Source organism: Amphibalanus amphitrite, unplaced genomic scaffold, assembly GCF_019059575.1.
Source record: "Amphibalanus amphitrite isolate SeventyFive unplaced genomic scaffold, NRLGWU_Aamphi_draft 000951F_arrow, whole genome shotgun sequence".
NCBI classification, from domain to species: domain Eukaryota; kingdom Metazoa; phylum Arthropoda; class Thecostraca; order Balanomorpha; family Balanidae; genus Amphibalanus; species Amphibalanus amphitrite.
In genome coordinates, this window is record NW_024882445.1 from 92,083 (window position 1) to 153,030 (window position 60,948).

The 60,948-nt window shown below is 48.3% G+C and overlaps 2 protein-coding genes across 13 annotated transcripts in view; both read left to right on the forward strand.

Moving 5' to 3' along the window:
- The window catches only part of LOC122368490 (SWI/SNF-related matrix-associated actin-dependent regulator of chromatin subfamily D member 1-like), a 14,219-nt gene extending 6,232 nt beyond the window's left edge, over positions 1-7,987 (forward strand). For all 8 annotated transcript variants that reach the window (XM_043342459.1, XM_043342463.1, XM_043342460.1 and 5 more), the window contains exons 6-11: positions 1-15; positions 3,891-4,019; positions 4,392-4,565; positions 5,185-5,382; positions 5,568-5,774; positions 6,974-7,987. The exon at positions 1-15 is cut by the window's left edge and continues 162 nt beyond it. In XM_043342459.1, coding sequence (XP_043198394.1) covers positions 1-15; positions 3,891-4,019; positions 4,392-4,565; positions 5,185-5,382; positions 5,568-5,774; positions 6,974-7,126 — 876 coding nt within the window. In that variant the 3' untranslated portion in view covers positions 7,127-7,987. The remainder of the gene's footprint in view (positions 16-3,890; positions 4,020-4,391; positions 4,566-5,184; positions 5,383-5,567; positions 5,775-6,973) is intronic.
- Positions 7,988-10,447: 2,460 nt separating this feature from the next.
- LOC122368492 (protein white-like) lies at positions 10,448-60,414 on the forward strand. 5 transcript variants are annotated; one of them, XM_043342466.1, is made up of 15 exons: positions 21,751-21,789; positions 26,232-26,405; positions 26,736-26,883; positions 27,176-27,414; positions 28,612-28,785; positions 29,106-29,252; positions 43,152-43,243; positions 43,505-43,628; positions 45,523-45,623; positions 48,937-49,048; positions 51,943-52,074; positions 52,482-52,710; positions 58,387-58,492; positions 59,079-59,247; positions 59,538-60,414. In XM_043342466.1, the coding sequence occupies exons 2-15, from the start codon at positions 26,313-26,315 to the stop codon at positions 59,637-59,639; spliced, it is 1,968 nt and encodes a 655-aa protein (XP_043198401.1). In that variant the 5' UTR covers positions 21,751-21,789; positions 26,232-26,312; the 3' UTR covers positions 59,640-60,414. The 5 variants fall into 5 exon arrangements, with proteins under 5 accessions (XP_043198403.1, XP_043198401.1, XP_043198400.1 ...); XM_043342465.1 differs by having other exon boundaries at positions 21,754-21,847; XM_043342467.1 differs by having other exon boundaries at positions 21,754-21,809.
- The last annotated feature ends 534 nt before the right edge of the window (positions 60,415-60,948 follow it).

The window sequence follows — 60,948 nt, forward strand, 5'->3', positions numbered from 1 at the left end:
AAGCCGGACGCCAAGGTACGGGTGCCGCGACTCGCGGGGGCTGGGCTCGTAACGGCCCCGGGGGCAGCTCGCTGTGTGTTTAAGGAGTAGAGGTGTTGAAAGGAAGTAAAGGAGTAAAGGTGTTCAGTCCCAGCGCTGCGCGCGTGCGGCAGCGCGGGCGGCTCTCCTCACCCCACTCCCCGCACCTGAGTGACTGTGCGATTGAAAGTGAGCCAGCAACGGCAGTGTGACTGAGTGATAGTGCCGACTGCGAGTGGACTTGTGATACCGACACCTTAATTGTGATACCGATACCACGACAAGTGCTGCCTATCCGACCAGCTGTCGACACTGTGCGACTCACCTTGATCCGAGCTGTGATTAAGTACCCTACGTCTGCCATGAAGTCCGAAAATATTCGTGCAATAATCTACTTACACCTGTTATCGACGATTTTGAGGTTGGCCCAACCTGCTCCTCACCCATGGCGAGCACGTTGCCACCCATCGCCCGAGGGCAATGACGGAGCTCTACCACGCCACTCTGCTCCCGCGCGTCCGACAACCACTGTGCACCGCTCTACCCAGCCGGCCAGCTGGCCGGCCGACTCCGCTGGTCACGCGCCGGAGCTGAACGGTCAGCAGACAGGGGCGCGCCCAGGATCGAAAAGGCACCGGCGCTCCAACTACCGAGGACGCAGGGGCGGAGTCAGGTGGCGGCGAGAGCAGTCTGACGACCTTTTCATCGGTCAGATCAACTGCCAGTCGCTGAAACCACGGCTCCCCGAGCTGCGTCACGACATTCCAGAGATATTCGACTATGACCTCTTGGCGCTCAGCGAGACGTGGCTGGTGCCGACCGTTCCCAATCGCTTGTTGAATATAGACGGCTATAGCCTTCACCGAGCCGATCGGCCAGACTCGAGCCGACTGAAGAGAGGCTATGGGGGCGTGGCTGTACTTGTACGGGCCACCTTCTCTGTCACGGTACTACCCACGCCTGCCACCGGTGTCATCGATTCCAACCTCGAGATCATATGGATCAAGGTCGGAGTAAAGAAGAAGAAACAACTTCTGTTCGCGTCTGTGTACCGCCACCCCACCAACACACAGCGACAAGTAGCGGCCGATCTCGAAGACTTCGAGATGCAAATTCAACACCTGCTGGCCATGTACCCCGAAACTGCGGTGATTGTCGCAGGTGACTTCAACTTGTGCATCAAGAAGAAAGAGCCACGACTAGGAGGTCACCTGATCAACCTATTATCGACTTACGGCTTCGAACCAAGCAATTCAACCCAAGCCACCTACCGGCCTGCCAACTCCCTAATCGACCTCATCGCGACCAACCGGCCCGATGCAGTTGTCCGTGGCGGAGTGACACGGTGCCACTACGGCACTCCCCACGACTACACGAGGGTCGCACTGCGGCAGTTCGGTGGCGTGAGAAGAGGGAGAGTCGTTACCGAATGTCGACCCCTATCACGGATTGACGCCGCTGCGTTCAACGCTGTGCTCTCAGTCACCAACTGGACCGACGTGTTCACCAGCCAGACACCGGACGCCAAGTGGTCTGCATTTCTGACTGTGTTTACACCTCTAATTGACAATGTAGCGCCGTACCGGCGCGTGCGGCTCCCGCCGCCAGGAGCCCCGCGTGTCACTGATGGTACGCGGGCGCTGATGGTACGCCGGCGAGCCCTGCTTGCTCCCGGCGCGAGCAGAGCCGAGTACAAGGCGGTGAACCGACAGTGCCGAGCCGCTATACGCAGAGACCATGCCCACTACTTTGCCGACCAGCTGTGCAAAGCCGGCCCTTCGCAAATGTGGAAAGTGCTTCGGCCAATTATCGGCTCCAAGAAGGGTGACAAGTGTGGCGCTCCGAACTGTACTGTCGATGCACTTAATGCCTATTATGTTGGCGTTGGCCCCACCACAGCAGCCAGTGTACCAGCTCCACAGACTGTTCTGCCCGTCATTGTTCCGCGTGTGCTGAGCTGTACCTTTCATGTCAGGACAGTGAACGCAGATACCCTATACGGCATAATTCATAACATGAAACCGTCTTCATTTCTTGGTCTAGATGGCATTAGTGTCGACATGTTAAGACGCTTTTTCGATGGTGTAGGCTATATTCTCCTCGACATTATCAATAGCTGTCTTGAAACTGGAATCGTACCCAGTGCGTGGAAACACGCGCTGGTGGTGCCCATACCAAAGGGTTCCGATAGCTCTGATCCACGCAACACTCGACCAATATCTTTACTACCAGGGGTCATGAAAATCGTAGAGCGTATCGTACAATCACAAGTCACGGAATTTTTCAATGAGCATCAACTGTTTACCGATGCTCAGCACGGTTATCGTCGCAACAGGTCCACCGAGACAGCGTTAGCTGTGATTACTGACAGGATTTTCAAGGCGATGGACCAAGGCGAAATATCTATCCTGATTTTGCTTGACCTATCAAAATGCTTTGATGTCATCAATCACGAGAAAATTTTAGAGAAGTTGAGCCTGTATAACATGGACACCACTTGGTTTAGAAATTATCTGAGCGGTCATACACAACAAGTGATGATCCGCAACGCCGAGGGTTCCTCAGTTATGTCAAAATCCCTCCCCATAGCGACTGGCGTTTTTCAGGGCGGTTCACTGAGTTGTCTCCTGTACTCGATCTTCGTGAATGATATGTGTCTGCATGTACCAGGTGTCAACATTGTGCAATTTGCCGACGACACGCAGATTCTCGTCACGGGAAAACGTGCAGACCTTGAACAACTAATATGCACTGCTGAACAGGCTTTGTCTACCCTATACGCATGGTTTTGTGCCCACGACATGAAGGTCAACGCAGCAAAAAGTCAGCTCATCGTCTTGGGAACGCGTCAGATGCTGAAAGGCATGCCAACTATCAGTGTGAATTTCGCCGGCACGACCATCCGTGAGTCCGACTCGGTTACTAACCTGGGCATTGTCATGGATAAGCACCTATCATTTCACGACCATGTCAGTCGCCTCGTCTCTAGATCCACCGGGACATTATTAGCTTTAAACCACGCAAAACACGTTCTGCCGCCCCACGTAATCGTGCCCATTGTCACCTCGCTCGTTGTTTCCCGACTCCGCTACTGCATCGCTGTTTACGGTACCTGTGGTGCTACGGAGTTGCACCGCGTTCAGAAGATACTGAATTTTTGCGCGCGAGTTGTGAGCGGGCGGAGGAAATATGACAGAGTGTCGGATGTGTTACGCGATCTGCAGTGGCTCACTGCACCAGACATGGCCCTGTATCATCGAATGTGCTCTGTACACCGCATTGTGGAGACACAACAGCCGACTGCGATGGCAAGCAAGTTGGACAGAGCGTCCGACCAGGGTCACAACACGCGAAATGCGAACCGGTTCAGGCTGCCACGAATTCGAACAGAGGCAGGCAGGCGGCAACTTTTGTATAGCGGTGTCTCGGAGTACAACGAATTCATGCACCGTTACAATGGTCGTCCAGCATTCAAAACCGCCGTGAAACGCTACTTGCTGGGGCGTGATTCAAACTGAATGATTGATTGACTTGTATGCATGTGTGTGCTTGTGCTTGAATTGTGTGTATCTGTTTTGCTATGTCAACTCTTTTTAACGTTTGACGTTACGTTGATGAAAAGCCGCAATAGCGGATTTAACGTGAATACAATGAATCTGAATCTGAATCTGAATCTGAACTATTGGTCCGTAAAGAGGAGCACGAATGACCGTTTTGCAGTTTGTGCGTCCTCACCATCCAAACTCCCCAGCAGTCTGCATCACAATATGAACGATTTATTTTGCCTAATGTGCGATGAGCGGAGCATTTGAGTATCATTCATTGTTTCTTTCAAATGTCAATGCCACAATCACTTTGCTTGTCTGTCACAGGGGAAGCGCAAGTTTTCGTCGTTCTTCAAGTCGCTAGTGATTGAGCTGGATAAGGACCTGTACGGACCGGACAACCATCTGGTGGAGTGGCACCGGACTGCCAACACGCAGGAGACGGATGGATTTCAGGTGGGGTTGGAATATAATAACCACTCAAACCAGTAACCACTCTAACCGAACTGTCAGCACGCAGAAGATGAACACTGAACAGGTTTTAGGTGAGCCAACAATGTGAATTGCTCCAACGGCTGCTATTTATAATTACATTATGATTATGTTGTGCCATTGTGTGCATGTTCATGTTAACAACCACTGCAGCTACAAGCAATTTTGCGGTTATAAGTTGTTATTGCGCGTTGTTTCAGCGCCTGCTTCACAACAAGCCCGGTCGTTAGTTATCCACAATGCTCTCCCCAGCTCCAGTTTTTCTAGTCCCCGTGCGTCCACTCACTGAGCCGGGACGACTCCCTCACAACCCACACTCCCTCTCTGGCCGCTCAGGTGAAGCGTCCGGGCGACCGGAGCGTGCGCTGCACCATCCTGCTGCTTCTGGACAACCAGCCACCCCAGTTTAAGCTGGACCCGCGACTGGCGCGCCTGCTGGGCGTGCACACTCAGTCGCGGCCGGTCATCACACAGGCCCTGTGGCAATACGTCAAGCACAACAACCTGCAGGTGAGGGGCGGTACATGTTCGGAGGGGCGGCGCTGGTCCGGGTGCAGGGCTTAGAGGTGGGCTCCGCCATTACCGCTGCCGCAATGGGCCATACGTTAGAGACGGATATTTCGGAATGGCTGATACGGAGCCAGGAAATAAATAGGTTTTACAGATTACAAGTTTCTTCTATTTCAGTGGATTTCTTTTCAGCCTTTATTTCACCTAGTCATAACTAGTAACTTAACCTAACCAGTGTCAAATATTCTAAGTCCGTCATTTGATGAAGCTGTGACATTAGGGTTTCCTCTTACCTGACACGGCGGGTAGGGCCAGAGTGACTAGTGGACTCGGGTACGTGAACTGAGACCTGGGCCTCGTTTCGTAAAGCGAGTCCGTAACTTACGCCGGTTTTTGATATTGTATTGCAAGCGCATGTGAAGCGATGACGATAGTTTGAATCGTTGAATTTATTTATCTTGCAAGCAAGAACAGAAGGGAGACGAGGAAATAAATTTATCGCTTCACATACGCTTGCAATACAAGACCAAAAACCGCCGTAAGTTACGGACTCGCTTAATGAAACGAGACCCTGCATACATCTCTGACCCGACCTGACCTGACCCGACCCGACCCTCAGGACCAGAGTGAGCGCGAGTACGTCAACTGCGACCGGTACCTAGAGCAGATATTCCAGTGTCCGCGGATGAAGTTTGCCGAGATTCCGCACCGTCTGAACTCGCTGCTGCACCCGCCGGACCCGATCGTCATCAACCACACCATCACTGTGGACGGGCCCGAGCAGAAGAAGACCGCCTGCTACGACATCGAGGCGGAGGTGAGACCACAGGCGGGAAGCCTAACAGGTCTGCTCATAACATTGTGTCAGGTTCATGGTATTCGATCTTCTCTGGAGAAAGCCAACCCGTAAAATCTGATATCGTTCTCCGAAACCTGGCAGCACATCACAGCATGTTCATTCCACTACAGCCGCCCGTAACCCGGCCGAATCACTGCACGCAGATCGACGACCCGCTGAAGGCGCAAATGAACACGTTCTTACTGTCGACGGCCAGTCAGCACGAGATCCAGAACCTGGACAATAAGGTGCACGAGACCGTGGAGCTCATCAACCAGTACAAGATCAACCGCGACTTTCTGCTGGGATTCGCCAGCGCGCCGCAGCCCTTCATCAACAAGTGGCTCGTCTCGCAGAGCCGTGATCTAGAGGTGAGAAATGATCGGGCCGGGCGGTGTGGCGGGTCGGCCGGCGTGCTATTATGGAGGTTTCCCAGTAGGTGCCGGTGGTGAGGGCTGAAGTAGTTGATGTAGGTGGCGCTCTGGTGCCGGGTAGGAGCCGTTCTCTGGCTGTGTGCTATATCGGAGGGTTATTGTTCATATCATCATAGATTGATAAATGATTAAGTATATATGTCTGCACATTCAAAAAGTGGCTTTACGGGCTAAGAGTCATCGACACTGCTGTGATTGTTAGGTTTGTTACCGCTGCTTCGAAGGTATGCGTTGTATTTTTAGGGAAAGCAATGTTCAGTTCAATTGCAATCAACCAACTCAGCAATCAGCACTCAGCGTGAAAACTGGGCAAAATTAGCAGTCAAGCCTTACCAAGGAACGCATTAAATTTATGGTGTTGGGTGTGCATATTTGTAATTTGGCTAGCACGACTAGCCTAAAGTACTGACAAAATTTACTCAAGTTTGGCTTCCACCACCCTATCTGACGCCTGCTGCGCTCCCAAATAATTTAGTTGAAACCGTGATCTTGAGGCCAACAATCTGGGTAGATGGAAAAGATGGATACTGAGCTTTTTAGGTGGCCGTTGATGGTCATTACCCTTTCAAATGGCTGAGAAGAAACCGTGGCTTTGACGTGAAAGTTCAGATATTTGATGAAATCTATTGATAAGGAAGTTCAAACTTCTCTGTTTTTTCTTGTTTCTTATATAGCTTAGCCATCTATCCCTACCAAAATGGAAAACGTGAATATTCAATGTTCATAGAAACATAAATGCTTATCGGGTGATCTAGTATTTGCAAACAGGTTCTTCTGAATGTGACATTAAACTGCAGACAGTCCATCAATCATATTGAATGCAAACAAGTTTGGGCCGTTATCAATGCTCTAGTTACTTGTGTGGCCCGTTGCCAAATGGAAAACGCGGATACCAAGGTTTTGTACTACCTATTTAATGCAAATTAACTGTTGAAACAATGCCTTGCCGTCAATTTCTGCGACCGGAGCGACCTAAAATCTGCTGCATTACGGTACTCCGGTGAGACAATTTCAAACGGACTGGCACCAATGTTAAACTGCCGATAATGATGCCACGTGTTCCGGTCCGCCCTGTGCGTGTGCCTGCGTCTATCGGCGCCCCGTCTGACCCTCCGCTTTGCCCCCGCTGTCGACAGACCATCACGGACGTGGTCGGCGCCCCGGAGGAGGAGCGACGCTCCGAGTTCTACCGCCAGGGCTGGACCGACGAGGCCGTCCACCGCTACTTCTACGGCAAGGTGCAGCAGAAGCGCGCCGAACTGGAGAACGCGCTGGGCGTGCGCGGCTGAGCGGCGCCGATGGCGAGATGGCGCCTCGCGCCCCGCTGATTACGATCACGCGGTGACAGAGCGGGCGACGGCGGCAGTTGTGAAAGCATCGCCATTGTGAGTCTGGATTGGATGACGGAGGTGGTGGGTGGTGGACGAATTCTGTCGCCGACCGGACCGGTTGGTTGGACGGCTCGTGTCAGTGTCAGTACAATGGCTCGGATCAGTGAAACGGGGGCCACATCGATTGGATTGAAGTGGCTAGAGATATGCTCAAACTCTTTGCCGCGTGGCGCGTGCTCTGAGGTAACCGATCATTTGAAGAGGTTCGTTTCCTTTTTTCGCTGGAAGCGTGGTTGGCAGATGACAGATGACTTCTCGGCCTCGGGAGGATGGTTTGATAGTGCGTCACGTTCATTACGCTCCGTTAGCTTTTTCAGTTCATCGTTTCTGCATCAAGTGCGAGCTCGTGAAATATTGCACCCGCGCACCCGCGCTAGATTTGTCATAATGTTCACCCTGATGTTCGCCTATACCTCATAGTGATGGAAACGAAGCCTTTTCAGTTGGCATGTTTTTTATTATAAAAGCGCCTTATTCCCTCCAGCCGTACCTGTTCACTTCAAATGGATCTCGAATGTGCGTTCCGCCATGACGCCTTGTATTTTCCGATACAGCGCCACATTTTCATCGCAGCTTGTGCGTTCTGTGAACGCATGAGCCCTTCACTCCATTTTCTACGAACGCCTACAAACCGTTATTGAGACAGCGACAGCAGTGTGTACATATCTTCATAGTATGCACAAATATTTGTAATTGGCAGCAACTTATTGATGCCAATCGCACATTTTCCTGTCCTTCCAATAAACGAACGGTTCGTAACGGGTATTTCAATTATGCGTTCATAAGCGTTCTGTGAGCAGTGTTCCGGGGCCTTTTTCGGAGTCTTGCATCCTGAGACGTGTCCAAGCACAGCTGCCGCTGGCACGTCTGACCCAAAGCACTGAACGACGGGCATGGATAGCGTTAACTGATCCATCTTCAGAAAACGGTCTATGTATGTATATTCAGCCACAGTAATATTCATGTGAATCCACGACGCCCCGCCAATCGAGAAGAGAAGGGCTTCGCTTCTAAGAAAGGGCGTCGTCGCAATTCATGAATTATGCATTGATTCTCAGGCGTATTATGCTCTATTTTTCGCCATTCATGGATCCGCGTTTCAGTACCTAAACCAGCAAGATAAGCTTGTCTAGGTTAAAAATCGTTCTCGTTTTATTCACTTCTGACGCAGGTGTTTGGCGAACCACACCCATGGTATCCACCTTCTACATATTGTAGCCAGCCCAAACGATCGGATCGAAATCAACGGAGCGTATCCGACTATATGGCCCTTCAAACACGTTTGACACCCCTTTCAGTTAACTCAGCATTGATCGATTGTGCGGTATACGCTGGGAAGGAATCTGTCCATTGTCCGAGCCGTGTTCAGCGTGTGTGCTAGTCTCGTGTATCTATTCAAATAGTTCAAGCTAATAAAGAAAAACACACTCGGCAGGCACAAATATACACACATCGCCTCCAATTAAAGGGTGAGGCTTCCGCACTCCCCAGGCCTCGTCTTGTGTGCTGCTCGACAATACAGACACAATGGCATGACCGATGCATGGCTGTGGAGAGCACATTAAGTTATTCATGATGGCAACTCGAAGTACATACATCATCCTCGTACATAACAAAAACTGGACTCGCGCGCCGATATGCGAGGCATTAAAGGGTGGTCCGATCGAATCATATCAATCCATTTATCAATCACTGTCAACAGGGTTTAGTGATGTCAGCTGGTGACAGCTAGAACATTTTTCCATTCTTGTCCAGCATTCCTGGAATGTTACCGTGTCCGGCGCCGGAGCCATGTCATGATTGATGGTGTGCGTACCTTTCAGCTGTCTTCACGGACGGAAGTTTTGCGGCTAAATTTGCATCGCTGTAAGCCAATGGCCTTATCTAGGGGTGCTTATTTTAAAATGCTTACTACTGCCTTTAATTTGTGTACCTGCCTGTGTGGCGCGCGCGTGTGCCTAGAGCGTGTGTATCAGATGGTCAGACTCAGGTCGTGTCAAAGCAGCTAACCTTCCCCGGCCAAGATGGGAAAGAGGGTTTGTATGTGGGCCCACCCCTGGCGTTTTTCACAGATTGGTTGGAATGTGTTAGGTAAAGAGAGCTGAACGTTATCATATCTGTAACCCGACCTTTGATGGCTTTATTGGTTTGGTTACAACGATGCATTGAAATAACTGCAGGCACATCTTTTCACATTTTGCTCAATACCCTCCACTTATGGCAAATATTGAAGCCGACTTGGCGCAAGACCTAAAAATTGGATATCTATCAATCGTCACGTCTCATAATGGCTCACACACCCGTTTCGGCTTATTCAAAGGCGAAAAGGCGGGGATTGATTGTCTTCATACAACCTTTTCCTCGGCCTTAGTATGCAAATAAGGCCGATAGGTTCATTGTAAAGTAATCTTGGGTTCATTAACTTTTATGCCGATAGTGTTAAAATAAATAGGCATTCCGACAGGGACCCAAATCATGAAATCAATTGCTGGTCAATTTATTTTCTTCCTTTGCATAAAATATGTCGATTGCTATGGGTTACTCGGGGAAATGTGTGTTATAAGTCCGTTTTGAAGGCTGCCTGGCGTGTCTGCAGCGGCCACTAAACTGCTCAATATTCTCCGCCGCCGATAGCCATCGTTGTCGGTAATTTACTCGCCGTCAGTTCTCTGTGCGGGTCTCTGTCGTCCGCCTCGGGAACCTGCTCATGAATTCGAGACGTGTTCAGTGTCTGGAAAGAGTCAGTAAATACATTGAACAGCCACAATTTATTGAGATGTTGGTGGTCGTAAAGTGCAGGGTGGGACAAACATTTTTTTCTTGTCCATTAGGTTAGGGTGAACGGTGGGCTGGGTTCCGCGACGAACAGATAACAGCTAACGCCGCGTGACGCCGCCGTTATTTACATCTTTCCCTTTTTACTACCACTCAGAATTACCCGATCGATTTATAAGCCGGCGGATACCTTCACCGTGTGTACGGAAGGGTGGCAAAAACGTTCACGTTGATCGGAGCATCCAATCCAATAACTCGCAGGCCGTCACAGCAGCTACCACTAGACCATTTACGGGAGCCGCTACTTATCCTTCAGAATCAGCCACGGGGAGCGGTAGGAGCTCTTGATCAAGATAGCCTACCGGGCGGGCCCGGCGATCACGAACCCTCGCCCCCGGCCGCTCCTGTGGCACTCTCATCAGGTGCCGTCCCTCACCTAGGTAGGTGGCGCCGCCAGCGGCGGCGGCAGCCACGCGAACCATTAGTTGGTGGGTGGACCGCAGTCTGGGGTCGGCCCGGCGCGGGCCCTGGTGGCCGGGCCGGTCGGCGCAGGGTGCCCTCCAGCCCCCGGTGACAGCAGGAGCGTACCGTCCGACCGAGGACCCGCGCCGCGTGCTCACACCATCAGACACCATGCCGGCCAACAGACTCAAGAGCGGCGAGGACACGCTCCCCATCATGGACCCCTTCTTCACGGTAAGTGAACACTAATCCTGCTAAAAACGAGAAAATAAGGTTAGGCAATTAGCATGCTAATGAAACATTTAATGAGGAAGGACGTCTTTACATGTTTTCCGCTGCTTGCTCACGCATAGTTGGGATCTGGAAATCAACAAGCACGGTTCTTAAGCTGTCATGTAAATGCATGCTGCACGCAGCATCGAGCAATGACAAAATGAGCTACGATACAATTCCCTACATAAATTATGGATGACTCTGATAATTTTTGTTTGTTTGTTTTGTTGGGTTAGGCCCTTTCGGTCCAATGAGACCATTTCAGAGCCGGGAGGATGATAGGATATAGGGGGAGACATTGGTCTGGGCAGGCACCCTAGTGAGTCGCCGGGGCTGAGCCCGTCCAGAGGACAGGCCACCCAGCCCCAAGGCACTCACTGCACCCGGCTACGGGGTGCGCTCCCTCGGGAGCAGCGGTGCCGCTCCAAGGGAGCAGCCCGTATGAGATAAAGTTGCCTGTCCAGCCGGAGGGGGGTTGCGGCGTGGAGGAGAAGGATTTAAGTATCCTGAGGATAGAAGCACGGAACGGTCGCTCTGATAAAAGCTGTGCTGTCCTATACGCTCATTCTGAGCGCACCATGTCATCAGGTGGCCGCAATTACCCAGGTCATGGCAAGTGACGTAAGACGTTTCTTTAAAGCACACTGCATTTCGGAAAGCTGATATTTCTTTCACGGCTGTCATTATGAGGCAGGGTTCATAGGCCTCTGTATACCGTATAGGTACAGAGGTATATGGAAGGTTTAATTAGACACAGACTTTCAGTAAGGACCGAGGCAGCAGGCGGCAGTTGTATACACATTATTGTGAAGATCTTGAATCATTGGTAACTATATATCGAATTGTTTATATCGGTTACTGGAGGACCGGTTTTCTTTCAACCAGTCATTGCAGAATCCTAAATCCCTAATCTACCTATATCCATCCGAGTATGCGATTGCCTCAAATTGTGTTTTCCTTAGGGCATAGAACAGTATGTAGTATGTTCCTCTTGCAGTATGGGGGTCAAATCTATCTGGCCTAGAGAGTTGCAATGGAAGGGAGAAGACGTTTTACACCCGTTACCTACCCATCAGCTTTGGCAAACATTCATACTTCAGTTCGTAGCGCCCAAGTGACCTTTGACGGTTTGACCTGTGACCTGTTCCTTGAGACCATGTCAATGTCAGGGGGAATGGTGGTTCGGCGTATGTGGGCGCACTTAATCCGTGCGTTTCCAGACTTTTTGTGATAAGAAACGTGCCAACATGTGAAATGATGCTTGTCCCATGCACAAAGGTGGGTGTCAAGGTCACTCGAAGGTCAGATCAAGGTCATTGACCTTTCGTGACCTCGTTTTTTAGCAGCTGATTTCAAACTTAGCACTCATTTGAACATTTAAGAAGTTTTTGTGTCTTTGCAACATGCTACAAAAATATCAGTGGCGGTTTATGTCTTCTATGGAATATGGATAGTTGGCGGAGCGTCTACTGGTTGACATGACCTGACCTGGACCGACATAACCCAAATGGATGAATACCTACAGCAGATTAAAACTTATATGAATTCGAAATCAGGACACCGAACCCCTTATATCAACCTCATTTTCGGAAGTCAAGCAGGTCCGATTTTCCCGACTTTTGGGTCAATGGCCTTACCTGAAAGGTCTACCAATGACCTTAAAATTGGGTATCGTGATAATTGTAATTGTATCGTGAACTTAAAATTTAAAATTGGTAAAATATGGGTAACGGCTTCCTGTCGTCACACGAGCGTTTTTCGGCGAAGCTTTAGCTCGATCAGGGACCGAACATCTGGGGAGGGAGCGCACTAGCCTCCTCCCCCTGCATGTAAGCGGCTGGCGAAACGCCACTACGGGCGAAGGTTGAATTATTCATGATATTAGCATGCTTGTTTTCACATGCTCAGTGTTGCGCATTATAGCTGCACTTAGTTCGTATATCCGGTCAGTCGCCATCTATGTATATGAAGCGGCCGAACATGCAAACAAAATAAACGGTGACCTGGGAACGCGGGCCGATCGTTTGTTTTGAAATAATCAGCAGTTAAACACGGGTAGAATGAAGGCAGCGCTGTGATGAATCCCGTGACCTTACTCCCGCTGACAGTCTCGACCAGACTCGTTTCACCAGCCTCGACGATAAACGAGCGCAGGGAACGCATCGGTTGCGCGGCTGTCTCAATTTGAGACAGAGCATTGCTGAAAAGTTTTCTTGAGAAGAGCATACCACGAGTATCCAAATATGCTGCTCCAAATCAACTGGTGACCTTGAGGTCGGATTTTGGCTTTTAACCCGGCAGTTGCTGGGGTATTTCGCCACCCGCCGTTTGCTGGGGCGGGGGGGGGGGGGGGGCGTTAAACGCCCCCAGCCGATAACTCGAGAACCAATAGTCGCAGCGAAACGCACGAGGCGGCAAACGAAAGAACGCGACGAGACGCTTCAGATGAGTACTTTAAAGTTGAATTTTGAGGTCACAGGTCGGGTCAAGGTCAGGTCAAACACCTGAAATCGGGCTTTCAGTAGCATGGACTTCGGAACCTCGCAATGGGCGCCTCTCGTCATAAACTCTGTCGAAACGGTGCACAATCCTTCATATAAGGCCCACAAGAGTGTCTGATCAATGTAGTGGTCAGTCAAGTATAGGTCAGGGTCAAGGTCAGGTCAACCAGGTAGGCACATATCCCCAAAAATCAAAACTGATATTTGCAGCCTGTTACACATGTTTTATGGGTACTTTTGGGCGTAGAACACGATGGTAACATTCATTTTATCATATGTGTACGTGTTTAGTTAAAAAATTTCAATTTAAGAAATGCATATCATGGTCGTGAAGAAGTCACGAGAAAATGCCAAGATTTAGTTCAGGGTTTTGGAAAATGCAGATTGATAATGAAAAAATCGAAGATATCCATTTAATTTTCTATGGTATTGGCAGTCTAATGGCGTTTACGGCATGTCTGTATGTCTATTCTGTGATTTTATATGATTTTTCGAACATATGCCGTTTTTGGTCGAAAACTCAGAAAGCATGACGTCACTAAAACCTCGATATCTCAAAAAAAATTCTACGGATTTTTTTTAACTTTGTCACAATCAATTCCCTACAGGTACCAAACTTTTGGCGCGCCGTTTTTATACTATAGCGCGGCGAAAAAGTGGGGGCGTTTAACGCCCCCCCCCCCCCCCCCCCAGCAACTCGCGGGTTAACCCGCGCACCGACGGGGGCGGATATCCGCCCCTCCCCCCTGAGGTTTTTCGCGGATAGCGGGAAAACCGCGGCGCTACGCGCCGCGAAATTTGGTACGACTATTCTCTCATCAATTTTACACATGGTGTGCAAGTTTGAACCTCCTAACTTTTAAGGTCAGGTCACCAGGTCACTTTGAATGACCCAACCTCAAGTCACTTTTTTGCAACTTTGTCACCGAGCCAGAGCTAGGTACAGTAGATGTCGGAGGCCTTTGAAAGTCGCAGGATGTTATTAGGTCATTAGTAACTACAATTTGTTTATCTCGGAATTTTGATATCGGTGACCTAAGGTCAGGTTAATTTCGCGACCTCCCCATTATAAGTCAATGGGGGAAAAATCAACTCCCTGTTTTTACCACTAAAATGGGTCGGAATGGCCCCATATACCATTCATGACTTCATATACGATCAACCTTCACTACCTTGAGGTCTGTTTTGCTGTTGGGCAGCTGTAAGGTCATGTGACGTCATCAAAGGTCACCAAAGGTTTTTTGCCAATAACTCCGTACAGGAACAAGATACAGCCGCGCGGATGGTCTCATTGTGTTCAGCTCGTCAAGACGCATCGAATGATGTACATGATGACCTCGAGGTCACGTGACCTGAGGTCAACCTTTGACCTTGACCTTTCGAGGTCAACATATATATCATTCGATGCGTATTGACGAGAGGATCACGATGATGCCCTTAGTTTGTTCCTATATTGACTAATTCGAAAGTTATTAGAGAAAAACTATATCCATATCTAGCGCCGCCATTTTGACTTTTTCGACCCCTGTGACGTCATCTTTGACCTGACCTGAAAATGACCTTTGTAAAAATTGTAGACCTTGTCCGTGCGTATCCGATGCCGTTTACGGCTTGTCACTATCTTGCTTCGTTCTCGAGATCTCAGGGGGGGGCGGTCATCCGCCCCCCCCCCCCCCGTCGGTGCGAAGTTGGCGCAGACCCCCGTCGGTGCGCGGGTTAAATTTGAACTCCACGTCTTATGGGATATAATTCAGATGTTCATACATAATAGCTAAATTGAAAGGACTGAAAGGTAGTGTGCCAGCTTTCCTGGACCGTATGGAGTTAATGGCCCAGATAAGGAGAACCGGATTTTTAGAACTTATCCATACCTTCAAAACTCATGGAAACGTCTTAAATTCTTCAAATTTTGAGTAGGGGAGAGTGGGGTAAGATGCCCAGGGTGGGAAAGACGCCCCACCCCCTCTAGCGGCGAAACAAAGAATCGAACCTGGAAATTAATGTTATTAGCGTAAAGCGGAAGCCTGCCTTGTTAACTGCACAAAAATTTGCGTAGCTCAGTTGGGCAACGGCTGGCTGGTGATTGCATGTTTTTTATTTGCTGCTTTCAAAAAATATTTTGGTGTCAAAACATTGTAAATATCAAAGAAGTTATATAATTTTTGCGTCCCTTGCTATAGTCGTGATACATTAACATGCGTGTACTGTGTCCCAAACATTTTGTTTCAGGGTGTAGTTTTATGGCTAACAAATTGTACTGATTTAATGTTACTTCGGTACCTTGGGGTAAGATGCCCCCTGTCCTGATGGGGAAAGACGCCCCCCTAAATCCGTAGGCTGTCCTTCAAGCAGCCCGTCAAATCATTTATTACATACTTGTGATGAGAGACAAAAGCCGATCTGGGACTATTGAGAGCCCAGTACGGTCGGGTGCTCCCCATGTCGGTCTCTCGGCCCACACAGCGACTTTTTGGGCGGCATCTGACTCTGAGAGCCCTCACGACGGCCTCTGTGGGCCCCATTAATGGCTCCAGGTCCCCTCACGACATCCTTTGAGGGCTCCCACGTTGGCTCCACGGGCCGCGCTGGCATCTGAGGTCCCCATGATGGGCTCGAGGGCCCTTAAGCATCAGGAAGACCTGTAAGGGCCCCGCAGTGGTCTCCGAACGCCACCACGGAGGCTTGTTTGGGTGCGCTGAACTATGATGGCCCTAACGATGACCTCTGAAGCCCCTAACGACTACTTTTGAGGGCCCTTACGATGACGTTTGGTGTCTACTGCAGGCTCGAAGAGACTACTGATTCGTTCAGGCGATTCACGTGCCCATTTATGTCACTTAAAGTGCAGGGGGCATCTTTCCCAACGCCAGGGGGCGTCTTTCCCACCCTGTGGGGTAAGATGCCCCCTTTCACTTCTTCAGGAAAATGCTTAATAGCAAAAAAAGTTATCATGTTTCAGGCACGAAAGTGTGATATTTTTGGAGAAAAATGATGTCGGCTTCCATTGAAACTCCAAGTTTTTGCTTTCGGATCGTCATTTTCGAATAATATATGACATAGTAAAACCCTGGGCATCTTTCCCCACTCTCCCCTACCCCAGTGCGAAATTCGCCCCGACGGGTTGTCGGTCGTACCCCAACCACATTTCACACCACTATGAACAATAAATGCACACACTGAAATCGCTATTACCGATATGCTCATCCAATCAAGTTTCGATAAACCCGTTCATCTTCAGCTCCTGCGGTTTCGAACACGCCTGTTTGGTGGTGCGGTAGACCGCGCCCAAAGCCAGGGCCCCGGTAACGTGAGGTAGCCGAGTCAGGGCAGCGTGCGCTGACCCAAGCCGGAGCCGCGCGTCCTCCCGGTGTCATGTGATAGCCCGGGGCTGCCCGCGGGGATGCGGTAGACCGCGCCCAAAGCTGCGGCCCCGGCTTGGGTCAGCGCACGCTGCCCCGACTCGGCTACCTCACGTTACCGGGGCCCTGGCTTTGGGCGCGGCTTCTGCTCATACTTTGTGGTGCGGTGGTGGTGCGTCGGGCTGCGCGCTCTGACTTCGGCCAAGAAAAATGCGTCAGCTGATCATTGTCATTTCTGCCACTTGCGTGTGGTGAAATGGGGTCATAACTTATGAGACGGCTTTTTCATATCAATTATTTTACATAAAATCATATTTCAAACCATAAATAATGTTCGACAGCCAAATAAAAGAAACAATACCAATACAGGCTTACAGTTTAAGGCTCGACATTGTGTTGTCTACGATTAGACAGCTGATAACTCATTCCCGTACGTCGTAACACTATAATGACCTTTGCTTATTGTCACATGTGCGCCGCATTCGCGATTGTTGGCGACGCCTGTTTGCAGGTGAACCCACTACAGTTGTTATACATATCGAAAAACCGATAAACTTTTAGGCGAAAAAGGCACTATTCCAGGCCCATTTTTGATTTTTTTGCGATATTAGGTAAAAACAGAAGCTTCTTATCCTAGGAAAAATAAAATGGGAAATCTTTCAAAGGTGGCACACTACCTTTAAATGACGTCATTGAAATTCAGGAAACCAGTCTGTTATGCATGCCCATTGACCATGCATGTTGCATAACCTTGACTTAGTTGCGGTCGATTGATGATACTGTATCAGCCGATTAACGGAAAATCGCCGTTTTAGGGGGTAATGACCACCTTCCTTTTTCATAAGTCTTATCAGCTTGCTTTTTATGTCGATTTCGTCGACTGTATTTCTTGATCCGTCCCCGTCCAAAACACCTTAGGACCTGATGGAGCGAAAGTTCCGCTCATGTCCCCCCCCCCCCCCGGGTCCCTCCAGCTCCTGAAGTTTACACAGTCGTCATTGAAATGAAAATTCAATGAAATTTTACTTCTGTCTTCGCACGTTTTATCTCACATATCCCGTAGTCTCAAAAAAAATGACGCGAGAAGTATGATCTTATGTAGTCAAATCCATGGTGTGGTCGTGGAAGTCAAATTTCCCGAGGGATGATATACCCTGTGCTCAGCACGAAGCATCTGGAGCCGCCTCATATCTCCCGGTCTCTGTGTCCGGCTCCTGTTATTTTCCTGTCCAGGAAATAAAATGTGTGATGCGTCCCGACTTTGATTCTTTCCACATCGGACTGAAAAACACCAGCTGATTTTTTTCTCGGGAACACTGCGCCGGGTGTATACGATTAGAATCAGATAATATCAGAGAATGTTATCTTATATTGGCCGTGTCTTCACATTGATGTGCGTGCGGATTTGTTTGATGTGCAGAGAAGATGCGTTACCTTGGAGTTTGGAATCCCACTGTAAATAACAGTGTAATAATGGCTGTGAAAAGTTGCTGAATGCTGACTTCGTCACCTCCACTAAGAAAGCTTTAGTCGGGACCGGTTGTCCTTCTCCTTGGCTCCATTATGCAAGGTTGCAACTTACTCATGCACGTACCCAGGCCACAAAACCGTATTTCGTGTTTCAGATAAGTCAGCGAAGTGGGTACTTAAAGCAAATGCGGCTATCCGCTGACAGTTTGATGCTAACTATGAATAATAAATAAGCTTGCCGATTGGCACCAATATTGATACACATGCCTCGCCTCTTGCATGACAGAAACGTGATAAGACCGATCCAAATCGTGTCATCAAACACGCTCTTTTCAAATTATTACAGTCTTGGTTAATGCAAAGCAAAGTTTGATATCACCTGACAAACAAGGAGGGCCATGCAATTGGCTATGTAAATTTATGGTTCATTAACGACACTAATTTGTCATAATGAGCGATGTTGTATTACCTGTGGCATAAAGATGACCGCAGAATATGTGGTTAGTTCCATGTCAGCACTATACAAATAGTTGCATGTTTTAAGAATCGTATTTGTTCAACTGCGGGTTTAATGCACAAAGCATGTTACGGTTTACATTTTCAGTGCATGTAATCAAGTCGTGTCAAAGATACCATATCAGCCGAATCGTAACGGGTCAAAAACATGTCAGTATCGCATTCCATTGACTTCGGTTCGAGGCATAGGAAGAGACGACACGTGACACTGGACATTTGTAGCCGGATCTTGATCAAGCGATGACCGTGTTATGCAAGCAGCCTTGCACACCGAGTTACGCAACGTGGTTTGTCTGATTGCAGGGAGGGATGGAAATGGTCATACGAGAAATCTATCAGGAAGGGACAATGACTGTTAACCGCAAAGGAGCTTAGCGCCGGCTCCTGATCATTGTCCACACTGTTCCGTCTGCTCCTTATTTGCAAGGTTGTATGGGGGGCGACATTGAGCTGTCTGTGGTTCTTCGTTGGTTATCGCCGTTGTCATGCAGCCGTCTTCTATGTCTCTAACACGATATTCATCACTGGATTATAGATGTGTGGTTGTCAACCTGTCACCACAGAAAACATAGCTCAATGTTTCTTTCAGGAAGAAATAGGATCCGATATACAATCCGAAAATTATAACACGGGCTCGAATTTCATGTCGAAGTGGAGTGAAAACAGGATCTGCAAGAAAATTGAAGCTTGGTTTAGATAGCAGCACATGTGGTAATGAAAAAGGTCTGCATATCGCTTACATTTTTTCACTTGATTAATGCTGCATATGCCTGAAAGTATGCGTTTCATCAGCTCTAAATAAACATGGCTTAACGAATCGTCAGAGGAGGAGCTTAAAATCAAACTGGTTCAAGATATTCGAAAGATCTACCTATTATACAAGTTCTAAGAAAAGAACAGAATTGCAACTGCGAAGGAAAAAATCGAAGGTGTGGTGGCAGAACGAAAAAGTTTGATTGATAGGGTTACGGATCAATCAACGATTTCCCCAGATGAGTCGATAATCATAATTATAGCAAGTTCGTTATTTGAATTTTCGCTAGTAAATTCATCCTTTTCCACGATAAAAAACGGTTCTGAATAGCAATTGGTTTGCTCTCTGGAGTGAAGTCTATTGATCAACGTGCTTAATGATTGGGATATGGTGATTAAAAAGTTTCTTTGGTCGCACATGCGATGTGAATAGTTGGCTCGCCAGGCATGGTTCGTCATCTTACTCCAGACAGTGGATTAGCCCGAACCGCTTTTCTGTCTCACCCTGTGTGTGGCGTACTCGTGAAGGACATCGTGACACTTCTAGTACACGGCCGCTCAGCCTGTCTGTCTAGTGTCTGTGTCTGTGACGCGCGGGTGGGCGCCCTGTAACACGCGTCCAGGTCAGGGCGTTTGACGTGCCGCCAACGCGCGGTGGTGTATGGCCCGCGTCTGTTGTGGCCGGGGAGCAACGGGTATATCAAGCCTGTCGTGGCCGTGGGAGGACGCGTACCGAGTCGCATAAGGAGGCGGCGAGAGGAGATTATCCCCAGCTACAGTCACGTGTTCCGTTAGGCGCGTTATTTATGACTCGCGGGAAGAAGCCGAAAAAGTTACACCGGCGACAGAAACGGCGAAACTGTGGAAACTCCGTTGCCGTTAGAAGGCTAAATTCACAAGCTTGAGAAATAGTGGCACAGTAATTGAACATGATCTTCAAACCTTAATTATGGTTATAGGCTACGATAGCTGTACCTATCGGAAATTGTATACCTACGTACACTTATTGTTACGTGCGGTACTTAAAAAGAGCTAAAATTAGAGTCATTGCTAAAATATTGCTTTAATCGAACAACTGAAGTACGTCTTCCATTCGAACAATTTTATAAATCTTGCAGTTTCCATATAGGGATGGCAGAAGACATGTTCAATCTATCATTGGAGATTATCGTCGCCCGGACAGCGGCGCCCATTGTAAATGTCCTCAGGAACAGGTGTACCCAGCGACCCCCCACTGCCCGTGCATCCATAAATTCAGAGCGGGCCGGCGGCGATCACGGCAGTCGCAGTATTGGAAGACCACGGTGTCGGCCGGCTGTCACATTTCACGACGGCGCCACCCACCCGATGTCGTGAGCGGCCGGCGGGTAGCCGCTGTACGACGCGACAGCGACCAATGGGGCGCGGGCGCGCCGCCGCCTCCCGCGGCACCATATTATCTTCTCACAAGGTCAGACGAGACCTCGCACGGTGACAGCAGAACCGATGTTATGTAACTGAAAATGCAAATTTCGTATATGATATTGCATGCAATGGCACGGTATATTTATTGAAGGATTCACGACTCTCGGGCCGTTTGATCCGAAGGGAGGGGGCATTCATACAATATACACTCAACAGGCACACGGCAGAGGGGAGGGAAGGGAAAGGCGCTGACCTCCACCGGGCGTCAGTGGGCAGAGATTCAACCCGGGTCCGCCCTGCAATTGTGGATAATTGATCTTGATGATGACCGCGGGCCGTAATGCAGCGTCATCAATCTCTTCAAAATAATTGTATCATGTATGGTACATATTCAAATGTGTGGTACCTAACTACAACAAGCTGCAGGCTGCCAGCAAATGATGCACCTCGTGTTTGTGAATTCTGATAGCAAACCTAGCTTGGAAACTGTCCGCACTAACAGTTAAGTGAGAAGGAGACGTACTTTTCATTTCTATTTAAACATGAGGTATCTCAAAATAAGTGACCTCTTTGGTCTTCCACGCCACCTTGTGCGTTACCCCTCATGTACGTACACATCAATCTAAGCTAAATTGCTGAATCTATCAACTAAACCCTTTGAGTCATTTTTTGCGGCTTCGCAAACTGTACAATGCATATAGTAGAAGCAAATTGGTGCATACTTATTCGTTCTTCAGCGTGAGAAGCCAAAACACACCTACGCACGCTGACGACGATTTTAGGTACATTGTATTCCGTCAGGACGTATTTCGATCAGAGCGTAGATACTTAACCTTTACTTGGATACAATACTAAATGTGTTCCGCACCGTCACTGTGAGTGTGTGTCCCACCATGTCTGCTCGGCGCGCGATACAGGTGGTCCGTGTGACCGTGTGTGCGCGCCCGGCTATCTGCCCGATATGATAGGACGGCGATCCGTGGTCACCGGGACACGGCAGGGCCGCCAGTCGACCGTGACTCCGTGCCGTGACCGGTGACTCCGTGCCGTGAGTCGTGACACCGTGTCGTGAGTCGTGACCGCTGGATCCGTGACAGCCGACCGTGGTGCACTGTCATGATTTGAAAGTCTCCATTTTTGATTATAGAGACCCCATTTTGTCAGTCATCTCCACACACACAATCATCGAGCCATATAAAAACCACGGGCCTAGGCATAACGTTTCCCACAAGAAGCGCCTTTCCTCATTATTTCAGTAGCATAGCACGTTTGCATACCTATGTTGTAGGTAACTTTAAGCACTTTAAGCACTTTGAGCTAGCACGCACTGCTGTGGCGTGGGCTAGGCGTGGGCTAGGCGCACGCCACCAGCACACACTTGCGGCGGGTCCCGTAACTAAGGCTGGATTGCTGATTTTAATAAAACACTTCCAAATAAATTAAAAAATCAACTGAACACTCTGCAAGCACTAAGCTTATGCAGGCCTTTTATCATGAAGTTATAATATACTGGTATATGAATGGCTGAGAAAGCTGCATTTAACACTCGCACCGACGGGGGTCTGCGCCAACTTCGTGCCGACAGGGGGGGGGGGGAGCGGATGACCCCCTGAGATCTCGAGAACGAAGCAAGATAGCGACAAGCGGTAAACGGCATCGGATACGCACGGACAAGGTCTACAATTTTTATTACGGTCATTTTCAGGTCAGGTCAAAGATGACGTCACAGGGGTCGAAAAAGTCAAAATGGCGGCGCTAGATATGGATATAGTTTTTTCTCGAATAACTTTCGAATTAGTCATGATAGGAGCGAACTAAGGGCATCATCGTGATCCTCTCGTCAATCCACATCGAATGATATATATGTTGACCTCGAAAGCTCAAGGTCAAAGGTTGACCTCAGGTCACGTGACCTCGAGGTCATCATGTATATCATTCGATGCATCTTGACGAGCTGAACACAATGAGACCACCCGCGCGGCTGTAACTTGTCCCTGTACGGAGTTATTGGCAAAAAGCTTTGGTGACCTTTGATGACGTCACATGACCTTACAGCTGCCCAACAGCAAAACAGACCTCAAGGTAGTGAAGGTTGATCGTATATGAAGTCATGTATGGTATATGGGGCCATTCCGACCCGTTTTAGTGATAAAAACAGGGAGTTGATTTTTCCCCCATTGACCCCCAATGGGGAGGTCGCGAAATTGACCTGACCTTAGGTCACCGACATCAAAATTCCGAGATCTACAAATTGTAGCTACTAATGACCTAATAACATCCTGCGACTTTCAAAGGCCTCCAACATCTACTGTAGCTCTGGCACGGTGACAAAGTTGCAAAAAAGTGACTTGAGGTTGGGTCGTTCAAAGTGACCTGGTGACCTGACATTCAAAGTTAGGAGGTTTAAACTTGCACACCATGTGTAAAATTGATGAGAGAATAGTCGTACCAAATTTCGCCTCGCTATCCGCGAAAAACCTCAGGGGGGCGGATATCCGCCCCCCCCCCGTCGGTGCGCGTGTTAAAGGGCATTACCCCGTGTGTGTAATGCCTTGCTGTAAAATTGTTTAGACAGCTGCGTCGTGCGATACTTTTAAACGACTTTCGAAACAATCTTCCCATCACGTGGGCGCTTGATTAGCGATTGGCACCTAAAGATTGGGGTAGGATCAGTTTTGCAACTAAGTTCAGACATATGGACGTTTTCTTCTTACATCAATATTTTGAGTTGAAACGATTGTGCGACAAGAACAATTTGACAGATCCAGCCTCTGAATTGCAGCGATTGACGAAATGAACGATAAAAGCTTTCGCAAACTTGGTAACTGTTGCCCTAGTTTTGTACCAGCTCTAATGAACAGTTGGTTCAAGAAATCAAAGTATCGACCCTACCAGACCCTAAAAGATGACCGAGACACATCTGTGAGCCTTGGAGGCTGTTTATTCACCGTTCGCTGGTAGAATGACCACCGTCTGCTGCGTTGCAAATGTGCCGTGTCACTCGGCTGCATTGCAGACAGAAAGGCCGGTTACGTAAGGAGCCCGTGACTCGCATGGGCGCTGGTCAAGTGGGCACAGTTACATAAGTCCGCCACCGAAGGAAGCCGCGGAGGCGCCGCTGTCCTCCCCGTCCCGACGGCTGGGCCTCTGCGGTCGCGCCCCGGTCGCCGCTCCTGCCGCCGTCGGGCCGCCAGCCGAGACACTCGGGCCACCGCCGCGCGCGGCCGCGCCGGGGAGCTGGAGCCGCCGGACCGACCGGTGCCGCCGCCGGGAGGTCCTCAGCGCGCCCGTGAGAGCTCCCGTAATGAGACACGCCGCAATCGATGTCGAGATGTATCGATACACCGAGACCTTGGTGTGAGGGGCAGCCCGAACCCGTCACCACTGGGACGGACGATAGATCCGGGCGAAGGCGGCGACACTAAACCAAGGCGCGAGACGATCATCAGTATTAATGATGTGGGATTAAATCCTACCAGAAAGACACTCACTTGTCAAAGTACTTTAAGTAGATTAGTACTTAACCTAGCCGTTCTCTTATCAATGAAGCTCTTGCATCCTAATACGCGGCAGGTTCTGACGTCTCGACTGCCGTCTTTCTTCATTTACCTTTTTCGCGAAACTGCGGAGGAATGGATGTGCGTTTACCACCTCGTTGAGGGGAGCGTTTCCCGGCTCCTGTCGAGTGCCAAGTGCCACGCTATACCCAGCCAAGGTGTGCGATACGGCGCTGTCCTTGGCCGACTCTTGTCGTACGAGCGTCACCTCGATGATAACGGGGACACTTAACGATATAATGGCCGGCACATGATCTCCCACGAGGTCTATCGAGTATTTATCCTAAATCAACCGAGAAATGGAAACTGAAATAAGAAATGAACATTGATAACATCAATGCCTATAATTGAAAATGACTGTTCGGATGCATTCAATTAAAACATGAGTATTCGAAATTATCTCCTTTTTAGTTTAATCAAATAAATTACCATTTTCCCTTTAACTTAAACACGTATTATTTACTTAGTTGCGTGGACGTCGCCGACCGCCGGTGCTGTCGTCTGGCGGCTCTTTATGAAATCAGTGACCTCGGACGGCATATATCAGCTGTCGGTCGGGGTCGGGTTGACCGTTCCATGCTTCTATCCTCAGGATACGGAAATCTTTCTCCTCCACGCCGAAACCACCCTCCGGGCTGGACAGGCAACTTTATCTCATGCGGGCTGCTCCCTTGGAGCGGCACCGCTGCTCCCGAGGGAGCGTACCCCGTAGCCGGGTGCAGTGAGCACCTTGGGGCTGGTCGGCCTGTCCTTCGGGATGGGCTCAGCCCCGGTGACTCACTAGGGTGCCTGCCCAGACCAATGTCTCCCCCTAATTCCTATCATCCTTCCGGCTCTGAAATGGTCTAATTGGACCGAAAGGGCCTAACCCAACAAAACAAACGGGGTCGGGTCAGGTCGCGGCGAGGCGCGTTGTCTCGGCGGGTGACCGGTGAGCGCGGAGAGCGGGCGGACCAGCGCGGTGTTCGGTAGGGATGATTGATCTCGGTCCAGAAATAGCCTCATGGGCCTTGTACGTAACGGCGCTGTTGGCAGTTTTTATGAAAGCGACCTTTGTGTCTAATTTTAGTAGCCGGTGTGAGGAATCCGTCTCCCGAGACCTCGCATGGTAGACTGATGTTTCAGGGACGTTCTGGATCATTGAACATAGCAAAAAAGGCATCAGATAATATAGGTTGGGTGATATGTATCATTCTTGAACGAAAGACGATAGAGTTCGTTATTGTTAATATGATAAGCTATGTAGTTTTATGAAATGTGACAGCAAAAATATTTATCTTACCTACAATAAAATGGAGCAAAAATTTTCATTGTCACGATTGGCACAACTTTTATTTGGCGTGACAAGAGGTCAGTTCTACCAAAAGAAAAATGGCCGGCTGCCGGTATTTTTTGCCTAAAGGTCGCTCCCGAATTTCCCCAGCCACTAAAAAAAAACTAACCGCTGATGTAAAAAAAAAAAATATGTCAGCCAGCTACATAATAGCCGTTTTCACGACGGGCTATCCGGCGAATGCACCTGATTTGACCAAATCTGCACCTAATTTCTTTTACAGCAAATATCTTCATTTTATGAATTTATTTCAGTGTTTTAATCGATGATGCTCTCTGATAACATGACAAAGCAGGCATATAAGCAATTAGTGCAACCCTAGCTGATAGCTGCTAAGAGACACACTGAAACTGATTTGACCAAATCTGCACCTAATCTGTACCAGATGTGCACCAAATGTGTACCAGATGGCCGTCGTGAAAACGGCTAATATGTGCCCACATCAATGCTTATCATTTTGCGTGGTTGGTTGGATTTGTGGGAGACTTTTAGAAATAAAATACCGACAGCGGGTGATTTTCTGAACTGGTATAACTAGTCTATGGTCGTAAAAATTATTATCGTATCCATGCATCCATTATTACTTTTATAATATTTCAGTACTCCTGCATAATAACACATCTTGTAGCGATTGTTTTGAGCGGTACTCATTTACAAAATAAAAATTCAATCTAATGCCAAATGGCGGGCGGCATTGACAACAAAGCGTTCGATGCGATACAAGATGGTGGAGCTGGCAGCTCGACCGGCCACAAGTCTGCAATTTCTTCGGTGGTACGTAAACACCCGTGGCACGGACAATGCCATCCTTAAGCTTTGTGTAGGGGCGATCGGCATGTCTTTATTGATGTCATCATAATATGTGGCTAGTGGCTACAAAAAATAAGCAACTAAATTAAAATAAGTACACTTGCTCGAATCACGACTTTGCATAGGCCAGACAGAAGTGATCCTATCACGCGTTACACCGCAATTTCTACTTGTTGTCCTCACAGGCCGCTGAGGATCTGCAGCGTCCGGGCCTCGGTCGTCGAGTGCGCGGCGGACGCGCTGTCAGCCAGCTCCCTACCCTGCGTCTGACCCGGCCTGGCGCGCCTGTTCCAGGGCTCCACGGCAGTGACGGTGACTCCGGAGAAGTACCAGCAGGCCACCTACGCCTGGGACCAGATCAACGTCTACACGCGCGTCAGCAAGAGCCGGTTCAGCTTCGGCAAGTCGCAGCCCAAGGAGCGCAAACACATCCTCAAAGATGGTGAGCATATGGTGCCCATAGTCCTAGTGGTTGCTGGTTATCCTATTTGGTACAACTCACAATTATTTTGCATCATAGCCAGAAGCATGTAAACAAATTTAGCATAATACATAGAACAACAAAATGACATTACATTCATCCGAAACCACATCAATTCCAAATGACCGCACACGTCAAACACCAAGATCTAACAACCATCGTGTGCAACTATCAGCTTGACCGGACCACCCGAACCGCTCGGTATACTTACAACTCTGACCGCCGTTCGTGGCCCTCGCCCGTCCTCCCCCAGTCCGTGGCGTGGTGCACCCCGGTGAGTTTGTGGCCATCATGGGGGCCTCCGGTGCCGGCAAGACCACCCTGCTCAACGTCCTCACCTTCCGAAACCTGCGCGGCCTCAAGGTGACCGGCGGACGAACCATCAACGGCGAGACCACCAACCTCAGCTCCATCAAGAAGATTGGCGCCTACGTGCAGCAAGACGACCTCATGATCGGCACCCTCACCGTCCGCGAGCACCTCCGGTTCCAGGTGAGGACGCCGCTCTGGTCTGGTCTGGTCTGGGTGGTCTGAGTGGTCTGGTCTGGTCTGGTCTGGTCTGGTCTGGTCTGGGTGGTCTGAGTGGTCTGGTTTGGGTGGTCTGGTCTGGCGGACCGTCCACCGTCTGATGGTTCCGCCAGTGAACCTTATGACCGGGCAACTGCCTGCATTGGACGAATGATCTATGGGACACTTGCCGATAAAACAATCACTGCGATTCGGTATCGATATGATAAGAATGAAAGCCAGTGTGACTGTGAATGCTGTTATTTATTTCGGCATTGTTCATCGGAGCTAAGCCGGTTGGCATGTCAGCTCACAACCTGAGATGCATGCCGACTAGATGGTCAATGCCTGCCTGACGTCCAGTGACTGGGGAATACAGCCAAAACTCGAGTACCTACATTTCCCCTTGACCATTTAAATGCTATCTACTTTGAGAATTCCAGAAGATGTCACATCAATCTTATTCGAAAGCAATCGTTCGCTTTGGACAATAAGGTTTCCGTTACGTAAGGCCGGAGGTTTGTTGTGAGTCCACAGAGTCGAGCATAATGTTATTTACATTATTTTATCATATCTGCCAAATTTTTAGGAATTTAGAATATATTATTCCTGCTTATTTTTAGCTGCCTTCATAACTATTAAGTAGTTTCTTTATTAAAATTTTAGTGTTTAATGGATCCGCTTACGGTCGTTTTTGCTAATGCACCTGTTTCCCTCGAACTCTCTGAGTGGTATTCATTTCCTAAGGGCGGAATCTCCCGGTTATCGTTTAACGACTCCGGTCCTATCTGTTTTGCAGAAAACCAGTTTCCATAAATCATGATGATCGGTTTTATCGATGAACAATTAGGCATCCATTAAGGTGGGATGCTTGGTTTTATACGGCTGGTATTGGTCAGCCGTGTAAATGGATTTTACATAAATAAAGACCAGGAGTTTTGGAGTGGCAGAATCTGCCTTTGATACTCGGGCATACATCCATGCATTCATGCTACATTCATCCACATTTAGACTGCATGTTGTACAATGTACATTGATGGCGATTACTATGTAATAAACAGCACACGCTGTCACGACTGTTTACTGACGTGCAATGTACTTACTTTACCCTAAACGTATACACTACTTACACCTGTCGCTCCATCTACACCACGCCTTCCCCCGTCTCCGTCCGGCCGGCAGGCGCTGCTGCGGATGGACTCGCACGTGCCGTACGAGGCCAGGATGAAGCGGGTGGCCGATGTGATCCAGGACCTGGGCCTGACCAAGTGCGCCGACACCGTCATCGGCTCTCCGTCACTCGGCAAAAAGGGCATCTCGGGCGGCGAGATGAAGCGGCTCTCATTCGCCTGCGAGGTACGATAATCAGCACGCCGTTGTTATTTTTCATTGACTTACGATGTAATGCGCGAATTACTACGCATTGATATCGCGCGCCTAGCTGGTGTACCATATTTCCTACCTCTACATGTGCTTGCAACATCACTAACTCACATGTGAAACGAAATAGGTACATATATGCAGTGCAAAATAAATGCATGCATGCAGTTGCTGCATCCACTGGCGGCTATCTGTGGCAGTATCTGGGCTCAAGTGACCGGTCTCCAAGGATGTTTCGGCCACCGGTCTCTGAGGAGGGCGCCGGTGTGTGACGGTCGGTTGGCGCTGGCCCGCAGGTTATCACCGACCCGCCGCTCATGCTCTGCGACGAGCCCACCTCCGGTCTGGACTCGTTCATGGCCCAGAACGTGGTGGCCGTGCTCAAGACGCTGGCCGAGCGCGGCAAGACGGTCATCTGCACCATCCACCAGCCGAGCTCGGAGGTGAGTGCGCCGGCCCCGGCCACGCTCCGGCGCTACCCCGACCCCGCCGTCGCGGTACTCCATAGTCCGGACCCCGTGCCCGGCGCCTCGCTACCGCGGCCTCTCGCTACCGCGGCCCCGGCGCCTCCCTACTCTGGCCCCGTTCCCAGTCTCGCCCCGGCCCCGTGCTACCCCGGTCCCGGCGCTACCCCTGCCCTAGCCCCGCCCCCTGCGCCGCGTTACTACGGTCCCGACCCCGCCCCCGCCCCTGGCTCCACCCCCGCCCCCGGCGTCGCGCTACTCCGGCCTCCTGCTACCGGCGCGGCCGGCCCCTTACGCCGGGTCATCGAGGACAGAATTCGCCCCGCAGGAGTCCACCGTAAAACGACCTTTCCCAACGCCAGCACCGTCTTTGCCGGACGCAGTGCCGGACCCGTCTCCGAGGGCGGCCTTTCGCCGTCTAACATTGATGGCAGCGGTGGTGGAGACTTTCGGCAAAAGGTGAGTCCTTAGTTTAAAATTATAATTGGCTTGTACTTGATTGATATTTCTTTTGATTTGAACTTCGTTTTATTATCTGTTTAGTTCTTGACATATTTTTTTTTCAACAATGCCTGTCATGGAAAGTGCTTCTGGATCTGGATCGGCAATTACTTTCAATATTCACTCTTTGGCATCATTAGTCAACAACTATGACGGAAGCTATCCCATTCAGGACTTTTTACAAGAAATTCGTGAAACTGCTCATCTAGGATCTTGGCCTGATAAAATCACTTTGAAAGTCACAAAATCCAAGCTACAAGGGTCGGTAGCCGAAATGGTGAGAAACCGACATGATTTAAACCATGCCGAAACTTTTGATGACTTTTCTACCCGTTTGATATCTGCCCTACACACTGATAGGCCTGTGTCAGTTCGACTGCAGGACCTAATGACCTGCGTACAACAACCTTCCGAAACAGTCGATGCATACGCAACTCGAATCCGACAAAAGTCTAAAGGCTTAACGGAATGGGACATTTCGACGGAAACAAAAGAATTGAAAAACAAAACAGTTACGGCGACATTCATCAAAGGTCTACAACCCAAAATCCGCCAACATGTGCTCCCTTTCAACCCTCCGGATTTCGAAAAAGCTATAACGCTAGCGCGATCGCAGGAGATCAGCGCCTCTTTGTCATCTGACCCCGTCGACAGCGCTGCATCAGCCGCAACTCAACCCAACCAAACCAACTCTTTTGACCAAAATATGGCGGACATCCATAAAAGAATTGCAAGCTTGGAACTGTCGGTAGCTCAAAATTCTTCACAAGGTCGTGGCGGTAGAAATCAATATAGAGGTCGTGGTAGAGGCCGTTACCCTTCTCGACAAAATTTTAGAAATCAACGGCCCTTCCAAAGGAGGCATGAAAGCGACCCTCCATCATCAGACCGTCACTACCGAGACGCTTCTTGCCATGGCCATCATTCCTGCTGCGATCGGCAAAGCCGATCGTACTCTCGCTACCGAAACAGATCCCCAAGATATTCGCGATCCCCAAGACACTACGACCGCAGAAACTCCCGATCTCCGAATCAATCGCGCTCACCATCTCCCTCACCATCTAGGAGGTACCAGAGCCCAAAAGGGTACCGCTCACGACGCTAGGGGATACGTACGTGAGCGTTGCTTCAGATCAAAGGGACCGTCCAGCAAATCCCCCGGTTTTGCGAGACGTTTCGGTATCGGATCACTCTTGTTCAGCCTTGTACGATACCGGCAGCAGCATCTGTTTGGTATCAGAAGAATTTTTACGACAAAACAATTTGAAAGTAGATTACGAGCCTCCAACTATTTCCATTCTTGGCGTTACTGGTGATCCAATTGACATAGTAGGTGAAGTTTATCTGAAAGTTAGCATTCTTGGTCAAACGGTGGAACATAAATTTTACATTTCAACAAAAGCTTTGTCATTCAACTGCGACATTATCCTTGGCATTGATTTCATCATTGCGCACAAATTAATTTACAACCCTTCAACTCGTTCTGTGAGCTTGCTAAAACCAATTCTTTCTTCAAATGCAGTCAAAAAGCATTCAAAGCGCTTGAGCCCAAAAAGACGCAAACGAGTACGCTTTCTACTGTCCACAAAGGACGACGAAAATTCCAGTGAAGAAGATGCTTATTCTGACGAGACGACGAAATTGTTCACAACTGCGGAAAAACATGCATTAGTTATTCAGGACGAAAAGTCATATCCATTGTTCGTGAAACAAACTGTTGAAATTCCTGGTTATAGCGAGCAATTTATACGCGTAAAATTACCACGTTTTCTAGAGCCAAATGATTTTCCGTATCTCATCCAAGCGCATTGTGATCAAAGTATCCGAGACATTCAGGTTGCCCGTTCTATCATTTTCTTGGAAAAATCAGGCACGCTGGTACGTGTCATCAATTCGTCAAACAACCCAGTTATTTTGAGAAAAAATCTGCGGATCGCGCAAGTCCACCCAACCAATCTTTCCCCCACGGGTCAGGTCACAGACCGACCCCTCCCCTCCAGACATGACGCTGACCTTGCTCTGTCTGGTTCAGCAAGTGCCAACTGCCAAACAGTGCCGTCTGTTCCATCATCCGTCAGCGCCTCGTCGGAACAAAAAACGGTCGCTGGGCCGGACTTGACTGCGTCAGACACAAACAAACCGACGACCTCTGCTCAGAGGACGTCAGAATACAAGTCTGTCTCTGACATTGATTTGGAACATGTCCCGGAACCCTTTCGTTCTCAGCTCCGCGAGCTCATCAAAAAACATCGGCATGCTTTTGGAAACGACATCTCGGATATAAAACAGACAGATGTTTATAAACACCACATCGAATTAACAGATCACACTCCGGCTTATCAAAGACCATATCGTCTCCCATTCGCTCATCGGGAGATAGTCAAGAAAGAAATAGATCGCATGTTGGCAGCCAAAATTATAGAACCATCAATTTCACCGTACAATTCTCCAATCATTCTTGTGAAGAAATCGAATGGTGGCTATCGCCTTGTATCAGACTTACGTCTTCTCAACTCAAAGATCAAAGATGACAAATTTCCTCATTCATTTGCATCTGATGTCATTGATCAACTTTCTGGGTGTGAAGTTTTCTCAACTTTAGATTTGCTCAGTTCATTCCACCAAATTCCTTTGGATGAATCTTCTCGACATTATACTGCTTTTTCAGCTGGAGACGGCAAATATCATATGAATGTCGTACCAATGGGTCTTCGTTCAAGTTCTTCTGCTCTCAATAGAGCATTGCAAATTGCACTCAGTGGTCTTCAGGGCATAGACGCATTCTTATATGTAGACGATATTCTTATCGCTAGCAAAACATACGACGAACATTTAGAAAAACTCGCCCGTGTATTCTCACGATTAGAAGAAACTCGTTTTGTACTAAATCCCGCGAAATGTGAATTCATGAAAACTCAGATAAAATATTTGGGTTTCATATTGGACAAACATGGAGTTCGTCCAGATATATCCAAATTACAAGCGGTTCAAGACTTTCCAACACCAAAAACTGTGAAAGATGTTCGTGCCTTTCTAGGCTTTGCAAATTACTATCGTAGGCATATTCCAAAAATGTCTGAACTTGCAGCTCCTTTAGTCCACTTGACAAAGAAAAATGTTGAATTTATTTGGTCTCAGGAATGCGAAGATGCATTCTCATCAATCAAAGAATCGTTAGTAAAGTATCCTGTGCTGAGATTCCCGAACTTTGAAAAAGATTTTTACTTATCTACAGATGCAAGTGACTTTGCCATTAGTGGCGTATTGGAACAAAAATATGGTGATCATTTTCACCCCATTGCTTTTATTAGTCGACAGCTCAACAAAGCTGAAAGAAATTATTCAACCACAGAAAAGGAGTGTCTTGCAATTACTTGGTCATTTGACAATTTGCGATGCTATCTCTTAGGTCATTTTACTCATATCATGACTGATCATTTACCATTGAAAGGTATTTTCAAGTCAACTAACCCTGGTGGTCGTCTAACCAGGTGGTCTTTAAAATTAACAGAGTACGATTTTGATGTCACTTATGTCCCAGGAAAGCTAAATGTCAAAGCAGATGTCTTGTCTCGTATCAAAATAGATTCACAAACCAAGACGGACTTTCTTGGTCATGTTGCAGCAAATGCAATCGAAAGTGAAGGCTGGACAAGAGAAAAGATCAAAGCAGAACAACGCAAAGACCCAGATCTGATACCGATCATCGACCGTCTCGTCAAACCGAAAGCTAAAGGCCCCGATCTGAAGCTACATGAACCTCTTTCAAATTTTTTCCTGAGTGCAGATGGTTTACTTTACCACGTAGCCACCCAAAACAACAAAACTCGTCCATTTATGGATCAGCTTGTAGTCCCATCTGCTATGAAAAAGCTGATTGTTCAAAGATTCCATGATACCATTTGGTCGGGACACCTGAAATTTGAAAAGACTCTTTCCAAAATTCGACTTCAATTTTATTGGAGACACATGTACACTGATATCAAAAAGTACGTAGAATCTTGTCGCTTATGCATGGAAAGAAGCGCTCATAAATCCATCAAACGTGCGCCATTGCAACGCACGATGACACCTGAGCACCCCATGCACATCTGTAGTTTTGATATCGTTGGCCCACTAAAAACAAGCTATCGTGGTAATTCATACTATCTCTCTTGGATAGAACATTTTTCAAGATGGCCTGAGGCAATTCCATTGACCGCTACTGATACTACTACAGTAGCCAAAGCATTCGTTGAAGAAATCATTTCTCGACATGGCATCAGCAAATATTTACTTAGTGATCGTGGTTCCAATTTCACATCAAAGCTCATGAAAGAAATTTGCAAACTTTTAGGAACAAAACAACTTTTCACTACTCCCATCCACCCGATGGCCAATGGTCGTGTGGAAAGACTACATTCAACAATCGGCAACATCCTATCTCATTTTGTAGATGAAACCCAGAAAAATTGGGATGAAGTTTTGCCTTTAGCGCTTTTGGCGATTCGTAGTTCCGTGCATCGATCAACAGGTGATACACCTGCCCAAATTTTTACGGGTCGTGATATATCTTTACCTTTTGACGTAGACTCCAAACTTCCTCATGACCCGTACCATTCGATAGACTCATATCGTGATCTTCTAATTCGGCATTTAACAACATTGCATGAAACTGTTCGTGAAAACAACGAATCTGCGATTCAAGCCCAAGAACGGTCACATCCCACACAGTCGAGTCCAATTACGTTCAAACCAGGGATGCTGGCCTATTTACATCACCCAAGTTTCAAACCAAATTTAACGCGAAAACTTCAAAAAGTTAACCGCGGCCCATATCGTATCCTCGACATGACGAGCCCGGTTAACGCCAAAATTCAACATTTGTCCAATATCGGAGACATCCAAACGGTCCATATCAATCGTCTTCGAAAATTTGAAGAAGACGACCCGTTTCACACCTGTGTCGACACACCATCTCTCAGTAATGACTCTACCATTCGTTCCGTGCGTAATGCCTCAGAGAGCAGTAATACCGGTGCGCGCCCGCCCTTTACACTGCCGGCAAAGCCAGGGACGTTGGAGGCTCGTTCTGACGAGAATGTGCTCGACCAGGGTGACATTGCCCGGCTGGAGGAGGACTGGCGTATTTATCAAGCAGACCGCCGTGAGGTTCCCCAGGCTGATCACCTGCGGTATAACCTCCGGCCTCGCACAAATATACGCCCTCCAGACCGCTATGGCAATCGATAAGCCAACTGATGGCTACATGGAGACTGAGATCCCATGAAAGTTGCTGCGCTATGAAGGTTGATTGCATATCCCTCGCGCCTATATATCCAGCGAAATGCTGAAGGCTACATGGTGACATGAAATCCCATGAAAGTTGTTGCGCTAGAAGGTTGATCGTATATCCCTCGCGCCTATACACCAGCGAAACGCTGAAGGTGTACTGGAGTACACAAGCAATTGCCCTTTCATATATAGTAGCGCTACATCTGCATTGTATATATAAGCATCCACTGTACATAGTATGTCAGATGAATGAATCTTTGTATGATGATTACCAAAGAATATGTTGTTGCTTGCTGTTGTCATCAATTCTTTGCATATGTTGCCATGCCAAAAACGTCTTGATACTGACACATTAGCCTTGTTTCTTTTTCAGGTTCCTGATTTCTGTGGCGGAACGAGTGCAGCGTCAAGAAATACCCAAACAAGCATGCTTTTCGATTCCCCTGTCAATTAACACATACTTTACGAACTAACGGATAATCAAGTTCTATTTTCGTCATTAACTTTATTACATTAGTCCGTAAAATCTTGCCAATTCTGGTTAGTTAGCAAACGCAGAAAATATGAAAGTTAACAATTCCAGTGAATTGTACACAAGTATTCATCTATTTACGAATTACCAGCCGACACATAAGAAATATTGTTAATTGTATGCCCTCCCAAGCACACAATTCCATGGGTATGACGCCACTAGGTGCACTCGTTCGCAAGACGCCACTCTTCAAAAGGACTTCAAAAATCTATTGATTATATTTTTCCCAACAACTTATCAGACCTAACACAATAGTTAGATTTTCCAATAATACTTAACACACTAACCTATTGGCCTCTTCAATTAATTCTTTAAAGTAAGTCACTTGGCAGTATTATTCGGAACCGGTCATTTTGCAAGTCATTGGCTCATTAGCCGCTATTTTTTCCTCGTTAAACTTTTATCATTAACGATCTCTCGATCGAATGACCGGAGGTATTGCCCGTTTTTAACAACAACGCAATGTTTTGCTATCAGCTGTGTCAAAAATGTCTTTTCTGTTCTTTCTGTCACACCGTCTTCCATGGTCTTCCGCCTCTACAAATGTATATTTCTATGTTACCATGAATGTTATACAACGCAACGGCAAATGTATATTGGTGACACAGCGATAGCACAACATAAAAAAAAAACTACATGTGTGTGGATGTGGATGTTCGTTTACAGACTTACGGAAAGTAGTTCTGACTGTTGACGGATCCAAATGTTTGTGACTATTGTAGTCAATGGGTCCGTGGCACACCTGGGTAACCAACACAACAGAGGTGTCGTACAGAGAGCTACCTTTCTCTCTCTCCCTCTGTTACCCAATACCCAGTGTTATGTACGTGCCTTTTGGTAAACATGTGTTGTATTATGCCGATGGATGACTGATTTGTTGTATGATGTATGTTTGTATGGGGCATCGTTTTGGCATACTTTGATCCGTTTTTCTTTCGTTCACAGACCTTGCGTTTCTGTTACCCATCTGGGAGTGGCCACTATCTGACTCCCCGAGCAGCGACTTCGGAGAAAAGCCGATACGCATCACGGTCTGCAAAAGCTGGCTGATCATAGTCATGATGGGACTGGACGATCATTGCCAACCCGTCTGACTGTCTCAGTCGCTCTGCATCTGGTCCACGCATCACACACTGCAACAGCGGACGCCCTCACCAACTGCTACGGCTCGTACCATGGGTCCACCGCCATCACCAGGCTGACCCACATCGCCTGCCGCTGTGACTCCATCTGCTCAACGTGCATCTGCTTCATCTGCTCCATCTGCTCTGCCAATCCGTCTCGCCCCTCTCGTCGTCCGGGCCAGCCGCCATCAACATGGCTGAGCACACGTCGTCGCCATCAACACGTTGTCGACCAACAACAAGGACGCCAACACCCTCGCTAGTGGTTCACCAACCTCCAATAAGCTGATGACTTCCGGTATCCGTGCTGTGCGGCGGCAGCCAACGCCCCGTTGACCGTTGGGGCCCCTCCGTCACGGCGCACCATGGCCGCTGCCCCTCACCAACAACACGGACGTCATCAGCTACCCGGAGCGATGTCTGGCGTCTCACAGAGACAACGGTCGAACATCACGGCGACGATGCCAGCGACGACTACGAGGACGAGACAACCAAATCAGAGAGCAGTAACAGCAGCAGTTGTACCAGTAGCAGCAGCAGCAGCCGTACCAGTAGTAGTAGCAGCTGTAACCGGCGTTCCGTTCGCGGTGTCATACGTGGATCAATGCAGTTTAGGACCGTGATTGCTTATTGGTCGCCTCCTCTTGTCGGCTTGTTGGGGGAGGAAAGATATGTGGAGAAGGAAATCATGGCCTCCCACTCCCGGATGGAGGCCCCAATACCATATCTCTTCTAACCTCTCTTTTTACCCGTCTGGTCTTCTGTCTGGGTGTCTGGGGCGCCCAGCAACACGGGACCGTCGGCTCTTGGCCGTCGGCCACCCGGTCACGTGACGGCGTCCCGACACCCCATAAAAACCTATGTTTCTGTTAATACACCACTCACTTCTCCGCCACCGTCTTTGCCGGACGCAGTGCCGGACCCGTCTCCGAGGGCGGCCTTTCGCCGTCCAACATTTATACGCAAGGCCAGTCGACGTCCCCGGGGCACGGGTGTCGGTGCGTCTTACTTTGGAGTGCACCCGGTACCGGTCTGAGACGAGAGGATCTAATTGCCGCCCGCGGCAGACGCCGGTCCTAACTACCAAAAATAGGCCCTCATACAGACAGACCACGGCCGCTAACTGCTTAAATGATTGCCTCTAACAGCTATTTCATTAGTTATTTCACCTCACACTTACATTCGTTATTTTCTTCCGCGCTACTGGAGCTCGTGTCAGTTTCCTGCGAGATGTGGATCTTCATTTGTTTCTTTGTTCAATTGTGCGACCATTCATTCATTAGTTCCGTTTGTTTAACTACGGATCGTATCTATCGCGTTGGTAAATAATAATTGCCCACCAATTTATGAAGATACAGCCAGCTTGCCTGATAGTAAAAACTAAAATAAATCGTAAAATCTGTACTGTTTGCGTCATTTTTGGGCGCCCGGATTCCACAGCGAACCACTTTCGTCACGGCTTCCCGGCTATTCATTACCTCCCATCTGCCCCGAGCAAATGTTGTCATTAGCACCGCGTTTTGCGTGAAGAACGAGTTAGCGAGGAGGTTCCAATGGGCCCCTCGGCTGTCCAAAGCACCAATGAGTGAATTACACGAGTCAGCTGCATTTCTTCACGGACAGTTTAGCCTTCGGCATTCACAGCGAACTCTCCCCTGTTTCATAGTTAATTAAACAGTTATGGCTCGCCGCTTCGTTAGTGACTTCATTTCCGATCTTACGCCGATACATCCCAGAGTCAGTCTGTGATTCCGTTCAACCAAACATCCGCACTGGGCTCAGATGGGACGTAATCAGTGAAATTCAGTTCAAGAAATATGTGTTGTAAATGCTCCTTAAATAATGACAATTCCATAAATTTCCACATAACCTGGATTTTGAGCAGGACGATTGAAGTGTGATGAATCCAGCTTACCAATGCAGTTGTGATAAAAACATATTCCACGTCGCCTCAGCATCCGAGCTAAGAACGTGTGCCAGCTTAAGCCTTGTGGACATCTACCATTCCTTCCACAGCTGTGGGGAGGGCAACCAACGAATCCTCTGGGAGCGTAACTGGCGCGGCGAAAAACACTGGACTGTTAACAGTGGACAGTAGGTCCCATAGGAGAACGCACATTTTTGTGTCTAGATTCCACACGTCTGTGTCCCCTGAGATGGTCAAAACTTTCCTGATAGGAAAGCTGGGCGCAGATAGTGATGTTAGAGTTGAGAGCGTTCAAACTCGATATGACACTTACAGGTCATTTCGTGTCAGCTGCAGATGCGAAGAGCCAAACACGCTAATACAGCCAGACTTATGGCCCGAGAACACCTATGTGAGAAGGTGGCGTGGGCCGATCACAAACGCTCAAAACCGGGCCACCATCAGCCCAAGCTCCTCATCCGCATGAGATTGGCTAGTTTCAATGTTCGAGGTCTCCCCAAAACTAGTAAAAGCCTATCGTTACGCCCTGATGTTGTTGATGTATTAGAGTGCGCGGACATAGCATGTGTTCAAGAAACGTGGTATTCAAAGCAGGAGCTAGGTCACCTGAATAGTCTTCATGAAGAATTTTGTGGTTTTGGTTGTGCAACAGTAGATTTTAGAGATGGTATATGCACTGGTCATCCGTCTGGTGGTGTAGCTATCCTGTTTCGGAAGTCTATGGCAGCATTTGCGAAACCTATTGACTTAGAATTAGACTGGTGCTGTGCCCTTGAGATTTCTCTGCCCACAAAACGTCTCAGTCGTGCTTAATGTATATATGCCATTTCAGTGTCGTGAGAATACCGATAAGTATGCTGAACAGTTAGGAGTTTTAGAAAGTATCATCAGCGACCTTAACACCACATGCTTTCTAATTTTGGGTGACTGGAATGCTGATATGAAGGATTGCCCCAATAGCTTATTTGGCCCTGCCTTAGTGCAATTTTGTGATTCTAACAGCCTTCATTTATCATCACAGGCGATGTTACCTGGCGACAGTTTTACGTATGTAAGCGACGCTTGGGGTACTCAATCATGGTTGGATCATGTTGTTGCCAGTAGCGATGCACATGCTGCTATTTCTGATATGGAAATTGGCGATCAGCCCTCATTAAGTGATCACTTGCCGCTATTGCTCAAAATGGATATCACACAGCTACCAGAGATGACTGCGGTTCAAAACGATGTGCAAAGTAGCACTAAGTGGGACCAGTTATCTCCTGAATCTCTTAAGAGATACTCTGATAAATGTAAGGATTTGTTAACTAGTGTTGCAACTGATGCACCAGGCATAACATGTTCTGACCCGAACTGCACTTCAGAGGAACACAGGGCAGAGTGCATAGCGCTGTACGAACAAATATGTCGCGCCCTTTTGCAGGCAGAAAATTTTGTAAACGATGCTAGGGCCAGAAAGTCTTTCAAATGTGTCCCTGGATGGAATTACTATGTTTCTGACCTGTACAAAGAATCGAAAGACCTGTATCGACTTTGGCAAGAAGCAGGGAAACCTAAGCATGGCCCAGTGTTTGATGCCTACAGCAGAGGCAGGGCCAGGTGTAAGTATGCCATTCGTTTTGTTAAGAAAAATGAAAGTGTTCTGAGACGTGAAGCCATCGCCAAAAAGTTATGTGACAATGACTGTAAATCTTTTTGGAAAGAAATAAGATCGCTGAGTAACAGTAGTACTCCCCTACCATCAGTGATTGACGGTGTTTGTGGTGAGGGTGAGATTGCTGACTTTTGGGGGAAACATTTCTCCAGCCTTCTCAATTCGATGCCGTCATCAGATGGTACGCTCTGGGAAGAGGACAGGGAATCGTCTGTAGGTGATATCAGAGTGTCCGAAGGCGAGATTCAGGATGCTGTCCAAAAAATGAAGTGTGGGAAAGCTAGTGGGATTGATGGTTTACAGGCCGAAAACTTGAAATATGCGGGGAAAAGTTTATCGTCAAAGTTATCCGCTTGCTTCACAACACTACTTATGCATGGCATTCTCCCAGAATCAATGATGGCGGTGGTCCTGGTGCCGATTATCAAGGATAAAGCTGGTAAGGTCACTGCAAAAGATAACTACCGACCTGTTGCGCTAGCTAGCGTAATGAGTAAAGCGCTAGAACTAATCCTTTTGGAACGGATGGAGGACCACCTGTTGACAGCCTCCAATCAGTTTGGCTTCAAAAAGGGAATGGGAACTGACCAGTGCATATACCTCCTGAAACAGTCTATTGATCTGTACAAGTCCATGAATGGCAGTGTATTTATGTGTTTCTTGGATTCAAGCAAGGCATTCGATCGTGTACAGCATAAAAGGCTTTTCGACATTCTTCGAGACAGAGCAGTCCCAATATACATTGTTCGTGTACTCGTGTACTGGTACGCCCGTCAGGAAATGTGTGTCCGGTGGGGTGGTGCCATTTCCTTTAAATTTAGGGTATCGAACGGTGTTAGGCAGGGTGGCATATTGTCCCCATATCTGTTTAATGTGTATATGGACGGTCTGAGTTCTTTGTTAAATAGACAGAATGTAGGTTGCTGGGTAGGGGATGCGAAAATCAATCATCTGATGTACGCAGATGATGTGGTATTGTTATCACCGTCGGTTGCAGGGTTGAGCAAACTGATTTCATTGTGTGGAGAATTCGGAAAAACTTGCAATATTTTGTACAATGCAAAGAAAAGTGTTGTACTGGCTTGTCGCTCTAAACACATGAAAGATTTGATATTGCCAAGGCTGTTCATTGAAGGTGTTCCTCTAAAGGAGGTTGATCATGTTAAGTACTTAGGGCATATCATCAGTAATCATGCTTACTCAGATGACCTTGACATCGATCGGCAGTGTAAGCAAATGTACAAACAGGGGAATGTGCTGATTCGTCGTTTTCACATGTGCTCGGTAGCAGCAAAGGCGCGTCTCTTTACAGCGTTTTGTTCATCTATGTACACTGCACACTTGTGGTCAAATTATCGCCAGTGTATGTTGCGCCGGCTGATGGTGGCTTACCATACGGTATTGAAAACTATGCTAGGCATTTCTAGGTACGAGAGTTCTTCTCACACATGTGTCGTGCACCGTGTTCCTCATTGTGCCGTTCTCATCAGACAGCGCATCTATAACTTCATGTGCAGGCTGAGTACATGTGATAGTGAGCTGGTAAAAAAGACTGAAAATTCGAGTGTAAAATACCGTTCTCGCCTGAGGCGCCACTGGCAACAGCAACTGTACGTTCATTTTAGCACATAGCTCTGCGCGAGTGCTGAAACAGGCCCGAATGATTGTTTGTGTGACATTTGGTTGTCTTGCCACTGCACTGACTGAAATCATCAGTATTTAAGAGTATGGACCCAGAGTCTGAAATAAAGCTTATCTATCTATCTATCTATCTATACCTTCAAACGTGTGTAGTCTGTCACACCTCGCTTTGACTGGCATGTGGTCAGGCCACTTCGCGCACAGTTGGGCCGCCGTTGTGACGGGTCCGGTACGGGAAGCCGACCCCTCCCCGGACGCTCATCACCGTCCCGTGACGCTATCGGCCGTCATCTGATGTTGGCCGCCGTGTCTCCGCCGGAGGGATGACTATCGGGACGCCTGGGCTACCTGTCTCCGGACGGCGGCGACTTGGGTCGATGGGAGGAGCGATGGACGAGGGCAGGCCCGACAAGATAATATGATTCTGCCGTAGTGACTGACGTGGGCTGGCGAGAAGATGGCTAGTTCCAATGGGAGGGCACTATCCTAGAGTGAAACGTGACCGGGAGGAAATGAGGGTAGATTGTAAATTGTGGGCTGTAAAAGTCGAATCACAACACATTACAGCAATTCCATCGTTTAGCCCTGTGAGACCACATGAACAATCGACTAAAATAGTCATAGCGGCATGCTTTTTCTTGCTTCTGGTGTGCCCACAAAAAAAAAAACAAGGCAGTATCCAACGTGCATAATGCTAGGACACTGTTCAAAACAATGGACGATGTTGCAATTGCATGGACGATATACGATTCTCTGTTGTATGGGCGATACGAGAGGGAAGGCCGCCTTTTATTTGACTTTTCAATACGAATTTACCTGTGTGCCTGATCTTCTTGAAAAAGGAAAAAGTTCCTTTATCACGACTTCGTTTCTACACGAGTTAAGGTCTCGCATCACGCCCATAAATGTATTAAAAAATCGATCATTCATGAGTGTTACGTGCGCTTCTACCATGCACTAAATTACCGCATATCCACATCCTGCTGAATAGTTCATTACTGAAGCACCATTTTCCCATCTTGTAAATCCCTGTGAACCAGGAACTTAACTCGTAACACAATGCCCCTGAACTTAGCCCATAAACGTGTCATATTATGAAACTTACCCAGATCATAGCTGCTGTCGTCTTGTTGTAGCGGTAGAGTATCTATGTAGGAGTGGATCTCCCAGCGGCGGGGGGGGGGGGGGTGCTCGCCCTGACCCCGTCCCGTGCCGCGACCCCCAGGTGTACGCCATGTTCGACCGTGTCCTGCTGATGGCCGAGGGTCGCGTGGCCTACATGGGGGACGTGGACGGCGCCTACGACTTCTTCAGAGAGTGAGTTCAGTGTTCACCGCCGCGGGCCGGCCACCGGAGACTGTCTGCGGCCGGCCGCCGTCCGCACACCTCACCAATAAAAACAGACGGGAGACGACGACAAAAAGCCCCAGATCGGTCCGATTGCAGTGCAGCATGCCTACGAGGACGTAACTTATCGCTCATGCGGCAGGTGGTATGTGGTGACATTTTATTGAATATTCTACGGGCAATCTGTCGATTGGTTTGCTAACTGTACGGGCCGCGTGTTGGTTTTTGCAGAGTGGGCTACGCGTGCCCGACCAACTTTAACCCGGCCGACTTCTTCATCCAGACGATGGCCATCGTTCCTGGAAACGAGGAGCAGTGCCGACAGAGGGTGGACAAGATCGCCACTCGATTTCAGGTGGGTGCCCCGCGCCACGGCGGCCGGCCGGAGCTCGCCAACACGCGGACACCGGTCGCCGGCGGAGTGATGGACAGAGTTTCCATCGACTGGGCTCCGCAGGCCGCAGTCAGTGGAGATCGAGAAAGGGCCGTCTGGACTGGACGGTGGGTCGGACAACATAAACCAAAGATGGAATAGGTTACCAACAACCGCAGCCTGACCCACATTAGTGGGAACCGAACACTGGCCTAGTTTGGGATACCCTGACCTTCCACAGTCCGGGACCACCTAACGCTGCATTCCACAAGAACTGGAGATCTGACCCTGGCGCAGTCATGCATGACCTGCAACTGATATAAGCAATGTAACCCAATTTGATGCTATCGCACGTGACCCGAGACTGACTGTTCCAGTCCAATCACCGAGATATGCGTGACTGTCTGCAGAAGGTGCGACGGTGAGCCTAATGTACCTGCAATTTGGTGTCGCTTACTATTACCGTGCCCTGCACCTAATATTTCATGTGTAGCCGCGGGACAGTCTATCTGTATGAGGCTGCGTGCACGAAGCACATTATTAATTCTTAACATACTCTAGGAGTGAAACACAGATTATAGTTAAATGCTCATAGTTGCCAGTCATGAAATATCTTCCCATCTATTGTATCGCTGTATGCATCATCTTAGTCTATTCAAAAGGATTCCACAAATTAGTTAATTACAAGGACTTACGTAACCGTGCGAATTATAGGCACGTAGTATGTATAGGAACACATTCTGGATGTGATATAAAGGTGCAGTAGTTTGGGGTTGGCGTTCAAACGCAAAACCCAAGAAGTGGGGGTATATTTCCTCTGCTATCCCTCGAACCAAAAGTCGCATAGCTTTTTTTGCAATACTGCAGTCAAAGGCTCATAAGCTCACAACGAGATTATGGCTTCAATGTCTACTTTGCATATTTCATTGAAACATTTCTGGTCGAATTTATAGATGGGTAACCGTTGCCAGCACATGTACGATATACACTATCCAGTCCCGCGAGGAGCAGCCAATAGAACAGGAGCATGGCCCAAAATAGCCAACAGAAACATTGAGAGTATGAGAGAGAGAGAGAGAGAGAGAGAGAGAGAGAGAGAGAGAGAGAGAGAGAGAGAGAGAGAGAGAGGGAGAGAGAGAGAGAGGAGGGAGGGAGGGAGGGCGAGAAAGAGGGAGGGGAGAGAGAGAGAGAGGAGGACGGCGTCTCTGCATTATGTGTCGCATAATAGTGTAACCGGTTTAGTAGCGACCAAGATTACGGAGAACTGATGAATAACACGAATTTTTATGCATCTATCACAAGGAGAAGATAATGTAATCGTTAGTCGCTCTCCGTGAAGGTATTCGCTGTCTGGCTTCCACGTTTGCTTGGGAACTGAAGTCTAATAAGTGAGGAATGCAAAGTCCATGTCATGCAAGGCAAATGACGCTCCTCACTAGGCACGTTATGCTTTGGGAAGCAATTTAAAGGTAGAATTGCTGAATAAATGAGCTTTAGAATTAGCTTTGTTGGATCAAGCATTTCATTGCACCTGAAATTAATTTTCAGGAGTTTTACGCTAAGAGTATTTCTTATTTTTACTTCAACTTTTAAATTGATTGCCAGGAAACAAATGATCATCACAAATATCTTCAACTATCCAAATCGTGCATCCAAATCGGCTTTCAATTATCTTGGACGTCTCGCTCAACCGTCTTATTACACTTTTCGGTCGTTCTTTAAATGCTCACGGATTCTACATATGATTCACGTGTAATGGATCTGCATCGATAATTCATGAATATTGCACATCGTAGCGTCTGATCGCTACATAGCTAGATCTCTCGCCGGAAGACGTTACTACCACGTCGCTGACCTGCGTGGTGCACCCTTATAGGAGTGTAAGCTGGGCCAGGACATTTCCAAGGAGGCCGGCAAGCTGGTGCAGTCCATCACCAGCGGCAACAGCGCAGACGTCGACACAGACGCCTCGTATCGGTAAGTACCTACTGACCATCGGCGTCTGCTGAGAATTCTTTTTTTTTTTGTCTATGCTCTAAGGAAAATCTTTGCAAGCCATCAGCTTATTACCGACGTTAGTGGTGTAGCAAGTGGTGTAGAAATTAAAAGAGAAAAGGTTGTGGTAATTGATCTGGACGGCGGATGACGTGACTCCACTGCGGGACCCTGTGAGGTCACGGGAGGCCGCTGGAAACTCAGTTAGACGTCATCAGATGGAATAGGGACACTGCGGTATTGAAATATCAGTCAGACAAGTGTGGCCCGTGGACACACATAGTCGGATTCTACATTTCGGCAGACTTGGACACGACTGACACTGTTCTACGAGGCATGAAACTTCGAGCCAGATGTACTTCCTGTGAGATGAAATATCAGCGATAAAATATTCAGATGAAAACGTTGCAGGAAAATAAAACATTGAAAAATGACAGACGAATATCGAACCATGGCATAATCAAGATAAAAAGTCGATAAAACTCTCCTGACTATATCATAAAGTCACCATGAATGGAATTTCACCGAGCCTGTCCGCCTCCACCAGCACTCCTCCCGCAGCTTCGGACACGTGACCTGTGTCCCCAGGCCCATGCCGGCCCCAGACCCCTCTCCCGCCGAGATAAGCTTGTTAAGATCGATGGCGATGGCAGCATTCGTACGTCATCTGCAGTGGCGGCGGAAGCAGGGGGGCAAGGGGGGCAGCTGCACCCTAAAGCTATGGAAAGGGGCGCCTCGAAAATCTGTAGAGGAGGCAGGAAGTTAAGAGGTGCGGCAGCCATAAAGCTGAGCAGTGCGACACCGCAACTGATAAAGGCACTTGTGACACGAAGAGGGTGGCAATGACGTGGGAAAAGTATCTTTTGATATGCTGAAGAGTGGAGGGCATCCTTATCTGAAACAAAGGCAGATGCTGCCGACCCTGTCGAATATAATCTTGCCAGGCGATAAAGGCTAGGAGGGCGCAGCCACTCGAGAAGCGCGCCATGCGGAAGAGGGGCGCCTGCATGCGAAAGAGGGGCGCCTGTGTGTGGGACGAAAAAGAAACATGTATGGAGACGTCTTTGAAGGCGATAGCCTCCGAACGCCAACACGAACATATGAGGGCTTATCGCGTTGCAGGCTCCATGCGACAAAAAGGGGCGCCTGATGGCCGATATGCGAGAGGAAATTAGTTTGTGTAACATTTATCGGGGGCGGTTTGCCGTTTACAACATATGAATGTTAAGGGAGGTCCGAGATTGGGGCCTGTAAAATTGCACTGTCCGTATGGGCGGTTACACCCCTAGTGCTAGGGCGTATTTTGCGTTTTTTTTTTTACTGGGGAGATGATTATGACCAGGAATAGCACTCTGCAAACTTCTATGGGCGCCTGTATAGGGGCGAAACTGATTTTCCAGTGCAGGGACGGCCATCGGCATTGTGGGGCGGCATTTATTCCACTGGGGCGTCTGCCAGTGTTGAAGGGCGGTATTCATTTCAATGGGGCGCCCGTTGGTGTTGATGGGCGACATGTATCACCTGGGGCGCCTATCGGAGATCGGGGCGGCATTAATTTCACTGAGGCGCCTATCGGCGTTGACGGGTGGTATTTATTCATCCGGGGCGCTTATCGGTGGTATAGGCCGGCATTCGCTTCACTGAGGTGCCTATCGGTGTTGTAAGGCGGCAGTAAATCCACTGGTGTCTGGGGCACCTACCGGCGTCGAAAGGCGACATTCATAATTCATTTCACTGGGTGGCATATTGGTGTTGATGTATAACATTCATTCTCCTGGGGCGCCCGGCAATGAGGGGGCGGCATTTATTCCGTTCCCCTGGGATGGGCCCCTATCGGTGTGGAGGCGTCGCCGTCGTATTAGTTTGAAATGGGGGCACCTCTGGGTGGTAATAGATGCATTCATTTCGCTGGGACACCTACCAGCGTTGATTGCCTGTATTCATTCATTTCGGGCTCCTATCGGTGTTGAAAGGCGGCATTTATTTCACTGGGGCGTCACAAACCTGCTACTCCCACCATAAACCTCAGCCTATTCACTTCACGTTAGCAGTAACTAGAAGTCTCTTAGGCGGCGTTCGATGTCTCCCGGACGGCAAAGATTCTTTGCCGTCCGGCCAATAACGTCCAAGGTCAGCGGGGGCTCGGCTGCGGTTATGAAACGTGATTGGCCGGACGGCGTAGAATCTTCGCCGTCCGAGAGACATCGAACGCGGGGTTAGTCTCGGCATAGAGTCTCGGGTATCATTGCGTCGCGTCGGAGCGATTAGAAACCGGGTTCTAACGATCGAAATTTCGCAGCTCTAACCAACTTGCCGGGAGGACGGATGCAACTTAAACGCAATTTAAATGAGTGTTTTTTTTTTTTTTAGCGCCGAATGATGTTTCATTAAGAAATAGTCTCTTCACTGTTTGTGTTACTACAACCGTGTATATGGTAAGGGGCGCCCAGCGGGAAGGGGCGCTTCAATATCGTTTGCACCCCTATCCTAGAATACCTTCCGCCGCCACTGGTCATCTGATGTCATATCAGTCAGCTTAACCACCCGGTTGCTACGGCAGCTTAAGATGAAAACGACTAATTTTTCACGTCCTAAAGCGCATGTACATGACCAAGTACATATTTACACATTACAAAGGAACTTGGAATTTATATTGTTTCTTGTGTTGTAATCCGAGTGTAATTCATGTTCACTTCGTCCGTATCAGCCGTATTTATCTGAAACGCTCGATAGTTTTTTGCCATTTGACGTGTTATGGACTTCACATGACAAATTGCACATTTTCATATGACATTTCAATATAGAAGATACATGTCCGATGCTTTGCTATCGATCCATCGTTTTTACCATTTAGTCGTACAAACATTTGACTCCTGGCTTCAGAAGGGCCGCCTGTCTTGACCTAAGCCTTGCGTCTGTGCCTCTTCACGCCATGTGGTCTGGGCAGATATGACTTTAACAATACTATCGGTGCGACCTGGGCACTGTTACGTATTTCAGTTCCTGCTCTTGGCGTTTGCTTTCTCAGAGATACAGATTCTGTGCGCCTGCGTCACCGTCGGATGCATACTTTATGGATCATCCATACAAATGTTTATTTTCTCTTATTATCGTTCCGAACGACATCTCCACCTAATTTGAAGCCAGACATCCTCACCGTACATGACACGCGGCCCAGTGACTGTTTCTGAGATTTAGAGCACGCCGCCAATAGGGTGTAACCAGCGATACCCGTCTGCACCTGCACGTATATACGCCCGGCGGGAGACGCCGTTGACCGCTGCCGTCTCTTCAGGTCCGACTACAAGGCCGGCTGGTGGAGCCAGTTCAAGGCGGTCTTCTGGCGGTCGGTCATCTCCAATATCCGGGAGCCCATGGTGCTCAAAGTGAAAATCATCCAAACAGTGGTGAGTAGACGGTCACGTGCCGCCACGGTGGCCGCCTCGCACCGCGCGGCCAACAACGGCATCACGCCAGCTGAAATGGCGGCGTTCGGTTATGTTTTACGTAAGCGCGGTGCAGTGGTTTGCAGCATCACCTCAACCGGCTCAACCGACGTAGGAAGGTCCACGAGGAGCATTTTAACCCTCGCCGGACCTATTGGTTTTCTACATACGCGCCGGCCGAGGGGGGGGGGGGCGGGTACGACCCCCCCTCGCCGTTTCGCCCCTGGTGGAGCTAGCGCGTCGCGGAAAAAACGAGCGTGTGCGCCGTTACGAGACGCAGAGACTGGTACCCGATTTTAAGGTCCTAGGTCAACCGGTGACCTCTGAGGTCAGGTCAAGTGCCCCAAGGTACGGTTCAGGTTTTGGTGAATAACTTCGCAAAAAACGGCCGCAGAGCGCCGATTTTGGCAGCATCGTGTTCGTCTCGCTCAGGCGCGTCGAATGATATACTTTTTGTCCGGGTCAGGTCAACTTGGAGTGTTGACCTCAGGTCAAGGTCAGGTCAGCACCCCCAGGTCACGAAGCTGGTCGAAAGAGGTCATGTCGAATATCATTCGATTCGGCAGGTCTTCCTGAGTCCATTGGTGGCTTTCTCGACTCGCTAGCTCAATTTGATCAAGAGTTATTGACGAAAAACTAATATGACCTTGATGACGTCATAAATGACGTCACGCAAGGTCAACATTGCAAAAGTGACGCATCTAACCTTGCAAGGAGTGCATCAAATCACGATTCTGTGTGCTTGAGATAGTTGGAGATCGTTCCCGGCGCCAGAATAGCAGTTTTCATTTTTCCCCATTGACTTATAATGGTGAGGTCACGAAAATGACCTGACCTCATATGACCTTTAGGAAAAATCCGAGATATACAAGTTGTGGGACTCATAATGGATACTAGATCCTGCAAGTTTCATTTCCCTGTGACATCTCCTCTGGCAGTGAGGGCGTTGCGAAGTTGCGACATCTGAAGACCGTGCAGAGGTTCACTTATGACGTCATAGGTCAGTGACCTGACCTGACCCAAAAATGCGGTTGGTGTCAAAAGATCCGGCTTGGATCAAAGGTCAGGTATGCCAAGTTTCAGCTCTCTATCGCCAGCGTGTTCGGAGCTATCGCGAAAAAACCCTATGGGGGGGGGGCGGGTGCCGCCCCCCCCCCCCTCGGCCGGCGAGGGTTAATAACTTTTATCGACTTCTGTCAGTGCGTCTCAATCAAAGCTGGAATTTATTCTTAAAAAATACCTGTGAAACCGAGGCGCCCAATGCCATTCCATCCGTAGCAACTGTCAAACTAGATATGAGTAATGCTGCAATGGTATTCGGGTTTCAATGGATTTGACAGTTGTACCTGTCATTGTAAGATACGCGTTATCTTGGCTTTCAAGTGTTTGTGGACTTATGTAATGGACAATGACTGCCTGACGGTGCTCGCATTTATTTTAAGATCTTTTAATGTATGTGATAAAAACTGTTGGTTTTGTACCTGGTTGTTCTTCGGTATTTTTGGTTAGGATCAATATGATCAATTCCTCGAAAACCAATTCCATTTTTATCGACATCATGCAGGTACCTTTCTCTATCAACATTCAGTACTATCATTACGATGCATGATTTTATAACACGGTAACACGGTGCAGAGACCCTTTCATCGTGCCACTCAAAATATCATTGCATGCATGCGACTTTTATGGAAGGTAAAAGCAGGACGGTGGGCAGTAGTTACAATACAATTACAATTACAATACACATTATCCACACGTGCGCACCAGTTTTATAAGAATGAATTGTCATTGAATGTCAGTCTTCAAACGATATCAGTTCCACTGAGCCGTCAAACGCCGCCGCCGATCCCGGGAATTGGATGGTCGACACCAGGACACGTTCAAATCGCGGTGTGATACGTCGCCGTAGCCGCCGCCTGCCTGACAACACCGGTAACCGTGCCGCCGTCGTCGAGGGTGGGCTCCGGCCTGTCTCTCCCCTCCCCACTCCCCCTCTAACCCTCCCTCCCCCGGCCACGGCCAGACAGACGGGCCGATGACGCCGCCCGGCGGGAGAGGCGGGGGAGGGGGACTGGGAAGACGGGGAGGCGCGCGGCGTGGGTGGGGAGGCCAGTGATCCGGTCAGCTACCGTATCACCGAGCTGTTGTGACCTCGGCTGGGAGGGTGGACGGCGGCGGACATCCGCACGCGCGCGGCGCGGCGGGCTTCACGGTGTCGCCGACCGGTGTCTGATGGCCGCAGACAGAGCCAGCAGCGGATCAAACGTAACCGAAACGGAACCCGGGCGACAGAAGCCGTACCACACACAGTCAGCTTCCTCTTCGCACCATGGCCTGCTCATGTACCGGATGTGTTGAGCGCTGGCACGCGACAAGCGTATTTGATTTCGATGTTCAAAACCCTCAAAAATGCAGTTGTGTATATAAAAACAAGAAAATTGATAATAGCAATCTTCATTAGATCTGGCACCGCGCTGATCGTGCAAATAAGTAAGCGTATACCCATATTTTTCGTCAACCAATCCCCTGGAACCCATGTGGAAGTAAAATATCATACAATAAATAACATCGAATTAAATGAGCCGCCCATAATCCAAGATCTCGGTAAGAAAAAAGCGTTGCGGCCAGCGCGCTCTAAAACTCTAATTAACAACACATCATCCTCAACTTTCTCTCGAGGAAGACGGTGGGAAGAGTGCACCAGAAGGTACTAGCCCTTTATCAATAACTATATGCGGTCCTGCTAGTTGTGACTTGTGGCACCCCAATCAAAACGACCGTGTCGTAAAGGTCGGTGGGAGGAGATTGCTAAGCCAGCCCCGGCCAACTCTACCCCGCGCTGTGTTCACTTTCAGTTCATCTCGCTCCTGTTCGGCGTCATCTACCTCGGTCAAGAGCTGAACCAGGAGGGCGTGATGAACATCAACGGCGCCCTCTTCCTCTTCCTCACCAACATGACCTTCCAGAACGTGTTCAGCGTCGTGAACGTGAGTACCTACCTACCCAACTGCGCAGAACCGTCCACAGACATTCCTTCACGCAATAGTTGCGGTGACTCGATCGCCCTCGGACCGCATGTCCAAGGACAATTTTTACGACGGCTTCAATATGTAGTATGTTGATGTCGGTCATTATGAGGCATGCCGGTGCAATGAGCGCTTCTATGAAATCGCGCTTGCATTTACATGTGGCCATCAAATGATTGAATCTGCCATTTTAGATGATAGTAGTTAGTACGTTACATTGCAGGAAGACGGCGGATTTGTGAACATTTTTACGGTGTTCGGGTACCGAATGCCACTTCCAAAATACACCAAACCACAGAAATTCGATGATCTGAAAAAAAAATGGGGATCTGTAAATTCAAATCCGCTTCTCCACCTCTCCCGTCCAGGTGTTTTGCCTGGAGCTGCCCATCTTCATGCGAGAACACGGTAACGGGATGTATCGCACCGACGTCTACTTCTTAGCCAAAACGCTGGCGGAGCTGCCTCTCTACATCATCTTCCCGGCCGTCTTCGTCGCCATTAGCTACTTCATGATGGGCCTGAACAACGATGTCACCGCGTTCTTCATCTGCGTCGGAATCGTCATCCTGGTCGCGAACTGCGCAGCTTCGTTCGGTAGGTCTCCGAACGGTTAACATCTGTATGTTCTATGTACGCTGCTTGTTTATACACTGAGCCCGAATGACGTCAGATGTTATCACGCGTGTGTGCGTGTATGTGTGCGTGCGTATTTATGTATATTTTGTTCGTCCAGTGTGTGCGTTCGCCCATTGTTCGGGGCAAGCTCTTTTAAATTTAGTACCACCTTCATTTAATTCGCGATTTTTTGCCCTTTAAAATTGCCTTTAAAGTCACAAAAATCGTTACATTCTGATGTTGGTGCCCAAGTTAATATCCGCCTAACACCTTACTACGTACGAATAAGAGCCTGAGTGATTCCACCCAAAGCTGATTGTTTTTTTGTTTTTTGTTTTTTTTTTTGTTTAGTAGTTGCTCTTCTTTTCTTTTTCGTTATATCGTTCACATCAACAATTGCTTACAAGCCACTTCCATTCAACCAATTACAATTGTAGCCCTATAAGTGCACCGTTTTGAGTAATATTTATGGAAATCAAGTGCTAAGCATTTTGTATCTTCAAATGTTACAAGCACTCTGGAGTTGACTCGAAGAGAAATTTGAACTGAAACTTGAACAGTGAACATAGAGCTATATCATGAAAATGATGACCATTGCTCATGCCTCATTGCATCTCTGAATCTGAATGATGATTGCAAACTGTCATACCACATCCGAATACGATGTCCCCAATGCCCCTTGTAGTTTAGCAAGCGACAGGGCTTCACCAATCACCATATCAGTTAAATCAACTAAATTCACCCTCAGATATAGGAGGATGTATTCATAATGGTCTCTCGATGCCTTTAGCAGCAGACTGTCATGTAACGCAGGACCGCTGCGTAGCTTTGGAGACCCGTTATCGCCGACGTTAAAAGCTGATCGAGTTGCCGATAGTAGCATTGATGACTGTCGGTCAACAACAAATGTCGGGAGGCATGCGACAGATCACTCGATATCTATATCACATGCGCGAGGTGAATGCTAAATGATTTTGATCTGTTATTAGAGCATTGTCATGGATCTAAAATGTACTACGTATATGATTCTCATCTTTAGGTTACGTGCGTACATATTTTAGGGTAACTTTGCTCAGCAATAAAGGAAACCATTATTTTAATGATATTCAAACGAGCCCTCCACATGTGGAGCGGTGATTAAGTTCTACATTTTTATAGCCAGATTAAAAATGACTAGCAGAAACTGGACGGTTTGATATCGCGGTAACGGTGCTTGTAGAGATGGTGCAATCAATAGTCAGTACAGCTTTATAAAAAAAATGTCTGCGGAAAGTGTACTAAACGTGCCCCCCCCCCCCCCCAAAGTACAACAACCTTAATGCCTTGGAAATTCAATAGATGGGCTCCGTACCAATGCCGGCAAAGCAGGTCATATCTATTATACATACAATGCCGACTATTCACAACGTAACAAGAGGTCACCTGTTAAAGGTGTGCGTATTTACAGAAGATCCCGATCCTAAGTAAGTGGTTAAGCGTTCTGAGGAATATCATCATGAGAAGTATGCGCATCTGGCTGACCTTATCCTCACTTCTGTATGGAAATATGAAATTGCCAAAATAAATTGCCAATCTCGTAAATAAATTGCCAATTGCCAATCTCGGTGACGGCCAAAATCCTGCGTGTATGCAAAGACGAAGCGGATAGAAGAATCGCTGAATCCATCTTCATCCGAGACGCCAGGCCCAAAATTAACGATAACACTACATCATGGCAGCTTCTTCCAAAATAATGTATATAAATGTGTGTGAATTGGTTCTTGAAAGATACCTATATATGTACTGCTAGTTTAACTGGGGAATTATGTGTAGATATATTTTTAAGGTAGGAACTAGGGTGATCAATTTGCACGGGATCTGTGTATTTAAATTTCTTACTGCGACATTACTGAAGAACTTGAGACGAATTCGACATTGTGTGCCTGTTATGTGTGTAAATAATTACAATCGACCGACGAAGAGCTGTGCTCGAAATATCTCGATTTTTAATACAGTAATTTATTTTGGCAATTTCATATTTCCATACAGAAGTGAGGATAAGGTCAGCCAGATGCGCATACTTCTCAAGATCCCGATCCATGCTGTTTAATTCTTATCACTCTGCTTATAGCATTAATAAATACAAAATGGTGATTTGTTTGCTGCAGCCGAAACGCGGGATGACATTGATCGGAGACAGGCACATCCATTTGTAGGGGAGAGTGGGGAAAGATGCCCAGGGTTTTACTATGTCATATATTATTCGAAAATGACGATCGGAAAGCAAAAACTTGTAGTTTCAACGGAAGCCGACATCATATTTCTCCAAAAATATCACACTTTCGTGCTTGAAATATGATAACTTTTTTTGCTATTAAGCATTTTCCTGAAGAAGTGAAAGGGGGCATCTTACCCCACAGGGTGGGAAAGACGCCCCCTGGCGTTGGGTAAGATGCCCCCTGCACTATAAGTGACATAAATGGGCACGTGAATCGCCTGAACGAATCAGTAGTCTCTTCGGGCCTGCAGTAGACACCAAACGTCATCGTAAGGGCCCTCAAAAGTAGTCGTAAGGGGCTTCAGAGGTCATCGTTAGGGCCATCATAGTCCAGCGCGGCCAAACAAGCCTCCGTGGTGGCGTTCGGAGACCACTGTGGGGCCCTTATAAGTCTTCATGATGCTTGAGGGCCCTCGAGCCCATCGTGGGGACCTCAGATGCCAGCGCGGCCCGTGGAGCCAACGTGGGAGCCCTCAAAGGATGTCGTGAGGGGCCCTGGAGCCAATAATGGGGCCCACAGAGGCCGTCGTAAGGGCTCTCAGAGTCAGATGCCGCCCAAAAAGTCGCTGTGTGGGTCGAGAGACCGGCATGGGGAGCACCCGACCGTACTGGACTCTCAATAGTCCCAGATCGGCTTTTGTCTCTCATCACAGGTATGTAATAAATGATTTGACGGGCTGCTTGAAGGACAGCCTACGGATTTAGGGGGGCGTCTTTCCCCATCAGGACAGGGGGCATCTTACCCCAAGGTACCGAAGTAACATTAAATCAGTACAATTTGTTAGCCATAAAACTACACCCTGAAACAAACTGTTTGGGACACAGTACACGCATGTTAATTTATCACGACTATAGCAATGGACGCAAAAATTATCTACCTTCTTTGATATTTACAATGTTTTGACACCAAAATATTTTTTGAAAGCAGCAAATAAAAAACATGCAATCACCAGCCAGCCGTTGCCCAACTGAGCCTCGCAAATTTTTGTGCCGTTAACAAGGCAGGCTTCCGCTTTACGCTAAGAACATTAATTTCCAGGTTCGATTCTTTGTTTCGTCGCTAGAGGGGGTGGGGCGTCTTTCCCACCCTGGGCATCTTACCCCACTCTCCCCTATTGGCTATTTTGTTTGATTTCGTGATGCTCTGGAGAGCCGGGCTAGAGATAAATGCACCGGGACGCGTCCAGCGGCTCATTTTGATGTAGGTCTGGCTACATTGTCTGATGATATCGTTTGATGTTGTTACGGCAGGGATATGGTCTGGTGACATAGTCCACTGCTGGTCCTGGCCACCCCAAAGCAGCGTGACCCCAGCCGGGGAGCAAGGCTCGGGGCAGTGAGCCGAGTAGGGGAGGTTGGGGTAATTTGGCCGCTTTTTTAGAAAACGATGTAACTTAAAATTGACGACACATTTCTGCATTTTCTCAGCGCTGGCAGGTGTCGCATTCATTTTACTTTACTGGACAGTGAACTTGAAATGATAGAGTAATTACTTATATTGTATGTGTGACGTATTACAAATGTCTACAAGGCGGCCAAATTGCCCCGCAGGGTTCTTTGGCCGGGGGTGTGGGGCAATTTGGCCGGTGTTAGTTTGAGGCCGGGATTTTTTTTTTTTTTTTTGTTATAGGCGAGTCAGTTCCGCATTCAGCAATGACATGTGTCCTACGACGCATTTGACGCATTTCGGAGGTTGACTCAGCGGTCACAGGGGTCGAAAATAGCCAAAATAGCGGCTCTAGATGCGAGCACAGTTTTTTTACGAATAACTTTTGAAGTAATCAAGCTAGGTCAAAACTAAAAGTAGCATCGTAATTCTCTCGTCAGTCCGCATCGAAACATATATGTGTTGACCTCGGGAGGTCAAGGTCAAAGGTTGACTTCAGGTCACGCTACCTCAAGTCGCTTGACCTCAAGGTCACGGGCCGTCCCAGCAAAGCGACCCTGAGCGCACCGGCCAAGTTGCCCCGCTAGTCCCGGCCAAATAACCCCACATTGCTATTCTGAAATTTTTTGTCTATAAAGTCGTCATGACTGTACGGAACTAAATGAAATTGCTCTTGGAACCGCTAAACAACCCCCCAGGATGACGCTATAATGTCGGAATTCGTTTACAGCCCAAATAATGCATGTTATACAACTTTTTAAGCGGAAGTAAAAGTTTCATGTTTTATTTATTTTGAAGAAAAGTATGAGGGGGAAGATTTGACATTTGTCCTCGAGTTAGTTCTACCCATGACAAATGAATAGAGACTAGAGTTATTTCATTCACTTTTATCAGATATTGTACAGGTGGGGGCGGCCAATTTACACCACCGGCCAAATTACCCCAACCTCCCCTATCGGACGACGCCGGCCACAGCGCAGCGCGACGCCACCCGTTCATTCATTATGGAGCAGGGCTCTCGCCGAGACCGGCCTCCCGTGTTCCTTTTTTAGCGCGCGGAAAACGTGTGACCCGGGTGATCCGTCGCGCTGGTCAGACGCAGAGCACTCGGTCTCGATGTCTGTCAGACTCCGTTTCAGCATCCGATGCCACGGGGAGAGGCAGTCGACCGTGTGATGTCGGATTCTGATTAGCCCATCGGTCTCCTTAGTCTTCTCGTCTCGGTAGGCGGCGCGAGTATTCCGCGGGTGCGGTCGCGCAGAGGCCATGGGTCGGAATTCGTAGGATGGCTATCACCGCCGATGGCTGGTGATTGTCTAAATATAGAAACCACCGCGAAAGGCCACCGCCCGGGGCCGGCCGGCTACGGTGATGGCCTGAGTGAGGTATCTCATCGCTGTCTCCGTTTATAAAATCCAGACGTCCGATTAGTGCCAAAACATGGGAAGAAAAAACTGTTTGCCTCTCTTTTTCGGATAAAAGCGAAAAATTCCCATTTCGTTGGCGACTGCAATTGTTCGCAAAGCAATCAGTCAAAAAATTGTTCAAGCAAAGCAGGCCTTGCATTGCCCATGACATGAGTTCAAAACTTTTAAAATATCTTTACTTAATTATTCAAAATAGTTAACGGGATGCAAGCAAAGTTCATATCGCGTTTAGGAAAAGGAACCTACCATTCAAATGCCTTACCCAATGAAAGGCACACTAATTGGATTTCTGCAGCGAAGCAACGGCATTGAAAAACTGAGTAGCCACACAATTCTAAACACGCAACGAGCAATCGGTTATATATGATGTTTCGATTCGGCGCCACATGATATCTCGGTGCGCATATAGAAGCGGGCATTCCTCAGACATCCTCTCCTGTGTTTTCATCTTGCTTCAGTGAGCTGTCTTTCATCCGCGTGCACTATCTTTCCTCTCCCGTTCGAATTTCCGCCTGACACGATCGGTCGGCTTCTGCCCGGTGCGGCTCGCAGCACGCGCTGACCTCCGTGTCCCTCTTCTGCAGGCTACATGACGTCTTGTTCGAGTAGCAGTGTGAACGTGGCTCTGGCCATCACTGCTCCGGCCATCATCCCGTTCATGCTGTTCGGCGGCTTCTTCCTCAATAGCGGGTGAGTGGCCGCCGGATTCGGACCTCCCACAGACCGGCGAGAGTGACACTGTGGGCGGGACTACGGACGAGAGTGAGACGGTCGGGTGATCTGCATGGAAGAACCTAGGATATTCATGTTTTGACATATAACGCTTGAACAATTTAACGACGCAGGCTTATCGCATGTTAAAACAATCAAGCGTTGTTGTGTTGCTCGACAGCGACGTAACAAATAAAAACCATTCTTAACAATAACAGCGAGCCCTGCATGGCAGAAAGTACTGAGCGACAACATAGGAATTTTAAGGTTCGCTGGTCATTTGACGATTGTACTTAACTGGATGACATAAACGTGCATCTGAGTGTGGCAGCTGTCATGTGTGAAGAACAGGTTGGCTCGTTTTTTTTAAGCAGCTTCTTGATGCCCAGCACCCATGCAATAATTACGCTAAAGCTGGGCTCCATTACTTGTAGAATCGTTCTGCTGGAGCTTTTAGACACCCTCAGCCGGGAGTAATTTTGGCGGAATGCAGCCGTAAGCTCCCAGCTCTGTGAGGGCCGCTGGCGGCTGGGCCGGGCGCTGAGTGTGTGCCCGTCCGCTGCAGGTCCGTACCCGTCTGGCTGGAGTGGCTCCAGTACCTGTCCTGGTTCAACTACGCCAATGAGGCGCTGTGCATCAACCAGTGGCAAAACATCGATCACATCGACTGTGGGGGCTCTCCGGCGTGCCCCAGCAACGGCACTGTCGTACTGGAGACTCTCAGCTACAGCGTGGTAAGTGGCCCGTCCGCGCCGCGAGTGGTAAAGTCAGACTGCTGTGCCCTTTTTTCTACCGGTTAAAGTTATCATGTTGGCAGCCGATGGTAACTATCCATCATATTTTATCCATGCTATGTTATCCATGCTATTTTCATCGACGAGAGGGTGAACGGTTTCACGCAGTTTTCCATTGTCCGTTCGTTGGAGGGCATAGGTACAGCTATTCTGCTCGGAGTCTGCTAACCGTTTTTGTCCTGGCGGCGCGAGATTTGTCACTATCCTGACAATCTCGGTTCACATTCCAGGATAACTTCAATGTGGACATCGGCGCCCTGGCCGCACTTCTAGTCGGCTACCGGCTGCTCGCCTACCTGATCCTGCTCTTCAAGTCCTATAGACACGAGTAGCGCTAGCTGCCACAGTGCCGCGCTTTAGCTTCTTCACAGCGCGTAGCTGTCAGTGTCATTGTCACGTGCCATTGCCAAGAGCCATCGCCGTGTGATGTCTGGTGGTATGACATCCTCACGTCAGTGGCAAGTCACCGAATAATGTCGAGAGGCAACAGTCAAATGTGAGGCCTTGTTTGAACTGTATTGTGCAGGATGGCAGCATCTGGGCTATTCGTCGTCACCTAGTGTGCGGGGCCGGGGTACGACGTTCCTGGTGCTAGAATGTGGCATTGAAGCTCGGTAATGTGTTGAGATTAGCTATATAGGTACCGGAGGGGTGCGACAGGCTCGGCAGCGTGTGTTCCTGGGTATCGGTGGCACTGTTAAATCTTAATTCTCAAGCGCATTTCAGGCATCTCAATCAATCTGGTGCTGAGAAACACATGATGCTTTTTTCACAAATTTCAAATTATTTCCTGTTGGTGTGCTGAAATACCCGAAATGACTGCATAGTCCCTGTGCAAGCTGTGACGATCGTGCCTCAGACTTTTGTAGCTAGGGTAAATATAATCTATTGGGAAATGATAATCGTATATGTACATATGTCTTTTGCGTTTTCCATCACTACAGATGAATATGAACTTGTGGTTCAGAGCTGAGCCGAGGCAAGCCAATATTGGTTTTGCTCGCCCAGGAATGTGTTCTTTCCAATAGCATATGCCAAAATGTCCTCGTCATTTTAAGCGGCAGAGTGCTTATCAGTTATAATGTGAATAAATACGTACAATGCAGATATTTGTTTTTCCAATTTATGTCTGACCATTCACCTGAACATTGAAATCAAACACGGAAATACGGGTAGTGTAAGTGGATAATGTAACTCATCAAACGGACCTTGAATGCCCGGGGCATTTTTTTTTTGGGGAGTTGGGGCATCCTTTTTAGCCAACCTATGCTAGAAACGATTTTTTCCTAGGACGGAGAGGTGCCACTTTGATGCAACAGAAGGCACTGCAAGTTTGGTGGCGATAGGTTCACAGGTTTGGAAAATATTGCAGAAAACGAGGGGTGACTTGGCGGTGTCCCCTCCCTACCTCGCCCAGTGATGCGCTACTAATGATGGGTTGACATGACCTTATCGGACCGTGCCCAAAAGCAGCACTCGCGCACGACATAATGAGGGCAAAAAGCGGAGCCCACCTGGGGCGGTAAAATACGGAGCACGTTTTTCCAATAGGATTTTATTGTCGATCACTGCCACCGTCTATTTATAGTATTATGGGTTTGTGTCACACAAAAAGGCCGATAAAATATAGCCATACGAATT

Bases quoted from the DNA above. Each gene is read 5' to 3' on its own strand.
- LOC122368492 (XM_043342466.1), top strand. From the start codon at position 26,313: ATGGCGGGCGGCATTGACAACAAAGCGTTCGATGCGATACAAGATGGT. The intron at 26,406-26,735 runs GTACGTAAACAC...CGCCTGTTCCAG, and splicing joins AGTCTGCAATTTCTTCGGTG to GGCTCCACGGCAGTGACGGT. The intron at 27,415-28,611 runs GTGAGGACGCCG...TCCGGCCGGCAG, and splicing joins GCGAGCACCTCCGGTTCCAG to GCGCTGCTGCGGATGGACTC.